This window comes from Cucumis melo, chromosome 8 (genome assembly GCF_025177605.1).
Source record: "Cucumis melo cultivar AY chromosome 8, USDA_Cmelo_AY_1.0, whole genome shotgun sequence".
In the NCBI taxonomy this organism is placed as follows: Eukaryota; Viridiplantae; Streptophyta; class Magnoliopsida; order Cucurbitales; family Cucurbitaceae; genus Cucumis; species Cucumis melo.
Window position 1 is genome coordinate 11,116,881 of NC_066864.1, and position 72,089 is coordinate 11,188,969.

Consider the following 72,089-nt stretch of genomic DNA (forward strand, 5'->3'; position numbering starts at 1 on the left):
ACAACAGCCTTCATGCCTTGCCAATATAATTCTCCTGAAATACGTTTATAAGTGCGGAGAAAACCTGAATGCCCTCCTACTGCCGAGTCATGATAGCTATGTAGTATCTGTGGTATTAATTTGGACGTTTGTGATATTACCAGCCGGTCTTTGTATTTCAACATTCCATTATGTATTTTGAACTTGCTATCCTGTAGAGTCATGTTGCCATTCATTTCAGCTATAATTTTCATCAGCTTTGTATCTTTTTCCACCTCTTCTTTAATGATCTGCAAATCAAGGGAGACTGGGACTGTTATGGTACACATCTGCACAGTTGGGGTTATTCTTGACAACGCATCAGCCGCTTTATTCTCGACTCCCGGTTTATATTCTACGTCGAAGGTGTATCCCAACAATTTAGCTAACCATCTTTGATATTGTGGTTGTACCACTCGCTGCTCTAACAGGAATTTCAGTGATTTTTGATCCGTTCGCACGATGAATTGATTGCCCAGTAGGTATGGGCGCCAACGCTGCACAGCTAGTACTACAGCCATTAATTCCCTCTCATACACTGGTCTGCCCCTGTCTCTGATGGCCAATGTGTGGCTGTAAAACGCAATGGGGCGCTTATTTTGTATTAAGACAGCTCCTACTCCATACCCTGAGGCGTCAGTTTCAATCTCAAATGGTTTATCAAACATAGGTAAGGCTAATACCGGTAGAGCTATCATTGCTTTTTTGAGCTTTTCAAATGCTTGTTCTGCCTCCGTATTCCAATTAAACCCTCCTTTCTTGAGTAACTGGGTAAGTGGAGCTGCCAAGGTACCATAGTGGTGTACAAATTTTCTGTAGTACCCCGTCAGTCCAAGGAAGCCTCGTGTTTCACGTACGCTTGTCGGTTTCGGCCAATCAGTTATGGCTTTGATTTTTTTTGGGTCCACTTCTACACCTTTGTTTGATATAAGATGTCCCAAGTACTCTACTTTAGCCAGGCCAAAGCTGCATTTTTTTCGGTTTGCGAAGAGCTCGTGTTTTCGTAGCACTAAGAAAACAGTCTCTATATGTTTCAAGTGATCTTCCAGGTTTCGGCTGTAGATTAATATATCATCGAAGAACACGAGGACAAACCTTCTCAAGTATGGTCTGAAGATCGAGTTCATCAAGGATTGGAAGGTGGCCGGTGCGTTTGTGAGCCCGAACGGCATCACTAAGAATTCGTAGTGTCCTTCGTGTGTTCGGAAGGCGGTTTTCTCAATGTCCCCATCTATCATTCGGATTTGATGATACCCGGCCTTCAAATCGATCTTGGTGAATAGCGAGGCACCTCCCAATTCGTCAAATAATTCCTCCACTACTGGGATTGGAAACTTGTCTGGAACAGTAACATTGTTCAAAGCTCGATAGTCAACACAGAATCTCCAGCTACCGTCCTTTTTTTTAACTAACAGCACTGGGCTTGAATAAGGGCTTGCACTCGGTCTTATGATTCCCGAAGCCAACATCTCGTTTACCAATCTTTCCATTTCTTCCTTTTGATGGTATGCGTATCGATATGGTCTGACATTTACCGGATTCGTACCTTCCTTGAGATGTATCTGGTGTTCTATGCTTCTCCGTGGCGGCAGCTTCTCGGGCCATTCGAATATGTCTTTAAACTGATCCAATATTGGGAGCAGTTTTTCTTCTATTTCTCCTTTTTCTTCCTTATGCAATGTTATCGGTTCAGCAATTTCAATTCCCATGGATCTGCACTCGATCAGATAGCCGTGATCATGCTCCTCCCAAGTCTTTACTAAGTTTTTCAAACTTACCCTTGCTTTAGTGAGGCTCGGGTCGCCCTTGATGCAAATCTTTTTCTTGTCGTCATAGAATGTTAGTGTCAAGTTCTTCCAGTCACACACTGTTACCCCTAGCGAATATAGCCATTGCATTCCGAGAATCACATCAACTCCTCCAAGTTCTAGTGGTAAGAAGTCCTCCTTTACTGTCCAGTCTTTCATTTGAACTTCAATCGATTCACAGATCCCTTTCCCTTGTATTGCTGTCCCGGATCCGAGAATTACTCCGTAGTGGGCGGTTTCTTTGATCGGCAATTGCAATGTAGTGACTAGTTTTTCAGACACAAAATTATGTGTGGCGCCGCAATCGATTAAGATCACAACCTCCTTACCTTGTAGTGTTCCTCTGACCTTCATTGTTCCTGGGTCATTCAATCCGACTACCGAGTTAATTGACAATTCTACGCAGGCTGTTGCTTGTGGTCGTACTTCTACGGTTCTCAATTCGGCAGTATCGGTTTCTGTTTCCTCCACAATTTCTAACTCTTCATTGTTGTCTTTTACCACAAACATTCTAAGCTCCCTTTGTTCTCTCATTTTGCACTTGTGATCAGCAGAATATTTTTCATTACATTTGAAGCAGAGTCCCTTTTCTCTTCTTAATTGGAATTCCGCATCCGGCAATCTCTTAGATGTTCCTTCCTTCCTTGTTTCTCCCGAATTTGGGCTTTTCAACGTAATCGTTCTTATCGGAAATGGAGCATTAGCTTTGTTTTCCTTATTTTGCTGATGGTAATAGTGTTTTGTACCTGTCGATGTGGGTGTCGAGGATTTCCCGCCGATGTACCCATTTAAATTTGCTGCGTTTCTCAGAACCTCCCTGTCTTCCACCAATTGCGCTGTTCGCATCATCTCCGCCAATCCTTTCGGTCTGCAGAGTATGACTTCGGCTCGAATCCACGGAAACAGACCGCTCATGAATGTTTCTTCAACGACCCGATCTTCTACGTCGGATAGGGGTGCGACTAATTTATCGAATAGATTTCGATATTCTTCCACCGTCGTTTCTTGTTGGATCCTTAAAAATCGGCCGAAAGCGGTACCTTCTCTGGTCGACTGAAATCGAATCAATAATCGCTCCTTCAAATTCGTCCAACTCACGAATTTCTCCCTTTCCTCTTGGGCTCGGTACCAGTTCAGAGCTGGTCCGTCGAAACAGATCGTCGATACCAACATTTTCTCTGATTCCGTCAGCTTGTGAATCTGAAAATATCGCTCTGCTCGGGACAACCACGATTCCGGATCTTCTCCGGTGAATACCGGCATCTCAACTTTCTTGAATTTGCTTCGATCGTTAGAGTTTTCGTCCGGTTCGTTTTTTTTTTGTGTTGATTTCCTCGACATCGCGGCTGGAAGATGCCTTGTCATTCTTTGATTTTACCGTCGGCGAGTTCTAGGTATCCGATTCGTTCATCCGTTCTCCAGCCATTGATCTTTCTTTCGCATTCATTTCCATGTATGACAGAATTGCTTGTTGCTGTTTTTCGGACTGCAGGCGCATCATTTCCATGTTTCTTGTTAATTCGATCAACTTAGATTCGATCACTGGCATTTTTGCAAATTCTTTCTTGATTCCGGCCACTTCTTGTTCAAAGGATTCCATTCTTTCTTCAATCCTGGTTTGCACCATTCTTCCTTTGTTTCACGGATCGCTTCGGCTCTGATACCAATTTGATAGGAACTGAATTTCAATATGAAATTCCAGTAATCTTTATTAGTAATTCTCTGCAATATGAGTGAATTGAGGAGATCTCAATTCAATTACAAATCACAATCTCTCTTGCTTCCTCCGCTCAAGAAAGTCAAGACTAAACTTCTTTCTACAAGACTGACTTTCCATCTCCCGCCTAGCCCCTTTTTAAACTCTCTCCTTCTAACTACTCAACTACCTCTAACAGCTTCCCTTCTAACTACTCAACTACCTCTAACAACTTTTAGTAACAACTTACTTGCTAGTGTTTATTTAATTACAAGGGTGCCCCTGCTTTCTCATTCTTTCTTTTATTCTTTCTGCTGTACTGGAATAATATTGGAGGTCTAACATATCCGCGTTCTTCTTCTTCTTCTTTCTTGATTGTCATTTTTTTTTTATCTCTTCAGCAAACAAACAACCTTAAAAAAAAAAAAAAAAAATCTAACCTTCTTCTTCTTCTTTTTTCTTCAGCAAAATGAAAATACCTAACCAGACTTGCTCAATTCTGAAACTCATATCACTGTGTGTCGTTTGCTTCAGTAATTTAAGAAAGAGGAGTATGTTTGAAAATTGCAAAGGTGAGAAAGTTCTAATCATTTTCTTGCTTATTTATTCATACTTATTAAACCTAATTTTTTATAAATATATGGTAAGCCAAAAAAGAGTGCAACACTAAAAGCCAAATCATCATAAGGAAAAAGAACAAAATTAGAAATGAAAAAATATGTAAAAATAAAGGTAAATTTTATTTTTAATGACCAAAATCTATTCATATATATCTTGCTTGATTGTTTGCTTGATTCTTTGTTTAGCTCAAACATAAACCTAAAACCATTATTACTGTCTATCAGTTATAGAATGTGACCAATAGACAGTAGGAGAGGTGCTTTTGTTATTAAACGTAAATTTTCAATTCATAGTTTGCTATTAATGAGACGATTAAACCTTCTACCATGTTGACATTTCAATCCTTAATTTGCTTATTTACCTATTTACCTCTTATTTTAGTTATTGAAGTCTTGGTGAGGCTTTTAAATATTTTCTATCAGGTAGTGATAGTGTTTTATCATTTTCGATCAATACATACCAATGTATTCAAAATGTGCTAGTTCACATGTTGTTTTAATGTACCTTTTTAGTAGGTAGAACATGAGTTACTCATCAAGAAATGAAAAAAAAAAATTCATAAATCAATTTGTATTATTATCTCACCAATATTCTTCTTTATTACCACTATTCTAGTTTTCTAAAGGAAGAGGGGAGAGCAAAACACAAAAAATTTAAACCAAAAATGTTACCTGATAATTACAAAGTTCTAAATTAGAGGCCAAAAAGAGAGAACAGTAAACAAAGAAAATGAGGAAAGCCCCTCCAAAACGAAGAAAACAAGAAAAGACTCCGAAACAACAACATCATCTTTAATGGACATTGGTCCAACCTTCAGCTTAGGATTGACATATTCATCTCAAATTGATACTTCCAATCTTGATCTTGGAACTTGCTTTTAGAATAGTAAATCCCGGCTATGGTGACAATAAACTTCATATTTTGTGAGTTTTGAAACTTGCTTATACATTGATATATTTCTATAAATATCTACTAGTTATAGAAACTTATAAGAACATATCAGTGTCATTTGGGATAGAGAGTGATAGAAAGGTACCAATGTATATCAAAGATAACAGTGACAATGGACTTTTATATGAATGCTACAATCTAAAATTACATGAAATATATGGTGATTTTAGGATGATAGACACTCATATATTAGTGTAACATTGATAGACATTGGTATTTATCTCTATCAACGGATCTATCAATAATAGAAACTAATAAAAATGTATCAATGTTTATTAATGATAGAAAGATATTACTGTATATCAGTGTGCGTAAATTTGTATTTCATATGTTTAAATTCATACAAACTTATGTTTCAATTTAAGGATGAATATAAACAAAGACATTGGTTTCATTTTATTGATATAAAGATATTGTTCTCTTCAATTTGAATGAATTCCAGCAGGTCGAACACAATCCCTATATGTTGACAACAATGCTCTTGCATAACAATAGAAAAAAGCATAAGCATAAGTATCTATGTTAATGGAAATTCCAAACTCAACGGGGACAAGATCCCAAGTTCAGTTGCTTTATGAATTGTTTATCACCAACTATTACATTGTATTTAATGTTGTTGATCGAACGAACCTAATAAATGAAAGTTGAAAAAGAAATCAACACTTACAAATATACCAAAAAAAAAACATTATATAAAAAGCGCGCTAACTGGAGTAAGATATGACTATAGTTATCTCAATCATTTATAAAAAGTGATAGTGATCTATCCTTGTCTATCACTACTATCAAGTGATAGAGATCTATCATTGTCTATCAGTGACAGAAAACCATAGAGTCCTATTGTAAACTAATTTTAAGTCAATTCATTTTCACACAAAAGAAAACTTATAGAATGTGATAGAAACTTATTATTGTGTCAAAGATTTATCATTGTCTATCAAAGATAGAAAGTGATATAATCCTATTCAAAACTAATTTTAGCTCACTGTATTTTCACACAATAAACAACAAATAGAAAGTGATAGAATTCTATCATTGTCGAATAGATAAATTTTCAATGCCTACATCTTCCCATAGATAAATTTTCAATGCCTACATCTTCACACACTACTACAAAAATCGGATTACTTGACGTTAAGACAGTGTCAAGTAAACGTTTACTATACGTTTTTAAAAGCGTCAAGTAATCGACTGTCAAGTATAGTCTGATTACTTGACACTAAAAAACCGTCAAGTATACGTATGTAACGCCCCATAAATTTAAGGAACTTATTATGAGTATTACATTAAGTGGACTTCAAAGTTAAGGAATATATTCAGTTGTTTTGTGTTGGATTAATTAAATATATATACATGGGTGTGTATATTTAATTAAAGATTTTGGAAATTGGTAGAATTTGTTATTAATTAAGACGTGAGAGCCAAGTATCCCAAGCTGTTCAAAGATTAGAACTTTCGAGGACGAAAGTTGTTAAAGGAGGGAAGATTGTAACGCCCCAAAAATTAAGATAATTTATTGGGCGTTATTTTGAATCCATTTAATGAGAATTATTTGATTTAGGTGGGAATTGAAATTAATTAAATATTTCTTGGATGAATATTTAATTAATTAGAGGTTTTAGCATGTGGTGTTTGTTAAGTTTTTGATTAAATGGTAGGTTAAGAGGATTAAGTAAAGTTGTGGATTTTTAGTGTTGTTGAACTTGAAGTTAATTAAATAATTATGGATGTTATTTAATTGTGGGGTGGAAAGTTTGTTGGAGATTGAATAATTATATGTATATGTGGAAATATATATATAATTATTATGTTAAAGGAAAAGATAATTATATTTGTTGAAATATAATTATTTAAGGAAAAGATAGTTGTATTTTGGGGAAAGGATATTTATTAAAGGAGAAAAAGTAAAATAATTATATTTTGGGAAAATATAATTATTTGTAAAAGGATAATTACTTTGGAGAAAGATAAACAATAATTAATTATTGTGGAAGATAATTAATTATTTTGGAGAAAGATAAATAATAATTAATTATTGTGGAAGATAATTAATTATTTTGGAGAAAGATAAATAATAATTAATTATTGTAGAAGATAATTAATTATTTTGGAGAAAGATAAATAATAATTAATTATTTTGAGAAATAATTAATTATTCTGCAGAAAGATAAATATTGTTTATGGAGTGAAGTTGTAATGGTTGGGTTAAGATAATTCATGTTGGAAGTTATAAGTGATTTATTGGAAAAGATTTGATTGATTAAAAGAATTGAGGATTTAAGTTAATTTGAGATTTTGGAGGGAAAAGTTAGTTTTGGTGGAATTGTAATTAATTGAGTATATATATATGGATATATATATTTAATTAATAATATGGAGAAGTGAAGTTAATTATATGATGGAATATAATTATATTTGTTTGGAAAAGAAGATAATCCATAAGGAGAGAAATGGTTGATTTGATTGGACGAAAAAGATATATATTTATTTATAAGAGAGAATAATGGTTTAAATAAATATATATATTTATTGTAGATTTTGGTGAGAGAAAAATAATAATAATAAAGAAGTATTATTATTATTACTAATAGTTATAAATGCCTAAGATTAAGGCATTGATTTAGGAAAGATAATGGGAATAAAGATATATGTATATTTTTTTGGTATTATACATACATATATATATATATATATATATCCTAAAAGGAAAAGGAAAAGGAAATAATAATAATAATTATTATTATTGTTATTATGTGAGTCTATAAATAGCATTAGAATGCTTAAGATGGAAATAAAGGAAAAAGAAAAAGGTTCTTTATCTTCTTCTCTAAGATAACCCTCTGCTGTCGCCGCCTCAGTTAAAGTTAAGATTGGTCTCTTTGGAAGCTTGAGGATTTAAAGTGATGAATTTTTCATCAAGAATAAGAGGATTTTCCAACCTCCATCTGAGTAACCTTGGTAAGCTAATGAAATTAAATTAATATTTTATTAATTTAATTTTGGATCTATTTGAGGTTTCTTTAAAGGTTCAATTGGCTAAACTTTTTTAAGATCTAAATCTTGGATTTTTCCCAATCAAGGTTGAATTGGTTTCAACCCAATTTTTAGAAAGTTAATTAATTTGGGAGAATTTTTGGGTGTTAGTCAATTGCCAATTTCATTAATTAAGATACTAAGTGTTCCTTTTATGATTAGGATCAAGTTAATTGGAGAATTTTACTGTCAACTAAGGAGTACCTTTGTTTGGCTAAAATCTCCAGGTAAGAGATTCTCCTACTAGACCTTCGAACTGAATTCAAGAGACCGCATGTAATTATGATTATGCATTGATGGTAGCTAAGATGCATAATTTGAGGATAATGATTATACTGAGATTATGATGATAGTTGATGTTGATGATGATGACTGAGATTATTATGTTGATGATTGATGATGATGACTGATGTTATGTTAATGACCGGTAGTATGTTGTTGATGACTGTTGATGATTGTTAATGCATGATATATTAATCACATGATTAAGGACGTTAAGATTAATACTCATGCCATATTATGATGTTATGTTATGCTACATGCTATGGATAGGGTGTTCTGTTAACTTTGTCTATTAGAGTCGTACCTGCATGGGTGTCCTTCGGGATCACCACCTATTTAGGACTGTGTGGTCCGACGGGACGCCAGTCTAGCATGGATATAGATATGATTCGAGTGATTCGACGGGGTCCTCGCATCCCGATTGTCTTAGTGTTACCCTCGGGTTCACTACAGACCAGCATGTCCTAGGTGCTCCCCCGGGACACCGAAGACCAGATTTTCGTTCCTACGGGAGCGCATGTTGCACGTGTTCGGGAACGTGCCAGAGATTGGGTACCATTTTCAGGACTCTAATGGGAAGTTAACAGACACCTAGCGGGACTAGTAGTAGGTCACTTACTGAGTATATGTTTATACTCACTCTTTCTATGTTTAACATTTCAGGCGAAGGTAAAGGTAGAGGAAAGCTGGCGAGCGACAGAGAAGGATCCGTGACATGCCATATGGGGACTCAGTTTTGCTTCCGCGTTTATGTTTCAGTGTTTTAATATTCCTTTTTTAATGAAAATTTAGTCTTCCCTCGTTTCAAAAAGTGTCTCTTGTCATTGTTTCTTTTTAGTAACGACCTCAGCTTAGTATAAAGAGTTGGGTCGTTACAACGTATACTTGACACTACAACACCGTCAAGTATAAGTATACTTGACCCTTAAAAACCATCAAGTATACGTCTACGTGACACTAAAACACTGTCAAGTATACGTTTACTTGACACTAAACCACCGTCAAGTATCCATTTACTTGACACTAAAAAACCATCAAGTATACGTTTACTTGACACTGTATTAACGTCAAGTAATCCATCAAAGTTCACCTTTTCTGTGTCAAGTAATGTTGTATAGTTGACGCCTTATATGTGTCAAGTAAAAACAAATTAAAAATATCATCACAGTACAAAAACAAATTGAAAATAAGGAAGAACTAATATTATGTACATCTTCGAAAAAACAAAAAAGAAACAAAAAAGAACAAAGAAGACGGAGAAAAATGCAAAACTCCATAACACTGTAAATCAGTGATAGAAATATATGACATATACTAAATTCAAATTAATCCGCTAAAATCACTTTATTTTAATGCCTTTACTGATTAAGTAAAACCTAAAATTTATTTAAAATATTCAAAACAGAAATTTAGAAGAAAGAAGAAAATAATCCACCAAAATCACTTTAATTCCCATGCCTATCACTCAAATTTTAGCTCTTAAATTTGATTAAATAAGGACAAAAAAAAAAAAAGGAACATAACTAAAAATGTAAAACCTAAAAGAGAAGAAGGAGAGACAAAATAAAGAAGGATGAAATAATCAGAACCCTAAAGAAGAAATAGAAGAAGGAGAAGAAGGGTAAAAAAAGGAGAATACCTTATTATTGATTAGGAAGAAATGCTTGTCGTCACTGATCAAAATGCAGTTGCCAATAGTTGCAGAAACGTCCGTGCTCAGAAAGTTGAATAATGAAGAAGATGATGGAACCAAGGAATTGCAGTGTGAATTTAAATTACTAAAGATTAGCTTTAGAATTATTGAAAAATGAAAGACAATCTCACGCTGGAAAAAAACAAAAATTCCCTATAGAAATAGTTTTATATTTGAGTTTTTCTTAAAAAAAAATAGTACAAAGCGTGAAAATATTTACACAAAAATATTCTTCAATCACACAAGAGTGGAAAATGATTAAAAACAATTTTATAGCTTGCTAAATAAGAAATTTTGGAATCAATTACAAATTGTCACGTTATTTATTATAACAATTAAATTGACATATGTCCCAAATTAAATTTAAAGACAAATTAGACAATTCTAATGATGACACGTGTTTATCATGTGAAAAAAAATTTTGAACTCCAGAAGGTCTAGAGAGAATTCTCCCCAGAGCTAGAAGACTTCCCAACTCTTGAAGTCGACTACGCTCGAAGATTGAAGACCCTTTGAAGATCGAAGCTTTCTTCCAAAACTCAAACTTCAACAACATCACGTGCTCCGTTTCCTCAAATCAAGTGTAAGCATCAAACCAAGAGAGAATCAGAGGATCAAAATTCTAGAGATCAAACCACATCGCATCAAATCAACATAAATATAACATCAACACAAGTTCAACTCCATGAACCAAATTTTTTTCAAAAATCTCGTGTGAACAAATTGGAACGTCCGGTGGGACCTCTCTACCTCTCATCTCTCTCTCGTCATCCAAATCTAAAAGCAAATTAATGGCATCAAAGAAGTTGCATCCAAATTTTCTATTGCAAGCAATGCTTACACACTACAAGAAATAGGTTTTTTAATAGCCTTTAAGGATAGCCCATTTTAAATTGGGCTATTGAAAAGAAAAAGAAAAAAAAAAGTGGGAAATAGAAAAATTTATCCCACCCAATATTTTCCTCCTTTGGAGTCTTTCACGCTTTTTCTCTTTTGCTCAAGCAGACCACCCATGCAACCAAAATGATGAGACGACGCTTTCATCTCTTTTGTTGCGATACGCACCCACGTTCCGTCTCACACGACTGTCGTTCAACAGACGACAACGTCGAGGTCATTATCCAATTGCCAACGCTGAAGCTCTGGCACCACCATCGTCTACAAGGGTTTCGCTTAAGGTTCTTCGAGGTTAGTCTTCTTCTTCCTTTCTTCATCCACGTCAATCTATAAAGAGAAACAAGAAGCCAAAACTGAAATCTCTCTCTCTCTCTCTCTCTCTCTCTCTCTGTTTCACTTCCATGGCTGCCGACCAACTTCCTGTAGAAGAAGAAAACCTTCTCAAGTTCTTGACGAAGCTTGTGATATCAAGGTTTCTCTCTACTTCTACTTCTCTTATTTTCTCTCCTTTTCTCTTTCTTTCTCAAGAAACCAAAATTTTTCGACAAAATTTGTTTAACATTCCTTGTTTATTTTCTTTTCTTTTTTATTATTATTATCAATCTTGATAATAATAATCTGTATTTTACACTTGGCCTGATAGTATTAAATATGTATTCTACACTTTTAAAGTTCAAAACTCTCTCACAAGAAATATTTGTAAATGTATAGTATTTGGATGTTACATATAGACTTATAAGATGTATGAAAGAAACGTAAATGTAAAAATTTGGATTACAAGTTTCAATATATAGTTTCCTTTTGCAAAGGACATATTATAAACTCAATGCCATAAAAAATTAACCAAGTGCTCTAGGGAATTGAACCATTTTAAAGGCTGTATCTGTCACTTAATTCTGACAACAGGAACCTTTCGACCAGTTGAGAGTGTTTCATTCATTTGGGCAATTTGAAGTAAGAGTTGATTGATTTTTGGAAATAAAATTATGCAAACTAACTTCTATATTTAAACAAACAAAGTGAAGTAGTGAAGTGTTAATTAAAGGATTGTTTTTGAAATTTGTACTTAATTTTGTTCATAGTTCTCATCTTATTGAAACCATTGAAAATTCTAATCAAATACTAAACAGTAAACACAAACAATTTTTTATTTCTTTCATTTTCTCAATCCCTAGGTTCTTTTTTATTATGTTACTTGTAACGACCCAGACTTTTAAACTAAGTTAAGGTCATTACTAAAAAGATAAACATCAAAAGACATTTTTTTGAAAAGAGGATAACTAAAATCTTTATAAAATTAATATCAAAATGTTCACAAAAAACATAAGATTTTCAAAATTAACAAAAATAATTTGAAAACGTGACCCGCGAGTTCTAACAATTTTAAAGAACTAAAAAAAATAAATAGAATAAAATCTTTAAGTAAAATGGTTAAAATTTAAAAATACTAAAAAAACATATAAATGAGTGCGGAAGTTGAACTGTGTCCCCATATGGCATGCCACGGATCCCTCGCTGTCGCTCGCCAGCTTCTTAAGTTCTTTACCTTAGCCTGAAATATTAAACATAGGAAAGAGTGAGTATATACATATACTCAGTAAGGGACCCACTGCTAGTCCCGCTAGGTGATCTGTTAACTTTCTGTTAGAAACATAATCATAACGTTGTGTGTCCAATGAGCACAACTGAGTGAATGAGACCTTATGAACACCCCTAAATCGTGCGAGTGATCCCGAAGGAACACCCCTAGTCGTGCGAGTGACCCCACAGATAGGACCACAATACAGGTGAGGTAAAAAGTTTCACAAACAAAGTTAACAGACACACCACAATCCAAGCATGTAACATCATCATAAACATCATAACATAACATGAATATTAATCATAACGTCTTTATTTATGTGACTAATATATCATGTATCATAAACATCATAAACATACCAGTCATCATCGTCATTCATATAATCAGTCGTCATCATCAACACAATAACAATCATCATCTATAGCATCGCATTATGCATCTTAACTACCATCAATGCATAATCGTAAATACATGCAGTCTCTTAAATTCAGTTCAAAGGTCTAGTAGTAGAATCTCTTACCTTGAGATTGTCTAAAAATATTTCTTTGCTGACAGTAATTTCCCAATTAAAGTAGATCATAAATAATAAGGGAAAATTAATAACTAAATTAATAAAATTTACCAATGGCTAGTATCTAAAATTTTCCAATTTAACTTATCCAAAATTTAAGGTTGAAACCAATTCAACCTTAATTGGGAAAAATCTAAGACTAAATCTAAAAATTTAACCAACTGAACCTTTAAAGAAACTCCAATTAGATCCAAAATTAAATTAATAAATTATTAATTTAATTACCTTGGCTTACCAAACTTGACCAAATGGAGGTTGAAAAATTATCTAAACCTTGATGAGAAAATTCATCAATTCTTCAAGTTTTGCCAAAGGGACCAATCATAACGAAAATTGGTGGGGCGACGGCGGCAGAAGGTTATCTTAGAGAAGAAGATGAATGACCTTATTCTTTTTCCTTTATTTTCTAACTTAAGCATTCCAATGGTATTTATAGACCCAAATAATAACAATAATATTTATTATTATTATTTTCTTTTCCTTTTAGGATATATATATATAATACCAAATATATACATATATATCTTTATTTTCTTTATCTTTCCTAAATAAATGCCTTAAATGCACAAAATCTTAGACATTTATAATCATTAATAATAATAATAATACTTCTTTATTATTATTTTTTTTCTCACCAAAATCTACGATAAACATATATATTTATTTAAACCATTATTCTCTCTTTTAAATAAATATATATCTTTTTTATCCAATCAAAATCAACCATCTCTCTCCTCATGGATTTTCTTCTATTCCAAACAAATATAATTATATTTCATCATAATTAACTTCACTTTACCAATTTATTAATTAAATATATATATATATGAATATATATATATATATATATATATATATTATATATATATATATATATATATATATATATATATATATTATATATATATATATATATATTCATATATATATATATATATATATATATATATATATATATATATATATATATATATATATATATATATATATATATATATATATATATATATATATACTCAATTAAATCCAATTCCACCAAAACTAACTTTTCCCTCCAAAATCTCAAATTAACTTAAATCCTCAATTAATTTAATCAATCAAATCTTTTCCAATAAATCACTTCTAACTTCCAACATAAATTATCTTAACCCAACTATAACAACTTCACTCCATAATAAAGATTTATCTTTCTGCAGAATAATTAATTATCTTCTATAATAATTAATTATTATTTATCTTTCTCTAAAATACAATTATCTTTTCCTTAAATAATTATATTCCAACAAATATAATTATCTTTTCTTTTAACATAATAATTATATATATATTTCCACATATACATATAATTATTAAATCTCCAACAAACTTTCCACCCCACAATTTAATTAAATAACATCCATAATTATTTAATTAAATTCAACTTCAACAACACTAAAAATCCAGAACTCTTAACCTACCATTTAATCAAAAACTCAACAAACACCACATGCCAAAACCTCTAATTAATTAAATATTCATCCAACAAATATTTAATTAATTTCAATTCCCACATAAATCAAATAATTCTCATTAAATGATTTCAAAATAACGCCTAATAAATCAAATCTAATTAAATAAAACTAAGATAATATCTCCTAAATTATCTTATTTTTCGGGGCGTTACATTACTGATTTTATTTGATTTGGTGAAATTGAATTAGAATGAGAAATCGAAGTACAATAACGTTTTGTTATCTATGACTACGAAGGTTCTTTTCCACATTCACATTATATTTTGCAATGAAATGCACAGGTTATCTATGATTCATCCTCATTATTATTTTTATGCATACTTTTTGACTCTGTTATAAAAGTATGCTCTTGGATTTACTGAAGTTTCAATGAGTTTATTTCGAAAAAAAAAACTAGGTTCAAACCATAGTCAACTTTCCAATCTTGGAAATTCGGGGAATCATATAGGGAGAATATTGGCCTCAAATTCGAGGTTTATAGCCTTTGCGAATAGAAAATTTATTGTTCTTTTCCTCATACTTCATTTGTTCAAGTTCAAGTTGTTAGATTATCTGTCTTTGGCATTTGATTTCACATTCTTACATTATTCTTTCATTGATTTTGGTTAAAGTTTTGCCTCAACATTGACCGTCTTCTTATTCTTATATTGTTGCTTGGGTTCGATCACTATATTTGACGGATATTCTATCTTAATATTTACACACATAGCTTCATTGTAACTTTTGTTGCAGTTGCTTGGGATGGTAGCATAGTAAGGGTGGTTGTTTCTCTGGTAGCAATTTCTTATAAATACTATTTCTCTATAGTGTATAATTAAACAAAGTTACTTCGCTTTTCAGCGGGTGCTTAAAGGCTTTTTGTTCTTGAATTCAATTAGTGATAAGTTTTAGTTACGGTTCGTTGTGCTTGCAAAAGAGCTGGTTTGTATTTTTATGGAAAATGTATCTATAAACAAGGTAGGTGAACGGGTGCCTAACATATGTTATTGAGTTTTGGGTTCTTTTGACATTTATGGTTCTCTTTGATTTTCTTTTAGTTCTTTGTTGCTGCAATTGTTAATATAGGATGGAAACCTGTTCAGTCATATGTGATTGTGATATGTGAGATTTATCCAAATACTATTTAATGAGCAAGCTGGTAATTGATTGAGGCATTTGCTGTGATTTTTGGTCAGCGAGGAGTGATACTATTGAAGAACTATAGTATGTTAAATGTTGAACTTCTCAATGTGGACTAGAACTTCATAAATACCATTTTGATTTAGTTTGCTTTAATACTTGAAGTTAATGGAGTCTCTAAAAATTTTGTGACTATTCTCCCTTTGTCACTTATGACAAATTGAACAGTTTTCTGTAAAACTCAATCAACAAGGAGGTATCCTTTTCAGTTTTGTAACCTTTTCCATTCATCTTCTGATAAAGACATGGTTACTCATTTTTAATATAACTCTGCAAAGCAAATGAAAATTAAAAAATTTTACTCTCACGTGAACCTTTTAAACACTCTAAATGACCTTATTTATTTTTTAAAGATTAGGTACTTTATTGTTAAAAGTTGGAACTTTAAGAATTTGGAGTTATCTGTACAACAAGGAGTATTTGCAACTTAAAGAAGCAATGAAGCTTTTGATTTTGGTGATAATGTTATTTTGCTTTTCTTAGTCAACCGGACTACACTTTTTGAGGTGCTAACCATTCCTTATTGAATTTGTGTGTGACGCTACTTGGTCATTGAGGAACAAAGTATGTTTGTTGGAGATAATTATACTGATTTGCTATTGGCTGCTTAGGCTTGTGAAAAGATGATGTCCATGATTGGTGGTTCTGTTAGTGGGAGCAATTGGAAATATGCACATGCAACTGCATATTATGGTCAAAACTTTTCACTCAAATGGTTTAAGGTTGATATTTCATTTCTTAGATTTATAATTTTATGTAGAAATTTATATAACATGTGTACCTCATCATGTTGTTGCATTGTTGTTAGTTGCAATAATGCTAATGGTTGTTTGCCCCTCTCTATCCCTTCAGAACATCTAATTTACTCTCAGAGGTCATATTTAGTGCTCATTAAAAATAAAACTTAATTATTCTTTTTCAATCTCTGATAATGAACCTTTTTTTCTCTTTCTCATAATTGAAAGGAAAATTGAGGGGTGATGGACATGACAAATCTTTAACAAGTTCTGGCCGAGACGACAATTTCAATAACTAAAGTGACCATTGGCATGCTATCTTCTAATCTTTTTTTTTTATCTACATTTGTTAAAGATTTTCTATGTTTGTTTCATTAATATCCACTATTACAAAATCACATATTGATATATGTTTTATAAATTTATGTAGGTGAATGAAATGTGTCTTACTAGAAGAAAAAAGATCCAACGATGACAGTAGCTTATACCTATATGATAATATAATCTTGAACACTTGGTGAATTTTGTTTGTATTTTGAGGGTTATCTTGTGTTGTGGTACATTCACTAAATACTTTATCTACCTTTGTATCATTTAGACCACAACTTTATTTAAGTAAATTATTGAATACTCTATTTTGTAATTTTAATAGATTATGAATGGAAGTTGTTATTTTTATTGTGCTACAAAGTATTTATGTGTGCTAAAGTTGAGTACTTTAACTAAAATTTATCAAAAGCTAATTAAATCAAAAATTATTTTTGAAAACAAAGTTACTTCTTTTATAGCCATAAGTTAACAATTATATAAAGATTTATATAACCAAAAACGAAATGCTATCAAAAGGTTATTATAATTATTATAATAATTGAAAATGATTAAATAACATTATTATAGTTGTAAATAGTATATTATAGCGTTGAAAAAAGGCTATTGTATATGCGTTGAGAAAAGGATATTGTACATTAAAGATAGCACACTATTTAAGCTATATAAACTTATTATAGCTATAATGAAAAACGCTATCAAATGTTTTTATAGCAACATCTATAAGCTATATCTTCATTGTAATGACCCAACTTTTTATACTAAGCTGAGGTCATTACTAAAAAGAAACAATAACAATAGACACTTTCTGAAATGAGGGAAGGCTAAATTTTCATTGAAAAGGGAATACTGAAACACTGATACATAAACGCGGAAGCAAAACTGAGTCCCCATATGGCATGTCACGGTTCCTTCTCTGTCACTCGCCAGCTTTTCTCTACCTTTACCTTTGCCTGAAATACTAAACATAGAAAGAGTGAGTATAAACAAATACTCAGTAAGGGACCTACTACTAGTCCCGTTAGGTGTCTGTCAACTTCCCATTAGAGTCCTAAAAAGAAGTACCCAAGAACTGACACGTTCCCGAACACGAGCAACATGTGATCCCGGAGGAACATAACTGGTCTTCGGTGATCCCAAATGAAAACCTACGACAAACTGGTATGTAGTGTACCCAGAGGAAACACTAAGATAATCGGGTTGCGAGTGATCCCGTCGAATCACTCGAATCATGTATATGTCAATGCCAGACTGGCGGTCATGTCGGACTACGCAGTCATAAAAATATGGTGATCCTGAAGAACACCTAGGCAGGTACGACTCTAATAGACAAAGTTAACAAAACACCCTATCAATAGCATGTAGCATAACATAACATCATAACATGGCATGAATATTAATCTTAACGTCCTTAATCATGTGATGATTTGTTGTGAATATTAATCGAGGTTCAATGTGGATGATTTGTTGTCACTTCCTCAAGAAACCAAAACCATCCTTGTTAATGCATTGTTGACTTTAGCAGCATCAAGTTCAAATGCTCCAACTATGACATACGAGAGTACTCCTTATTATATGTGTATAGACTTCTCAGATGAGGATTTACTGTTGGGATCTAAACTTCATAATAGACCCTTGTATGTTTCTGGATATGTTCGAGAACAGAGAGTTGACCGAATTCTCATTGACAATGGATCAGCTGTCAGTATAATGCAAAAGTCGACTATGAGGCAATTAGGCATCTTAATGGATGAACTCTCAAATAGTAAACTGGTAATTTAAGGTTTCAACCAGGGCAACCAAGGAGTAATAGGTATGATACGCTTAGAACTCATAATTGGTGACCTAAAGGCTAGAGCATTGTTTGATATTATAGACTCGAGGACCACTTATAAGTTGTTACTCGGTCGTCCTTGGATTCATGGAAATGGAGTAGTAACTTTGCAAATGCAAAGTTTTATTTGAAGAATGACAATAGTCCAGAAGTCGTGCCTGTAGAAATTCCTCTTGTAAACAGAGAAGATAATTTACAGTTAAAATCATTTGCAAGCAGAGAAGCACAAAAAGTACAGGAACCTTTAACTTTGGAAAGGGTGAGGCATCCACGAGCACCACAAAAAGTATGATCTTGATGGATGAAAAGACTTCAAATCCATCGATTTTGCGCTATGTTCCCCTATCGAGACGCAAGAAATGCAAATCACCATTTGTAGAGTCCCCACAAGGCTTGAAAGTTGGTGACATTTAAGTCTTAAAAGAAAGCTTTACTACACCGCTTACCAAAATAACTAAGCAAGAAATAAAGATAAACCTGACAGAAGCAAGCTTGCCTTAAAGGTGGACAAAAGACGGGTTCAATCCCAAGGCTTATAAATCGATGGCGAAAGCAGGTTATGACTTCACAAATCACACTGAGTTTAAAAGCTTGAAAATTCACGAACAACCTGAGCTCTCCTCAATCCAAAAGAAGCTATTACGGGAAGGACATGTTATACTCGTGTCAAGAAAAAGACTCAGATACAAGTCGCTAGAGCCCATCCGTATAACTAGAAAGGGGAAGGAAAAAGTGGTTGACAGTAATCATATAACTGTAGAGGAGGTTGATAGTATGGAAGAAAAAGAAGGTGGCAGTCAGAGAACCTCAGCATTTGACCAATTTAGACCGCACGTTGCACGCACCCTAGTATTTGAAATACTAAGCATGACAGAGACAGAAAGGAAAGAACACCAATCAACATCTAGCCTTAACCAACGATCGACCCTGCAAAGGCTAACTACGATCTTTAAAAAGAGAAAGGTACATGTCAGGCCTTGATGGCTACAAGACTATCAGCCGTTGAAAGGTTAAGTGTGGCCAAAAAGAAAAATGTACAAACACCCCATTCTCAAATTTTTAATCGTATTGGGGATGAAGGCCCACATGTCAAGAATGGTTCTAGCATAGATACAAAAAAGAAGGAACCAACATCTCGCGTGTCAATTTAGCACCGAATTAAGCATACAGACGTTGAGAATTACCATGGTAAGGAGTTTTCTTGTGAGATAAAGGGAGAGAGAGAAATTCGTAGCAATGTTACTTCCCAAATGAAAAGAAAAACTTTTGTTACTCTCAATACAAGTCAAGGTTCCTTGAAGGTGAAAAGACATGATGTTACTCTAACTAATCCAGAAAAGGAAGATTCATAACAAGGAGAAGGTGAAACCTCATGTCATCACATCACCATTCTTGAGGTAGATGCTCCACAGAGTTTAGAGGATGGTGGCCAATCTACCGTAGATGAGCTGAAAGAGGTAAACCTTTGCCTTGAATAATGCATTCCTTAAAGATGATTTTCCTTTGCCCATCACAGAAATCATGGTTGATGCAACTATTGGACACGAGGCACTGTCCTTTATGGATGAGTCGTCCGGATATAACCAAATACGAATGGCTCTTTCAAATGAAGAAATGTCAGCTTTCCGGACTCCGAAGGAAATATATTGTTACAAGGTGATGCCCTTTGGATTGAAAATGATGGCACCACTTATTAACGTGCTATGCAAATAGTGTTTAACGATATGCTACATAAGTATGTCGAGTGCTATGTTGATGACCTCGATCCAAAAGACGATAGGACCATTTGAAGGATCTAAAAGTTGTGTTCGATCGCTTGCAAAAATATCAGCTGAGGATAAACCCTCTCAAATGCGCGTTCGGTGTGACTTCAGGAAAGTTTCTTGGCTTCATTGTAAGACACTGGGGGATTGTGATAGACCAGTCCAAGATTGATGTCATTCAGAAGATGCCAAGGCCAAAGATTTTGCATAACCTAAGAAGTCTTCAGGGACGATTAGCTTACATTCGAAGGTTCATCTCCAACATGGCCGGTCGGTGTCGACCTTTTTAAAAGTTGATGAGAAAAGGAGAAAATTTTGTTTGGGATGAGGCTTGTAAGAATGCTTTTGATCGTATAAAGAAATACTTACTTAATCCCCTAGTATGAGGAGCTCTAGTACCTGGCAAGCCAGTAATATTGTACATTACTACACAGGAAAGGTCTCTAGATGCATTGTTGGCGCAAGAGAGCAGAAGGGAAAGGAACGTGCTCTCTACTATCTAAGCATAACCTTAGTTGGGGCCAAAGTTAACCATTCTCCCATTGAGAAAATGTGCCTTGCACTTTTCTTTGCTATCGATAAGTTGAGGCATTATATGCAGGCGTTCACAGTTCATCTAATAGGAAAGGCGGATCCTATAAAGTATGTTCTGTCTAGGCTAATTATCTCTGGATGCTTAGCCAAATGAGCGGTTCTACTCCAGTAATACGACATTGTCTATATTTTCCAAAAGGCGATAAAAGGACAAACACTGGCAGACTTTCTAGCAGACCACCCAATTCCTTCAGATTGAAAGTTATGTGAAGACTTGCCAGACGATGAAGTTTTCTTCATGGAAATTATGGAACCTTGAACTATGTATTTTGATGGCGCAGTGCGAAGAAGTGGCGCAGGGGCAAGCATCGTTTTCATTTCTCCTGAGAAACATATGTTGCCTTATAGCTTTGTGCTTGCTGAACTGTGCTCAAACAATGTGGCTGAATATCAGGCCTTAATAGTTGGCCTTCAAATGGCATTAGAGATCGACGTGTCATTCATAGAAATTTATGGTGATTCAAACTTGATAATCAATCAGCTCTCGCTTCATTATGATGTGAAACATTGAGACTTAAATTCATACTTCGCCTATGCTCTACAATCAATGGAAAGGTTTGACAATGTGATGCTGGAGCATGTCCCTATAACAGAAAACAAAAGAGCAGACGCATTTGCAAATTTGGCCATTGCCTTGACGATGTCGGATGACGTAGCTCTGAATATACTACTTTGTCAACGGTGGATTATGCCTCCCATTTTATCTGAATGTCAAGAAGAAAATGTAACAACATCTCATTTGATTGATGAAGAAGATTGGCGTCAACCTATCATAGAGTATCTTGAACATGGAATGCTTCCAAAGGATTCTCGTCATAAAACTTAGGTACGAAGAAGGGCTGCACACTTCATTTATTACAAGGGAACCTTATATCGTCGTTCTCTTGAAGGGCTCTTCCTTCAATGTCTGGGAAAGGAAGAGTCAATAAAAGCTCTAAAGGAAGCACATGCAAGCGTTTATGGAGCACATCAATTGGGACCAAAGCTTCAATTTCAGTTTAGAAGAATGGGTTATTATTGGCCTAAGATGGTTCAAGACTCAATGGACTATGCAAAGAAGCGTGAAGCTTGTTAATACCATGAAAACTTCATACATCAACCTTTAGGCCTCTACATCCAACTGTGGCTTCTTGGCCGTTCGAGGCTTGAGGACTTGATCTAGTTAGCACTATTACACCAAAATCATCAGCAAGACATTCTTATATCCTTGCAGCAACAAATTATTTCTCAAAGTGGGCTGAGGCAATTCCATTGAGAGAGGCCAAGAAAGAGAACATGGCAAACTTTATTCGTACCCATATTATCTATCAATACGGTATTTCTCATTGGATCGTGATAGATAATGGAAGACAATTCTCCAATAGCATGATAGACAAATTATGTAAAAAATTCAAGTTCAAGCAATACAAGTCATCTATGTACAACACAGCTGCGAATGGCCTCGCAGAAGCATTCAGTAAAACTTTATGCAATCATCTGAAGAAAATTGTCTCCAAGTCAAAGAAGGATTGGCAAGAAAGAATCAGTGAAGCATTGTGGGCATATCGAACCACTCATTGCACTCCTACAGGGGTTACACCATATTCGCTTGTTTACGGTGTAGAGGTTGTCCTTTTCCTTGAAAGAGAAATCTCATCGTTAAGAATTGCAGGGCAAGAGGGGATGACTACCAAAGACAATGTCAAGTTACATCTGCAAGAGTTAGAAGCACTTGATGAAAAGCGGTTAGAAACTCAACAAGCATTGAAATGTTACCAAGTGAGAATGTCTAAAGCTTTTGATAAGCACGTTAAACCTCGCTCCTTTCAGGTTGGTGATCTAGTACTTGCTGAAACCGATCATCACAATGAGGCATACAGAAAATAAGTTCACACCTAAATGGGATGGACCTTACATTGTCAAAGAAGTTTACAAAAATGGTGCATACAAGATTGTTGATCAAGGTGGATTAAAAATTGGCTCAATCAACAGCAAGTTTCTCAAGAAATTTTATGGTTACGTCATTATCCAGTAAAAAAAATCAATTCAACTACGTTATGACTTGATCCCTATGTTATAAAAAGGGTATGTAGGCAGTTTAAAGTTCACTTTAAGTTCAATCACATGTAAAAAAAATCATGTTTCATTGTCATCTCGTAAAAAAAGGAGACCTTAGTCACAAAACTGCCCGTTATGGATAAACATTGCCCGAGAACTCTGTCACAATGAACCTTAGTCACCCCAACGTGCCTTCAATTAAACATTTCCCGAGAGTAAGAACTCTGTCAGAATTAGGAGCCTCGTTATGGATAGAAGATTATAAGACCCACGCAGTTTTTCCCTCAGATAAAGGTATCTTCATCGATAATTTGGAAAGAATTGAGTTGTTGTCTAAGTGTGGCCAATGATCTGCAAAAGTGCCGACCCATGGCTTCTCCACAAGGAGACTAAGTCCATCTTCTCTTGGTTGATTTCGATCAAAAAATACTACGAGGTGTTGGACTCCAGCCAAGAATCGTTCTGTGAAGTAAACCATCGTTCTGCAAAATAAAATTACCATAAGCAAGTTAGTGTTGAAGACATGACCGTGGAACAAAGAATATATAAAAGCAAAGTGGACGGAGAAGGGCGTCATGATAGATTTGCATTGTCTATCATGAACAAACCCTAAGAAACAGGAGGGCGTCATGATAGAGTTGCATCGTCTATCACGAACAAACCCTAAGATATAGGAGGCCGTCATGATAAAGTTGCATCGTCTATCACGAATAAACCCTAAGAAACATGAGGGAGTCATGATAGAGTTGCCTCGTCTAACATGAACAAACCCCAAGAAATAGAAGGGTGTCATGATAAAGTTGCATTGTCTATCATGAATAAACCCTAAGAAACAGAAGGGTGTTATGATAGAGTTACATCGTCTAACACGAACATATCCTAAGAAACAGGAGGGTGTCATCATAGAGTTGCATCGTCAACCACGAACAAACCCTAACAAATAGGAGGGCATCATGATAGAGTTGCATCGTCTATCACGAACAAACCCTAAGAAACAGGAGGGCGTCATGATAAAGTTGCATCGTCTATCACGAACAAACCCTAAGAAACAGGAGGGCATCATGATAGAGTTGCATCGTCTAACACGAAAAAACCCTAAGAAACAGGAGGGCGTCATGATAGAGTTGCATCATCTATCACGAACAAACCCTAAGAAACAGGAGGGCGTCATGATAGAGTTGCATCGTCTATCACGAACAAACCCTAAGAAATAGAAAGGCTTCATGATAGAGTTGCATCGTCTATCATGAACAAACCCTAAGAAACAGGAGGGCATCATGATAGAGATGAGAAACAAGAGGGCATCATGATAAAGTTGCATCATCTATCATGAATGAACCCTAAGAGACAGGAGGGCGTCATAATAGAGTTGCATCGTCTATCATGAACAAACCCTAGGAAACAGGAGAACGTCATGATAGAGTTGCATCGTCTATCATGAACAAACAGTAAGAAACAAGAGGACATCATGATAGAGTTGCATCGCTTATTACGAACAAACCCTAAGAAAGAGGAGGGCGTCATGATAAAGTTGCATCATCTACCATGAACAAACTCTAAGAAATAGGAGGGCATCATGATAGAGTTGCATCGTCTATCATGAACAAACCCTAAGAAACAGGAGGGTGTCATGATAGAGTTGTATCATCTATCATTAACAAATCCTAAGAAACAAGAGGGAATCATGATCGAGTTGCATCGTCTATCATTAACAAACCCCAGAAGCTGACAGTCAAATGAGCAGGAGGTCGCTCATATATACTTGCATGGGACTTTCAAATGCTTGCAAAAATAAAAGGGCATTAACCTTTGGTAGAACTTCAAGTTGGTGCAACAAATTATCAGCTACTAAACCTGAAGATGAAAAAAAAGAATTAAGTTAAAAGTAAAAAAAAAAAAAAAAAAAGAGAAAAGAAAAAAAGAAAAAAGAAAAAATAGAGGGAGAAAAGAAGTTTTTTCTCTCATACCCCTGTTTTGCTCGATGAAGAAAGAATGATCAAGGTATTAGTCTATTTATAAGGCTAACAAGTCCAATTTCTAAGAGCATTTGGAATTATTAAATAATAAAATAAAATTAAAATTGAATCATCTTATGTTATTTTATTTTAGAATAAAATCTCGGATTTCACTTTTGAGATATTTAAACATTTTTTAATTTTTAATTTTTTAAATAAAATTAAAATTCAATTATCTTATGTTATTTTCTTTTGGAATAAAATCTCGAATTTCACTTTTGAGATATTTAAACATATTTTAATTTTTTAATTTTTTAAATAAAATTAAAATTCAATTATCTTATGTTATTTTATTTTGGAATAAAATCTCGAATTCCACTTTATGATAATTAAGCATATTTAAATATTTCAAAATTTTAGATTTTACCCCCAAATTAAAATTAAAATTTAGATTTTACCCATTTTTATCTCAAATTTAAAATAAAGTTATAAATCTAATTTTATCCTAAGATTAAGATCTCATATTTATCTCAAAATTAGATTTGGTCATTTTATCCGAAAATTAAAATTGATCATTCCAAATTCTTGTGCATCTAAGGACAAATTAGGGTATGCTAGAAACCTCATCTTTGTCTCAAATTAAAATATGGTTCCAAATTTTATAAAAAAAAAAATCATCAAATCTTTATCCTCAAATCAAAGTAAGTTGAGAATAAAACCTTAAACTTTTCCCAAATTAAGAATTAGCCATATTCCAACCTTTATTTCAAATTTAAATCTAGTAGATTCATAGTTTGATTAATTTGATATGTCAAATTAAGCAAAAAAAAAAAAAACTCGTATTTGGACTTAAAAGTTATCTTTTCGAGATTCACCCACCAATATACATACATAAATCTGGAAATGGGGCATTTGTTGAATAAGAAATTTTGAAACCATTTAAAAATTATTACATAATTTACTAAAATAATTGTATTTAGGATTAACTAAAAATTGTCATGTGTCCCAAATTAAATTTAAAGACAAATTGGACAATTCTAATGATGTCACATGTCTTTATCATGACAGTTAAATCAAATTAATTACTTTGATTCAATTAAATATTATTTACTCAGGCTAAAATTCAATTGAGCCCAAAAATGAACTTAATTTAGCCCAAAATTAAATATAACCCAAATCCATGTGATTGAGCCCATTGGTATGGTCCACAGACCAAACCTGGTCCAAGTTCATAAAAACCCACTAGGGAACTCTGTAAATAGAGGAGTTCTCTTCTTTTGTGGGGGAAAATTTTTTGGACTACAGAAGGTCTAAAGAGAGTTATCCCAAGAGCTAGAAGACTCTCCAACTCCTGAAGTCGACCACCCTTGAAGATTGAAGCTCCTTTGAAGATCCAAGCTTTCTTCCAAAACTCCATTTTCAATAACATCACGTGCCTCCAAGCTTTCTTCCAAAACTCCAATTTCAATAACATCATGTGCCTCGCTTCCTCAAAACAAGTGTAAGCATCCAACCTAGAGAGAATCAGAGGATAAAAATTCTAGAGATCGAACCACATCGCATCATATCAACATAAATATAACATCAACACAAGTTCAACTCCATGAAACAAATTTCTTCGGAAATCTCGTGTGAACAATGGCCAATCTAAACAATCTTCTACCCCAATCTAAACGATCTTGTACCTTTATACTAAGTTTAAACAATTTTCTATGCAATCTAAACGATCTTGCTATATGATCTTGTACCCTTGTATTCACTCTAAACGATCTTGTACCCAGCCTAATTGACGATTTTGTACCCTTTTACCTAGTCTAAATGACCTTGTACCCAGTCTAAACGATCTTGTACCAAACTTAAATGATTTTTCTATACAATCTTGTGCCCTTGTACCCAGTCTAGATCAGACAATCTTGTACCCTTGTTCATACCAAATCTAAACGATCTTGTAATCTAAACTATCTTGTACCAAATTTAAATGATCTATTAGTGATAGTGGTCTATCTCTGTCCATCTGGGATAGACAACTGATCATTTAGATATTGGTACACGATCGTTTGGATCCTGTACCAAAACGAAACAAGAAGATGAGAGATGAAGAAGAAATAAGAAATTCTGGAAGAGAAAATTAAGAAATCACAAACAAAAAAAAAGCGAGAACATGATAAAGGAGAAGTAATAATATGAAGAAATTAATAATATGAAGAGGAGAAGAATAAATTGTAAAGAAGAAGAAAAAGAAGTGAAGTGAAGAATGATCTCGCAATCTTAAAAAACAACAAAGAATCTAGAATTTATTAAAAACAATGGTGGCTTTATGGGCTTTAATTTTTTGTTATACGTAAATATTTTTTGGTTTTGTTACGTATATGTAAGTTAACCTTTATATTTTTTTCTATTTACGTATATTTCCCTTTGAGTTCTATACTTTATTTCAAAAATAGCTTTTGACTTAAAAATTGGCTAAATTATAAAAAAAAAAATACCCCTCAACTTTGCATTTTGCATAAAAAAAAATATCCCTAAACTTTTAAAAGTTTCAAAGTATCCTCAAACTTTCAAAAAAAAAAAAAATCCGAAATATCCTTAAGGTAAGTTTTGGATGAAACTCTTAAAGTTTTGTTTCAAAAGTACCCCTCAGCTATTAAATAGTTTAAAAAATATTCTTAAACTTAAAAAAATTTAAAACTATTCTCACAGTTAGTATATGAACTCGTTAATTTCTTGTTGCACAAATAACTCTAAATAATTAAAAATATCTTTATCATTAATATAGTGATAATTTATTTGAAACCGTTAATATCTTGTTCATAAATTTATGCTTCATAAGCGTAAAGAATCCCTTCTCAATAAATCAAACAATGCACAAAATAGCAAAGAGAATGGACTATGTACGTCTCCAATACAAGTAGCGTTTTCTTCTTCTAACACAAGCCAAAACAGCTAAAGCAAAACAATCCAGATGTTGCTAATAAGACAAATAGAACCACCAAGACCTTAACATGATCATAGGACTAAGTGTCTTTTAAATATGCATAGTGGAATCACAAATGAACAAGCGTAAATTCCATAGCAACTACACACTGAACGAAGGAAGACATTGGTAGGAAAAATTGAAAAGACAACCATCCATAAGAAAAGTATCATGCCGAATCAACATTTCAGTAGACAGAAAAAAAAAAAAAAGAAAAACAATATAATCACTGTTGGAATGTTTGTCTTGGAATATCTTTGACTAAATATCTTTGACTAAATATCTTTGATTAATGAATTAATTAAAAGATGAGATATTTAAGAAATATAAGGTTTCCCACTATTCTAGGGATCTTGTTAAGAAAAGAAGATTTATACATATAATATATATGTGTATAAATAGTACATTACGTGGTTGTTACGGGTGTGACGAAAATCAGAAAAAACACAAGTCGAAGAAGATCGCTCACATCAGGGTCGATCACAAAAGCTACTGAGTTCCAAAGGTACGATGATCTTATTTCTATGAGGTCGTCATGTTGATCATAGTAACAATAATTGATGAGTAACAGATGAAACAAGTGATTGGTATGATCACGGAGATCTTTAGAGGGATCTAAAGACGTTGCCAAAGATATTCACTCATGTGTTTAGGAGGAGCCTGAAGCTAGACATCGTGAAGATAAGTAATTCAGGGGGAGTCTGGAGTCTGATGTCAAGACGCATGTTATTAAGTTATATTATTGAACAGAGTACCATATGTTGTATCGATGTATATTAACTCAAGTGAATATTAATAAAGATTACTCATCAGGGCTGTATGCAGCTCCCCAGACGTATGCAAAATTAGCCGAATTGGGTTAACAAAGTTTCATGTGTTATTCTCTTCTGTTGTCCCTCTAGCTATTACAACTGTTATTAGTTTTAGTATTAAACTGAAGACTTAATTGATTATCTCATTGTTTTTTCAATCACATTTATGATATCAGAAATCTAATTAAAACAAATATTATTAATCTCATAAAACCTAACAACTTCAAATAAATTTATCGCTATAATAACAATAAAGGAATTTTTAATTTGAGTTAGTTTTCCAACAAGATATCAACAGATTTAGTTCATATACTAATTGTTAGAGTAGTTTTTTTAAAACTTTTTTAAGTTCAAGGTATTTTTTGAACTTTTTTTTTTTTATTTTAGGAGTATTTTTTATACAAAATTATACTGCTTTCCATTTAAAACTAACTGTAAATGTATTTTTGAACAATTTTTTAAAGTTTGAATGTATTTTTAATAGTTTTGAAAATTGAAAGATATTTTTGGACACAAAATACAAAGTCAAAGAGACATTCTCTATTATTTAATCAGAAAAATTCGATACTACCCGTAAACTGTGTGCAGTTGATTATGAGATTCTAGTTGACTATATGCTTTAATGTCTACGTAATTAATACTCTTAGTATTGTGGTTTTGGATACCATAATGTGTCTTCATTTTATCCACTCAGAGTACACATCATCCCCTGTTGACCAAAATTCAAATTTTCTTTAGAGTTCAAACTATAATATTATAACATAACGTTATAGATTACAAGATTTATTTTACAAGAACCTATAATATATTTTTGACCTTGCCAAAATGATTCAAAATCACTTTTTAAATCTAAAATGAATTCTTAGTTGCTCAAAAGTATTTCTTTATACAATAATCAATGGCTTGTAAAATACAAATACAAATCTACATGGAATTTTGTTTCGGAAATATACTTGATCATCCAATGATAAAACCCCAAAAATGGAAGAAGAAAATGGATATTATATGTTTTGTAAAGCATTCAAACATGGAGAAAGAAGAGGTTCTATATACAGTTGCAAATTGATATCAAAAGTGTATTCAGTTATCAATGACTATACCTTTCTCTGTGTAATTGTAATTATGAAACTACAGAAATGGGTACATAAACAGAATTCTATTTGCTTCATTTTTCATCTCATTTACTAAATAACATATGAATATATATGATCTGCTTCTATATATAAAACAAATGAAAGAATGTAACCAGGCGACCGACTAGCTTCACTTCCCGCTTTCGACCCAGCTAAAAATTAAATAGCTTCCTCCACAAATAGTTGGCAAGTTGAGAGACTTATTTTCATTCGAAGTTTGTCTCATCTTCTGCAAAGATATTAAATATGAAGTCACGAAACCGCTTCGAGTATTGCTTCGGATCAACAGCTGATATTGAAGTTGGATCGTATTGAATGGACTTGTAGGCATGCTCAAGTTTCTTGCTAATGTCATAATCTTGAAGTATGTCAATGACACCAAAGAACATAACCACATCATAATATTCCCCTGTTGGTTCTCCAACTAGTTGAAACTCACAGTCGCTTCTTCTCACCGTTCGTTCGACCCGAGCTGGCATGTTTACGCCCAATTTGATACTTGACCATCTGCAATTTCATATATGCAACCATTTATTTTATCAGAACAAATAATGGAGCATAGGAAAGCTTGTAAGACGAAACAAAATTGTCCATCACTTTAGCTGAAATCATTTTATACCAAGTTAAAATGAAAAGCATTGTACAAACAATTGATTGAAAAATAAGAGTGATGAATGTTCCCAATCAACAAGGATTTCACCTGGATGGATCTAGGAAGAGCTGATCCAAGTCAACTCTCGACAGACGAGGACCTACTTCGTTATCGGGCCCACCTGAAAGAGATACATTTCATCATTTGGTTCGAGATAGGACTATGTTTTAGACAATGATTGATGGAGGGAAAGAAAGATCAAACAACCTATCGGAGTGCGAGCTCCAGAAGGTATCAAATCACCAGCAGCTGAAGTTTCCCTGAAGTGAAGACCAACAAGAAGACTATAATCCATGATTCTTTCTTGTTCGAGAAACTCGCAGTCCCGATCAATTTGCCTAAATGAAAGACCATAAATAAACATCAAAAGACACAAAATAAAGATGAACTAGTTTATCAAGTTACATAGCCTAATTGAGATATTTGACAAGAAACGTAAATAACTTCTCAAGCATCGGAATCTTGCATAGTATTCACCTGCAAAACTCTTGAAACCATGATTTTTGAAGCCGAAATACAAAGTTAAGATCGAGATCCTTAAGGATAGTTGTTTCATCAATCTCACTCTCGGGCTTATCTGTCGTGCGTCCAAGAATTGATCCTTTCAAGTCGAATCGTCGATGGATGGAATACTCTGAGCAGAAAAGGTTTCCCATGATGATAAACCTTACCTATGTTTTAAAACACAAATCATTCTGGTCAAAGCGATTTCTTGTGATCAATATAGCTCGTGTTGCAACAAATATCAATTTACCTTCTTCTGAATAGGCCCGGTTAATTTAACACAATGAAGACCATAGAATTTGGTCACCAAAGTGGTCTCAAAGGCTCTCACATGGTTATAATAGGCAGAGAGCATTCTTATCAAAACCTGCAAAGTGAGGCCAAGTTAGCCCAAACTACAACACCTCTTATTGGTTCAAAAATGAAGGCAAGAAAACCAGATCTCACCTTGGCTTCTGACTTCTTCATCGTCTTGATCATATATCGGTCGTCATTGGTCAGGTAGAAAAAGCTACCACTTTTACCAGGAGACGAAAGTTCTCGTAGTGCATCATTCCCGCAGATTGATAGCATGTAATCAGCTGGATCCACCTTGAACAATTTCCTTAGAGTTCTGTAGATGAATGAAAAATCCATTAACAATGCTATGTAATTTGGGATGATAGTACTAACAAATTTGTTCGTGAAGTCATATCCCATAAGCGTTCTTTTCGTCATCCTATTCAAGAACACAACGCCCGAAATTGCCGACTGCAAACCAAGCTTTTCCTTAGACCCATCTTCTTCAATCATATTCTCAAACTATTGTACTAAACTATAAAGAGCAGAGCTAAGAATGAACCTGATTCAAGCTATAGATCAAGGAATTAGCATTTTACCTGAAAACTAAAGGGCAATAGTCCTTCCATTTGAATTCACATGACTGGTGGGGTGGGGTGTGTTTGCTTCCTTCTGGAGGAAATTTGGTCCAAACTTTTTCCTTGGGATCAAAAGCCGAAGGCTTCAAATCGAGCGAAGCCGTTGGGGCCGGTCTTCCTACTGAATGTCTGTTCAATTCCTCACATATAGATATACAAATGGTTAAAGAAAACAGTCATAATGTACCAAAACAGAAAAGGGAATATACAATGCTTACTCTATTATATCAATAAGTCATGACAGAAAGAAAAGATATTGGCAATTTTGATTGTGTTAAGAGATCACGTAGAAGAGAAATCATCAAACTACCTGATCCCAAGCTGCAAATTGAGCATTAGATCATAGTTCTTGTGCCCTTTGCAGATCGTCTCTCCTTGTCTCTTGGAAGATTTTGGCATTTTCGCTGGCATCCCAAGTCCCTCCTTCTCCAAATTCAGCCCCAACATATAATCAGCCACATCCCCTCGACCGCCTCCGCCTCCTCCTCCGACTGATGACGTCCTCTCGCTACAACATCCTGCCACATACTCATCCATATCCCCACCTCCCCACATCTGCATTCTATCTAACGGCTTCTCGACATCAACACTCACCCTACCATCAACAGACATCCTCCTCGGCTTCACTCCATCCTCCCCTTTCGATGATCTCCACACCGCCAACTTCTTCTGTGATGGCAAAATTGAAACCTTCTCTCCAAGACAGATCTTGCAATCACTAAAATCGACATTATACACATCTTGAGGATCCCAATGCACATTCCCAGATGAACCAGAAGGGTAATAGCTCCCATTTTGTTCTTGTGGATCTTTACTCCAATACCCCACATAGAAACTCCCATCAGGCCATTTGAAAGTCCCATTCCCTCTAGGCAAACCAGTCTCCCAGTTCCCTTCATATCTATTTCCATTACTCCAAACAAAACTCCCTTTCCCACAAATCTCCCCATTTTTCCATTCACCAACATAATGATTCCCATTTTTCCATTGATATCTCCCATGCCCTTCTTGCAATCCTCTTCTCCATTCCCCATCATAACAATCCCCATTTGAGAAGCTTTTAACTCCATGTCCATGTTTCAAATTCATAACCCAATTCCCTTTATAAGTATCACCATTTGATCCTGTATAAGTACCATTTCCGTCCATATAACCACTCTTGAATTCCCCTTCATAAGTGGCTCCTGAAGGCCAACTGAACCGGCCTCGCCCCATCGTCTTGCCTTTGCTCCATTCACCAACGTACATACAACCATCAGTCCATAGGTATTTGCCTTGTCCATGAGGGAAGCTATCGCACCATTGGCCGGTGTAATAGTCGCCATTGGGGAGGATTCTGTCGGCGTGATAAACCTCGCCCGAATTCAATTCTGCTTCTATTACTTCGCCAGCGCAATCGATGTCGCCATCGTCGGCGTGAGCTACCGACGTCGTGCCGAATATGCTGTGAGCTCGTTTTTTGGCCGCTTGTGTTCTGCGTACCGTGGCTTCCCATGCCTTCAAAACTCCACTCTCTCTGCTCATAATGGAATTGAAAAAACAAGAAAATATACAATACCCAGATGGGAATTTCTATTCAAAATTGGATGTTGTGAGAAAAGATTGAAGTTTGATAGATTTGAAGGGTACCCAGATGAAGAAAAAAGAAAATAAATCAATGAATGAATGAATGAATGTGAATTATGATCCACAATACTAAATCTCTCTCTGTTTGTTTCTTTTTTTTCTCTCTCACTCTGTGTAACATGGTTTTTGGTTTTTGTTTTGTTGCTCTTCAGTTTTTGAATTTGTGGTTAAGAAAATGGTAAAAAAGAAGGATTCAAAAGAAAGGAGAAAGAGAGTTGATCCATTCGTTTACCAAAATTTATGAAAACAGAACAAACGGTCATGTCTATAAACTGATGATGATAAACATTGATTCTTTGTTGGTTTTTGTTTATTAGTTTCTAGAGGCCATTAAAATTTCAATGACCAACCAAATCTCTTTCTAAATGTGTAATCCAATCAAATTTTTTCAATGCTTGGATATTGGCATAGAACACATAATCTAGAGAGAGAAACAGAGAGAGGGGAGAGAGACTCGTTCTTTTGATTAACAAAAATTTGACATGTGGTGGTTCTATATTTAGATGAAGAGGAAGATGAGCATGATTTTATGACGAAAAGAAAAAAAAAAGGTTATAGATTTTAATTAAAGAATGATAAAAAGAGATATGAATTCAGGTTGTAATATTCTTGTGTTCTATCATTGTGGTTTGCAGTGGACAAGCCAAGATACTCAGTTTGGTTTTGTTCGGATTTGTTGAGAGGCTTATTATTATTATTAGTTTATTTTTGTTTAAAATATTATTTTGATTGTGTACTTTGCATGACGTCATGTGATGCTAAACTTTCAAATTTAGTAAATATAATTTATTCCTTCTTTAGTTTATTCTGGATTTTTCAAAAAAAAAAAGTATATGTTAAGCATTTCTTTTGTAAATTATAAAAATATATTGACGTGTATCTTTTCTTGCATGAACATTGTAATAATTGTCTACACAATTTTTAATAAATGAATAGAATTTGAAAAATATATTTTTATCATAAATATTGTTACATACATACTTATTATGTTTAATGTCTATTGTCAAGTGTCACTTCCCTTTGCGTCCATATATAGATTGTCATATCTCTCAAAGATCCAACCCTTCCACCTCATCTTGCCAAATTGTCTATAAATAATACTATTTTATCGGGTTTGTAACACAAACATGTCGGTTGAAATTCTAAATAAATTGGTGTGAGTAGAATGTTGAGTGAATTTTTATTTTCTTAGTTTCTTAATTTTTATTTATTTTTATTTATCTATTATATTTTATTTATCTATTATATTTTATTTATTTTCACATTATATTTTCTTGATATTCATGTTCTCCTTGTGTCTCTTATTTTCTTTTCAACAGGTTACAAACACAAGCTCTTATCATTTCTCCTACTAAAGATATGTTCTAAAGGTGTATATGTTTGGAAAATTATCAAAAAATGACAAATTTGACAAATATTTACAAAATATAGCAAAATTTAAGATTATATCAGTAATAGATACTGATAGACACTAATATGCTTCCATAAGTCATATTGATAGACAATAATAGAAATCTATTGGTGTCTATCATTGATAGAATCCAAAATGTTGTCATATGTTGTAGGTATTCTAGTTTATTTTACTATATTTAAAAATATCTCTATCTATTTTACCTTACTTGTTATAATTAATAGATATTATTTTTGTAATAATGTTACCTTAAAAAATTTAAATTTCTAATATAATTATAATATTTTGTAAAAATGTTACCTTGAAAACTGTTACAAAATTACAAAATTATTTATCATGAATGCTTAATGCCAAAATACACTGAGATGCCATTAAAAATATGATCATTAGAAAGCAATTATTCTTCCTAAAACTCGTTATAATTGGATGCACTTCAGGCTTTAAAATCTTAAATCAACAAGAGAAGAATTTTTCTACATTTCGGATATGCTCCTATCTATCGAGATAAATATTTTGAAAAATATTATGCGCTTATCTAATTTCTCATGGATTAATGAAATAATGAGTTATTGATTGAAAAATCATGAATATCAGTTGACCAAAGAGCCAACATTTCCTAAAGTGAATATTGTAAATTTCAATTATGTTAGATGAAAAATTATGAATGTTGACCAATTGGAACAATCTCGTTCCTTAAAGTGAATTATTTGAATTTGGCAATTGTTATCGAGGTTGTGACCACAATAAAAAAATAATAATTATCTAAATTTCAAATGATGATTATAAAAGAGAAGCTTCAGAAGAAAAAAAAGGAAAATGTGGAAGTAGATTTTCAATATAAATTAGGGAAACTTACATACATGTAACAAAACATCAAACTATTTACGGCTCGTGTAACAAAACCAATAAAATTAGCCATTTCTTAAATATTCTAGGTTTATCCTTCCATCATTCTTCTCTTCATTGCAATGAAATCGTCTCTCCTGCAATTTCTTTCATCGTCTTCTTCTTCTTTTCTTTTTTTTTTTTCTTTCTGCGATTTCTTTCCATCATCTTTCTTTTTTCCTATTTTTTTCTCTGTGATTTCTTTCCATCGTCTTTCTTATTTTTTTATTCTTTTTTACATCATTTAATATTTTCATCGTCTTTCTTTTTTTCTGATTCTTTTTTACGTCGTTTAATCTTTCTATTATCTTTCTTCTTCTTCTTCTTTTTTTTTTTTTTTTGTTGTGATTTCTTTTCCATCGTCTTTCTAAACAATCATGTACAAAAAAAATAGCAAAATCTAAAAAATTGTGTGTATAAAAAATCTTGAAAAAATCATTTAAATTGGAGTAGCCAAACGTAAACGATCGTGTAAAAGAAATAAATCATCGGTAGATAAATCTAAATGATCGTGTACCAAAAGAATTAAAAAAATCGTTTAGCCAAATCTAAACGATCGTGTAGATAAATCTAAACGATCTTATAAAAAATAAACGATCGTCTAGCAAAAGAATTTTAAAAACTCATTTAGCCAAATCTAAACGATCATGTAACCAAATTTAAACGTAACCAAATTAAATGATTGTGTAGCAAAAGAATTTTAAAAAATCGTTTAGCCAAATATAAACGATCGTGTACCACGTTTTGAAAAAAATCGTTAATATTTGGGGATCTAAATCTAAACGATGAAATCTAAATGATCGTGTAACCAAATTTAAACATAACCAAATTAAACGATCGTGTAGCGAAAGAATTTTAAAAAATCGTTTAGCCAATTCTAAACGATCTTGTACCAAGTTTTGAAAAAAAAATTGCTTAGATTTGGGTCCCCAAATCTAAACGATCGTGTAACCAAATTTAAACGAAACCAAATTAAACGATCGTGTAACAAAATTAAACGATAGAATTGAAAAAATAAATTGTAGCCATATCTAAATGATTGCGTACCAAACAATAGTCAAATCTAAACGATCGCAAATATTTGACCAGTAGACAGTTCAACTACACACACGCAATACTAATAAGTAAAAAATATTTTTCCAAACTAACAATGCTGGAAGCAAAAGTCAATGCAATATCAGGTTTCTGCAAACCTAATCGAAAAATTGGGAAAAGAAACTATTGCTTTGCCTAAGGGAACAAAATTTACAATTGATAACACATTGTTCTCAAGTCAATCAAATAGAAATTTATTGAGTATTAAAGATTACATTCCAATGGTTATCATATTGAGACTGAAAGAAAGAATGAGATAGAATATCTTTATATAATATCTACTGCCTCAAATGGAAAACATAGGTTAGAAAGGTTGTCTGCTTTATCTTGTGATTACGAGTAATTGGAACATATGAAACAATGAACTTACAATTCATGAATCAAAACATATTTACAATGTGACAGATTAGATCATCTGTGGTTTATAATGATAAGAAAAATGATTGGAAATTCACATGGACAGTCATTGAAGGGCTAGAAAATTCAGACTCCTAACTCATTTTTATTTGGCGGTTGGAGCTAGGAGGAGCCAACAACCTCCACCACCACTAGAAGATCCACAACAACCACCTCTTCTACTGGAACCTTAAAAAATGATGTTCTGTATTTTGTTATGTCTTCTTTTGTAAATTTTTAATTTTGACTTATGTAAATTATATTTCTTTGTATTTATGACATTTACGATACAGATACATACTTTGACACAATTATTATATGCTTAGTTTTTCTTGTTGCAAGCTTAGCTTACTGACTTGTAGCACTTTAATTTTTCCTTGTCTTTCCATGATAACTTCAGTGAAATAAACCATGTGAGATAAAATTTCATTTGTTATTCAGGCAGTTAACTCGTTAAAGAAACTTACTTAGAAAATAATTTTAAAGTTTATTAGGTGATAAAATTTGACCTTAAACCTCTTCTGTAAACTTTTTCTGTGAATAATCTTAGCATTCATTTTTTGCAACGAGGACATCTCTAACTTCTACATTTTGGAGTGTGAGAGGTTCAAACTAAAGCTTTTGAAACTTTTTGAAAATCCTTTCAAGGCATTTAAAAATAATGCATTTTAACAAAAGTTAAAGCAAAGCAAAAAAGTGTAAAAATTTTAAATTTTTGTCATTTTTTCATTCAGTTAAAAATAATAACTCCTATGTTGCCTCCTCTCGCCAAAAATAAGGAATAAAGCTTCAAAAGTAAAAAAAATAAAGAGTTAAGTAATAAGAGGCGATAAGAGTTATAATTGACGAGAGGAACAGACTCATAGAGTGCCTATGAATTCCCACTCAATGCCAAACTGCAAGTAAATATAGGAACAAACAACACTCTTTTGCTAAATAAAAGGATTCAAAACTTTTCTGGAACACTAGCCATTTTTGAAAAATTGAAAAAAAATATTCTTTTAGGGAATGAACAAGGATATTTTGAGTATTAAGCTTGCCGCATTTTGAACGTAGAAATGTTTTCATACCAAGAAGTACACGATGAGAGTAAACTTTGAATAACAAATAAAACTTGATCGCATTTTTAGAAGTTTAAAAATCCAAGGACGAAGGTAAGTATTTTAGGAGGAACTGTGCTTAAGGACAAGAATTATTCTAAATTTGGGGGTGTGATAACTTGTAAAAATACAAGTTATTGTAGTCATTTAGGTAGAATAATGTAACCAAAATGCATAAGAAATGTGTCAAAACGCATAGCTTATGTTGTAAATTCTGAAATATTTGGAAATACACTTTACACAAGCTTTCATGTCTTTTTCACCCTGTTTTTAGAGTCTAAACGCAGAATTATGAACAAAAGAAGAAGCTGGTGAATCGTAGAAGAACTCGCGAGAAGAGTAGACAAGAAGGCCATATTAGTAGGCAAGAAGATGTTTGCTAGAAGATAAAAGTGGCAAATGGAGTTCATGTGATTTAGCATAAAAGCAGCTTTCGGCGTTGACACATTTAAAGGATTAGATTTCCAGTCTAAGTCTGCCTATATAAAGGATTCCATCACCATCAAGAAAAGTGTTCAAGTTTTCAAGGGCCTGACCCTAGAGAATGGTGGAAAGGAGTAGCCTTTCCATCGTTTGTAAAGTCTTTCTTCCTCTTTTTTGGTTAGTCTATAAGCAAAAGTTTGAGGCTGAGTGAAGAAGATCTCATCCCCATTTTCCCCCTAACTTATAATGACATCCTTCTTCTTTTCATCTTTGTATTTCTTGACATTGTATTTATTTATATTGTATAGTGGCCGAAGGCCTATATTCTTTAATACAATGTATATATTTACCTCTTCAATCCATTCATCTCCTTACTGTCCATTCATCTTTTTGTTATTTGTAGTTTAAGTCTTATGATAAGTTCTTTATGAGAAAGTTGGCTTATATTTCTTATTGTGTTAGCTAGTTATTTTCATCACTTGGCCAATGTATATCGCCAACTACCCGAAAGGGCAAGTAACAAAGATATAGCTAACGTGCACAAGTAGGAATTTGAAAACAAACTCGATCTTAGCAAGATAACTTCCATCATTTGTATCTCAAAAGGAGAACAAGTGTAAGTACTAGGCACTAGGAGGTTGCCACCCTTAAACGTAAAGCTCTATAAGCCTTATGAGTACAACATTTTAGATATAACTCGCTTAGCGTGGCTTGGTCATTTATATCCCAAAAGGTGACCATGTGTGGTGTTTAACAACTTCGACAGGAGCACGTCTTAATCACAAGCACGTCAATTAAGTTATATCGCATCAAGGGTCGTTTATTACTTAATCGCTTGGTAATGCATAGATTTTATTTGTCCCTTCTATTATGAAATTAGTTACTTCACCAACCATCTTGCATCCATCTTAATGCCCTTTATAGATTCTCTAGTGCAGATAAGTAGATATAGTTTAAACGTACATTCATTACACTGTATAGCTATTCTTTTATACTACCTAAATGCCTAGTGAACCTTAGAACTTTGCTTTGATATTAATTCCATATGTTCGACTTTGGATCACCTAGATAAACCTATTGTTTCACATACACGTGGATAAGCAATAGGAAAACTTACACCCCGCAAAGGCTTAGAAGTATGTAATGAAGAGATTCAAAAAGAGCATTTTGCATGCAATAATGTTGAATCAATGACACATTATGAAGAGAGAAGTATGGAGTTTACAGCCAACTAAGTCCAGAAGGAAACAACAATTCTACAAGCAATAGCTCAAATATTTCACAATGTTGTGGGCCTGTCCGACCCTCTAGCTTCAGTCTCGTCTGGCTGGTAAGGCTGATTAACGTATTGTGATATGGTCTGTGATTTGCCTTGAATTCCTAAGTTAGGATAGTTTCTAACAAACTGTCCTGGTTGGCCACAATTGAAGAAAGTCTTTTGGAACCCAACATTTTCCTCAAAATATGGACTTGATCTAGGTGTTTGTCTTTTCTGAGGAACAATCTCTGTTCAAACTAAGTGTTTCCTCTTCCTTGACCTCTACTTTTCCTCGAAACACCTCCTCTATAATTCATTATAGATCTGGAGAAATTATAAGAGCGAGTTTTAAAATTTTCTCTGTTAAACACCTGGCATGTGACACCTAGTCTCAATGCATCGTTTGCCAGCTCATGTGCCACTAAAACCTTGGCTACATAGGTCTTCCTTCAAAACTTTGTTCTTATCATCTTCTAGGCACCTCTCAACTCACATGGCAACATCTACCAATTTGGAAAAATCTGACCAGTTTATACTAGCCGTTATTGGTGCTCTAATCTCTATTCGCAAGCCTTCCCCAAACTGTTTGCACTTATCAACTTCATCAATCACAAAGTCTAAAGTGTATTTAGCCAATTCGGTAAATATTTTCTCATATTCTATAACAGTCATGTCGCCTTGAAGCAAACTCGTAAATTTCTTCCTCTTCTCATCACAAAAAGAACAAGGATAAAACTTATCCCTAAGCGCCTTCCTAAACTCCTCCCACATGACATACTTCGTTCCGCCTACTCTCGCCGCGTGAAAAGTCCACCAATCCTTAGCACTACTTTGTAACAAGAACGTTGCTAATTTTACTTTTTTCTCTTCGGAGCACTCTATCACCTCAAAACACATTACAATCAAACTCAACCATTCATCTACGTCAGCTGGATTAGTGATCCCTTTGAAACTCATTACTCCCAATGCCTTTAACCTCTTAATACTAAACCCCTTGTTATAGTAGGGTTTGTAGGCATAAGATGATCAACTACTCTTTAAGCAAGGCGATTAAACATGCTTTCCTTAACGTTTTTCCATAGGGTTAGGTGGGTTACTAGACATCTCATCTAATCGTTGTAGTCTATTAGCACTCCCAGTAGCTGGAACATCTATTACTACTTGCCTGGCTCGCCTTGGCCTTCCTCGTGGTGCCATATCTCCTATAACAAATCAATAGGCATTCATACTATCATGTGACTCTCAATGCATGGTTCTAAGACTTTTTCCCAAGAATTTATGCTCAGATACCAACTTTTCATGTCCTATCCCCAAGTCACTTTATGCGATCAAGGGAAGACGTGTCTGCCTCGACATTCTAGGCGAGTCTTTTCGCGAGATACCACATAAAACACCTAGTAAACAGAATGAATGAAGACCAAAGTTTAAAGCGAGGTGGAAACTCCTTTAGATATAACAAAGACTTCATTGACATTGGATCAAAAGTACATTAAACATGAGTACAAGTCTCCTCAAGCATCAAAAGTGGAACATTATAAGACAACGGTTTGACTCTTCTCGCCTAGCTTTACATGCTATGCAAATTGACAGTGGTCACTACGAAGTGATTCGTTCGCAATGGACATGACAGGCATTCAAGACTGCAAGTTCAACACTGGATGTCCTTCGCTACTTGGGGGGGGGGGGGCAGAAGTAAAACAAAACATTTGAAAAGTTAAACGAAAAACGTCTAATAAGTGGGGTTCTTTACTTTTATAAACTAAATTTATCCTTGTCGTGTTACAACTATTTTTCCAAATCATACGATGTAGACACTTTACATTTCAATACTACATCAATGAGTTCAACGCAAGTTCTTGTAGTGCGTTAGCCAAATAATGCAATTCAAATCTCATTATCATATTTACAAATCACATGGAAGATCATTTCCTTTGAAATCCAGGTTCGAAGTTCAAATCACATGGAGACACATTCTTTCTCATCACTGTATCGCAAAATCATTCTAACTATATTAATTATATCTTTGTACCCTTTCCTCGGCTCAAGCGTTTACCACACTCTTTTGTCAAGTTGCAGCTACTTGGAGTAGTCTCAATGCATTAGCAAGATTCCACCAATTCCATCACGCATAACGTCTCTACCATTGCTAGATCACGCAGCAAGCAAAGGGCACCCAATACCAGATCAAACAACAAGTATGAGGCATTCTATTCCATATCACACAGCAAAAATAAAGCATGTTATCTTAGATCACACAGCAAGAATAAGGCATCACACAACAGGTATGAGGCATCTCATAGCGTAGGGTACAAAGATCATCTCATGTCATTATTTCTATTCACGTCAGAATTTATATATTTATAAACCACATGCCTTTGGAAATTATAATGGAAATCGTATTTCTTAGGGTTTCAATAAAACATACTGAAAGATCTAAACACATTTAAAAATCCTTTCTGTTTTTTAAAACATTTTAAAGAACCACTCATAGATAAGTTAGCTTCTTTGTCTACTTCTTACCCTTGAACTTTCTTGCACTTCCTTGCATTATTTGTCAGATTCAAGCTTCTGAGAACTTTTAGAATCGTGGGAATTCTCTTAATTCTTTCTTAGATGATTATAAAGTAACAGTAGCTTTAAAATGGCCAGACTTCTTCCATTTATAAGCCTTTTCGGTGACATTTTTCATGCTCAAATGATGACTTCTGCCCCATTGTGAAAGTCAGACAATGCCAAAACACCATGTGTTACATCCATCTTCTTATCCTAAATTAAATCGGATGGCAAGGTCAAATCATCTCATTGGTCTTCTTATGCAAGGATGACATCAACTACTTCATGATTAAGCAATTTTATATTGCGGCAAGGATCCCCACGTGACCTTGTCTCATCGCATAATAGTTCTTATTGCATAGGTGGTCTTCGCTGCATGGAATCCAATTACGTAGAGTTGGTTCGCGATCAGGGTCTCACAGTCACTCGAAAGACTAGGGGTTTACCTACATATCACACATCACATATGTACTCATTATTTTCTATGTTAAATATTTTCAGAAAAAGGTAAAGGATATGGATAGCTGGCAAGTGACAAGAAGAGCCCGTGACCTGCCAAATAAGGACCTTATTTTGCTTCCGTATTTTCTATTTATCAGTTTTGTAGTATTTTGATTTTAGACATTTTATTTAAACTTTTTTGTCTTATTTATTTATTTTTCTTTTATTTAAAAATTATTAGAATCTATGGGTCATGTTTTCACATTATCTTTTTCTGATATTGTAAATTTTATGGTTTAGAAACTGTTATTTGGTTTTAATTTTTTAAGAATTTTAGTTTTCCTCCAATTGTTATTTATCTTTTGAGTAATAATCTTAATTTAATTTAAAAGTTTGGGTCATTACATTTAAATTTGGATTTCCACCCACGTTTATTTTACTTTATGGCCACGTATCATGTATGTGCAGATATTTTAAATATTTACCGTCGTAATTTATGTAACGAGAAACTCCACATTTTAAAAAACCTATATTTTTTTTCCCGCACTTTCTAAACAGACTCACATTTTTCTCCTTTCTAAAAACGCACAATTTCCACGCTCTTAACTTTTTTTTTTTAGATTTCCCCCCATTTTATCACTTTTCTAAAAAACATCTTTCATTTTATATCATTCGTTTGCTCTATTTTATTTTCCACCCTCATTTTCCCCCATTTGCATGAAACCCTCTCCACGTTGGCTGTTTTCAGCCGCCGCACGAAGAATGTGGTTTTGTCGTCCATTCCTATGCCTCTAGTTGTTCGTCGTGTCGCCCTCGTCTCCTGCCGCTTCAGCCTCCACCCGCCCACGCTCCTGCCGTCACAACTTCCAGCCGTCGTCGTCCCTGTTGTCTACAACTTTACTGTCGTTGAATCCCACAATAGGTATTTCTTACAAAAAAAAAAAAGTCTCTTCAAATAAAGAATGTGTCTCTTCATTTCAACATTTTTATCCAAGTTTGAAAGTGTTGCCTTCCATTCGCGAAGAAAACTCCAATGATTATGCTATGTATGGATTCTTTAACAAAATCAAGAGAGCGGAGGAAGTAACTTTGGATTTAGTTTGTTTTATTGGTCCTAGTTGGCTTGTCTTTTTTAAAATCTTTTTAGCCTCTCTGTTGAATAAGAAATTTTGGAACCAATCACAAAGCCACATCACTTACTAAAATAATTATATTTGGGATTAACTAAAATTGGCATGTGTCCCAAATTAAATTTAAAGACAAATTGGACAATTCTAATGATGTCACGTGTCTTTATTATGACAATTGGGTCAAATTAATTATTTTGGTTCAATTAAATATTATTTAGTTAGGCTAAAATTCAATTGAGCCCAAAAATAAGCTTAATTTAGCCTAAAATAAAATATAACCCAAATCCATGTGATTGAGCCCATGGGTATGGTTCATGGACCAGAACAGGCTCAAGTTCATAAAAGCCCATCAGGGAACTCTATAAATAGAGGAGTTCTCTTCATTTGTGAGGGTTGGAAATTTTGGACTTCAGAAGGTCTAGAGAGAATTCTCCCAAGAGATAGAAGCCTCCTCAACTCCTGAAGTCGACCATCATTGAAGCTCCTTTGAAGATCCAAGCTTTCTTCCAAGTCTCCAACTTCAAGAACACCTTCGAAGATTGAAGCTCCTTTGAAGATCCAAGCTTTCTTCCAAGTCTCCAACTTCAAGAACACCTTTGAAGATTGAAGCTCCTTTAAAGATACAAGCTTTCTTCCAAGTCTCCAACTTCAAGAACACCTTCGAAGATTGAAGCTCCTTTGAAGATACAAGCTTTCTTCCAAGTCTCCAACTTCAAGAACTCCCTCGAAGTTTGAAGCTCCTTTAAAGATACAAAATTTCTTCCAAGACTCCAACTTCAAGAACATCACGTGCTTCGCTTCCTCAAATCAAGCATAAGCATCCAGCCGAGAGAGAATCAGAGGATCAAATTCTAGAGATCGAACCACATCGTATCAAATCAACGTAAATACAACATCAACACAAGTTCTACTCCACGAATCAAATTTTTCCGGAAATCTCGTGTGAACACTCTCTTTATCTCACTTATAAATTTGGAGATTGTTTATTAATCTTTGACATGTTGGATTGTTTATTAATCTTTGACATGTTGGTTTCAATTAGACTTTTTTATTCTTCTTCATATTGTTGTTTATGGTGACTATGTAGTTGGCCATTATCTATTACTTTAGTCATACATATATTAAGAAATAATGTGCGAGATAGGATCATTATATTTTGATAAATTGTATTTAGTAAGTATTTAGTAAGCATAGATTTGAGTTTGATAGAAACAATGATAATTTTTAAGTTGTTTTAATAATCAAAGTGTCACACTTTGTAATTTGTAGTTGGTTATAAGTTTAAAAGTCACATTTAGTCACTTCTTGGATACTATTTAGGTTAGTTTAAGAGTCAAATGTATCACCTACACATTTTTAAGTTATCTTGAGATTTGATTCACAATTTTATGTTGGTTGAGTTTTGAAGTCGTACTTAAGTATTTTAAATTGTTTTGAGAGTTAAGTGTCACTTAGACAATTTTAAGAGATTTTGTAGTTGTTTTTAAGTTTGGTAGTCACACTTAATCACTCATAAATTGTTTTGAGAGTTGGACACCTTTTAGATGATTTTTAAACAATTTTTAGCTTGAAAGTCACGCCCAAGGCACTTTTTAACTTGTTTGAGAGTTAAAGTTTCACTTATACACCTCTTAGAGATTTTGTGTTTGGTTTTGAGTTCAAAAGGCGTACATAACCATTTTGAAAATTGTTTTGAGGGCCAAGACAATTTGTAAGTGATTTAGTTGATTTTTAGTTTGGAAGTCACATCGAGGGAGTTTGACTTGTAATGGACTTTAAAGTGTTACATAGATATTTTTTAATTTATTTTTAGAGTTATATTTATATTTTCACACTTTTAAGAAACTTTTTAGGTTGACATTAATATTACGTGCGTATATCCTTCAGCTAATATAGTCAATCATGCATATATTTCATATTTATTGTATGTTTGAGTTGTAATATGTTATGACTATCCTACAACTATGGTAGCCAATCATGCATATATTTCATACTTGTTGTAAGTTTTAGTTGTAATATGTTGTGGCCATCTTGCAACTACGGTAGCCGATCATGCATACATTTCATATTTATTGTATGCTTTAGTTCTAATAAGTTGTGGTTATCCTACATATATTTTGTAGGCTTGAGTTTTAGTTATACTTAGGCAGGTTTAACTTGTTTTGACAATTAAAGTGTTACTTAGACACTTTTTAGATATTTTGTAATTGGCTTTTAGTTTGAAAGTTACACTTAAGTAGTTTTAACTTCTTTTTAGAGTTAAAGTGCGACTTAGACCATTTTTAGAGATTTTGGGGTTGGTTTTGAGTTAAGAAGGTACCCTTGGACATTTGTAAGTTGTTTTGAGATTTAAGCATTTAAAAGTTGATTTTTGTATGGCTTTTAGTTTCAATGTCACACTTTTGTAGTTTTCACTTAATTTGAGGGTTAACATGCTTGAGTTAGATACTTTTTAACTTGTGTTGACTTTTAAAAGACTATACCAACCCTTTTTTTTTTTTTTTGAGTTAAGTGCCACTTAAACACTTATTAACTTCTTTTTTGAGTTAAAATGCCACTTAGACACTTTTTTTTTGGATATTTTGTGTTTAGTTATGAGTTTGGAAGGCATACTTAGGTATTTTTAAAAGAGTTTTTAGATTTAAGACACTTTTAAGGTGATTTTTAGTTTGAAAGTCAAACTTAATCATTTTTAACTCATGTCGATATTAAAGTGTCAACATTGATCATTTTTAGAGATTTTATGTTTGGTTTTGAGTTAGGAGGATACACTTAGACATTTTCTAAAGTTGTGTTTTGAGATTAATTTAAGAGACTTAGTAGGTGGCTTTTTGTTGGATTTTATTTTCAAAGTCAAGCTGGCATGTAAGTGGTTGTTTTGAGAGTTCAAGTGTCACCTAGACACTTTTTGGGGACTTTTTAGGTTTTTGGATGACTTGAAACATATTTTCAAAGTCACACTAAGTTGTTTGTAAGTCAACCGGTTTTGACACTTTTAGAATATTTTTAAGGTTTTTGGATGGTTTGAACCATATATGAGGATTTTTTTGTCTTAAAGTACATAGATTTTTTTTTTTACACTTTATGGGTACAAATACAATTTTACTTTATTTATTTTGACACTTGATTCATTTGAAACAAGTAGTTAATTAAGATTTAACATGTTCTTATTCATTTTAATGTACCTTTTTCATGTTTACCTAGTTTGAAGGAGTGGGGAATGATTATTTTGTGAAAACTTTCTAATTGAGCTACCCATTTTTTGTGTATTTAATATATTTTTTTGTTCATTTTGGTATGCCACAAAATGAAAATTAATATAGCTCATGTAACTTGACATCCTAAAGAATTAATATTTATCATATTTTGACCAAAGTATTAATGGTTGAAAATATTTTCATTTTTAAATTTTTAGATTTTTGTTGAAATTAATCTAGAAGCATATAAATTTGGAAAAATTAAATTTGTTTTTGCCACATTTTGTTGTGTTGCTAGAAATATGTTAGCACTTAAAAAGCTGGGGCTACGTTTTGTGGATGGACAAAAACGAAACACATATTATTTATGGATGCACCTTTGGGTTATGTTGGGTTAGGTTTATTGTTTTTAAAGGTTTTTCTGGATATCAAAACAATTGAGTTGGGAGTAAAATATACCTATAAACTTAATCCCAGAACACCCTCTTAATCTAGATCAACTAAATAAAATCAATCAAAACATATTGTTAATTAATTGAATAACTATAAACTTTTTTTCTTAAACTTGGTTATACAAAATTAGACAAGTCAAGAGGTAAGTCTGATACCTCCCAGCAAAATGAAGAAAAAAGAAACTATTAATTCATAATCATCATGACACTAAACTTTATTTTACATTCTTAAAAAAAGAGAGAGAGATAAAGAAAACATTGCCATTTAGATCATTCACCATAACGCAGAATAAGGATCTCTATAATTACTATAACTAGGGGTTGCAAGATATTGTTTTTGAAGTATCTTTCCTTGTATTACTCTATTGAAAATAAATTTGGACACATGCCTTTATGTAAAATGTAAAGATAAGAAGAGAAGATGGAAAACAAGGTTACTCATGTAATCAAATTTTTATGTTAAAAGACAAACTTATTTGTCTATAAATCACTTTCTTTCAAGTTAGTCTATATATACATTTTACTCTTTTCTATAAAAAAAAAAAAAAGAAAATTAATCTTCCAAGAAAAAAAATTGATAGAAATAAAATTTTCAACTATATTTATTCCTTATTCCTAGGATAACCTAAGAGGTTATATATTGGTTTTTCTCTACTCAATTGGGATTTTCCCTTCACCACAAGATGCTCATAACTACTTCTCTTACTGGATGAAAACTCTTGCCGAAGTTTATATTCGGCTCTAGTCAAGCTTTTCTACTTTACTCCAACATTTTCCCCTTGTACTTGACCGTTGCTGAGTAACTTTAATTTAAATATCAAATGGACCTCCCTAGAAGGTAATTGTAATGCGACTCATTTCCCCTCTTATTTTCCAATCAATTTTACATATGTTTTTCTCTAATAATGAAGTATTTTCTCCTTCTAATCGTAGATGTAACTAACAAACCATGTAACTCTTTAATTTGTGCCGATTTTCTGCTTTTTGTGTTTGTCTGTTTACTTTTTTATTGTTAATTTTTTAGTAACCATATGAATGTATTGTATACAATTTTTTAAAAAGCTTAAAGATTAGCATGAGGGTATGTACTGAATAGTCATTTGCATTTTATTTCTATCTAACAATTTAAGATTCTTTAGCACAAAAATATTGAAGTTTATTACATTGACCCCTTTTATGGGTCTTCAGGGTGTTTGGTCCTGAGGTTATGAGTTATCATATCTTTGATAGCTCAGCCAGTTCCATTATTTCGTTTCAACCCTTCCCCCAAGTTGTTGTGAGTTTACCCTAACAAAAGAAAGGTTGATGTTTGGGTCCATAATATTTCTCTATTTTGTCCTATATCCTTTCTCATTTTTAAACGAAGAAGATGAGAAGATACCGGCTAACCAAAAATCAATTACCTCCATCCAAACAAGGTAATAATAATAGAAAAACAATATATACACAAACGTACACATAAAATCTCATATTTATATTCACTGAAACAACATCTAAAAACATGTTTGAAAGTAATTCATAAATGATTAGAATCATTTTAAAATATGTTTTCAATCATTAGAAAGAAAAAAATTAAATTGAATGATAAAATTGAAGAAACAAAAGTGTGTTTTGGGGTGATTTAAATGAATTTAGCCAAAAAGCTTTTTCCCTCACGTGAAAACTTAAACCCTAGAAATAATTTAAATGAATAAAAGTGTGTTTTGGAGTAATTTTGTTGATTGTTAACCATTTCAAAAATGTCCTCAAACCTCTTCTGAAAACTTTAATTTACTTGATATCTTTCTTGTATCATTCATTAAAATACTCATTTTTAATTTACTTGATTTTTTTTTTTTTTGTATCATTCATTAAAATACTCACTTTTGTTTATCTCATCTAATTTTACAATTATAATATGTCGACCGACGAACTCCTCTTGATTTTTCTTTTTCTGAAGTTTTACTTTCGGTGTGGGATGAATGAAGTAAGGGTACAAAATGAGGTGCAACTCTAGATGCACCATGTTGTTGTTCTTTTCTTAAAGTAAAATGTATGACATGGTATAAATTATTAATTAACATATCAGCTTCATAAATAAAAATGTGATGGAAATTAAATCTCAATCGGATACTAGGAAAAACACTACTCAAAATAATGAGATATAACATATAAATTAAAATATCCACAAATTCCTTTTAATTTATTAAAACATCTTTTTATCATAAATTTGATACCTTGATATTTTTTTCACAAGTTAACAATTACTCCCCAATTAATATACAATTATACATGTTCATTAAAAAAGCTTATAGAAAAATGGAAGATAAAATTAAAGAGATACAAGGATCTTTCACACATTATAATATCAAAAAATATTTTCACCTTGCATTAGATTCATAGACAACCGCTGCCATGGGACCCGGAAGCAACCCAGATAAGTTTCCCATTACCGGAGGAGGAAAAATCAAGTCGTCAAAGTCGTCATAAAAGCTACCGAGAATGTCGTCCTCCGCCGGCACGTCGTCAACAAGTGAAGGGTTGTTACTATTCACAATAAGATTACTAGCACCGTCGTCGTCACCGCCACCGGATACCGTGTTGTAGAGTTGGTCGGTGGAGGCGGCGTCGTCGCATACCGCGGATGGGGGGAATTTAGAGGGGTCAGGAAAGTCAGCGTCTTGGCCGGTGAGTTCTTGGACCAAAGCCATGAATTCAGAAGCACTGGTTTGAACTTTCATGGGGTTGGATATGTACACAACTTTGATGGGTTTTTTTAATTTCTTGTTGGATTGTTTTGTTTTCTTGGCAGGTTTACGCCGGTAAACGGCGTCGAGAGTTCGGGGGTTGTTTCCGGTGGCGGCGCCGGCGTCCATTTTGGAAGGGGAAAAAGGGTTTTTTAAGGGGAAAGGAGAGAGAGTGAGGGAAAACATAGGGATTAGGAGAGGGAAGAAACCGACAAGAATTTAATTGGGAGAGAGGAAGCCAAGCGCCGACAAGGAGCGTATGAGAAGCGAGATATTTTGAGGAAATTTAAGGACATAGCAGAATCTTTTTTAAATTTTAGAAGTACAGGTAAATGTTCAATGGATGGGTTTAAATTTCATGTATATGTTTAGGTTCTGTTAAATTTAAAATATAATTAAATTAGTTGGAAAGAAGTTACAATAATTAGATTAGAATATAATAATTTAAATATAAGATTTGTATGTATCAAAACAATATTTCTTTATAAACAATATGTTTTTGCATAATTTGATGGTAACTTATCCAAATTTTTGTTGTCTTCACTGAAATTTCTTTAGATAGTACAACATAAAGTTGTTTATGAGAAAACACATGAAGTATATTCCAACATTAGAAATTGTTTGCCTTTGTGGTTTGTTAATTGTTATTGCAAAACATAAATGAATGGGAAATTGTTTTTTCTTGAACTTGAATGGATATCCATTGTCATTTGGTGGTTAATGGTATTCGTGGAAAAAAAACTTATTTTCCTGCATAATCATCCATTGTTATTTTAACATGTATGATATTTTTACTAAATGATCGAAATATCAATCTTGTACCATTACACAATCTATTGGATGAATCCAAATTTCTTAATAACAATGTTGCTAGAAAAAAATCAAAGAAATCTTTTATATAGTAGAAAAAAAATGTTACAAAAATTTTTCAACTTTCAAGTCTTTAAATTTGTATTGTTAATTAGAATTAATAAGATATTTAATTTGTAACTAATTTTTAAAATGTAAATGAAAAACCATTTGCATTTCTTCATATCTTATACTTTAATTCCACTCAACTTAAGTATAATTAATTAAAAAATATTGTGGGTACATGAAAAACCATTTGCATTCAACTTTTCATATTGTGCATACTTCAATTCCATTAAATTTGAGTAGAATTAAATCAAAAAGTAATGGGAGAGGGTTTGCCTTTTTTAATTACATTTATTACAAGAAAAATAAAATCAAAAATAAATTTACCATAAAACCAAAGAATGATTTGAAACAATGAATTAAACTCAAGAGTATAACGGGGAGAATAAAGTTTATCCACATTGATGCTTTTATATATACTATAGATTATACTCCTTTGAAATGTACACCGAAAATTAATCAACAATGTTGTGATTTTTTTAGAATAATAGTAATGTTCTACATATCAAAAAATTGAATATTGTTGTAAAATTAAGGAACAACAAACCCATGAGTATCAAAAAAATATAATGCTAAAATAAATAACTAAATAGAAATTGAAAATAAAATAAGGGATTTTTTTTTTCAAAAAATAGAACAAAGCGGTAAAATATTTACACTATATAGAATAATTTTGGAAATGGAGAAAGCTCACAATGTAAAATACCACAAATACCCCAATCAACAGACACAAGTAATCTTCTTCTAAACGTTCATGTACTTTAATCGAAATGAATGATCTACGATCATTAGATCATGATACATGATCGTATAGTTCATTTTAAATAATATATTTCAATAATACCATGATCTGTCACACTATCGTTTACCATGAATACACAATCGTTTAAGATATATTACAAGGATAGACAATTGTGAGTGGAATAATATACTTTACATGATCGTGTTGACCGTGGTAAAAGATTGTGTTGACCATGGTAAACAATCGTGTTGATCATAGGTAAATGATCGTGTTGATTATGATAAACGATTGTGTAGTTCAATGTAAATGATCACTAAAAACTTTAATCTAACGTTCGTGTTGACCATGGTAAACGCATGCTGATCATGCTAAATGATCGTGACTATGGTAAGTGATCATTTAAATCATGTGATTCAACATGATCTTGTACTTCGTTTTAAAATGATGAGAAAAAAATTTTAAATTTAAACGGCTGTGTTTACTATGGTAAACGATCATGTTGACCATTTAATGATCTTTAAACGATCTTGATATTCTCGAGTGTGAGGAAGATTAAAGAAGAATATTAAAACAATCATGAAATAGCTTCGAAGAATCTGAAAATTATGAAAATATTTTATCGGCTTCATGGGCTTTTGTTTTTTGCTACCCGGACCATGAATGTTTTTGGGTTTTGTTACATTTATGTAAATAAACCATAAAATAAAATAATATGAATTCCAAATTTCTCCCATATACCAACACTTTTTGGATTAATCGCCCAAAGATGTGCATCTTTACAAGGGCCACTTTTTCTAGAGAATTTAGACACCCCAGGAGTATTAGACTTATTAGACACTAATGATTAGTATCTTCGAAAATACAATTTACTCCCCTCGTGAAAAACATCACTTGAGATATTTGAGTCGTCATATTTCAATGTTGTGCTCCAATTTTTCAAATGTTTTAGTAGGTGGTTTTATAAATAAGTCTATTACCATGATGTCGCCAATTTTCTTCAAAATCACGAGTGTAGAAAACCTTTGGTAAAATATGTTTTTTTTCTCCTCCTTTAATATATCCTCATTTGATTTGAGTTATGTATGTCACGTGGCCTTTATATAGTATTGTTGGAAAATTTCTACTAACAGACAAGTCACATGTTCCACAAATGTATTGAGTCCTTGATTTTAACCATATACATTAATGATTTTCCTCTTGAATTGCAAGGATTTTAGCGTGGTTTAAGGAAGTACCTATTATGGTTTGTTTCACTAATTGTCATGATATATCATCTACTCCGTATTTGAATAGACAACCTGTTTGGGATTTAGTTTTATGTGGATCAAATAAATAATATCCAAAATTTGTATGACCAATTAAATCAATTTTTTATTTATTTAAATAAAGAAAACTCGTACCAATCATTTTTCGGAGATAATAAAGTACATATTTGCTTAACTTAATTAAACAAGGTTGTAATACAAATCATGTGTACTTGAATCTTAAAGATACTAATCATTAATATCTAAAAAAATCCACCTCCTACTTGCTAAAATCTCTATATATAATGGCCCGTGTAGAGATGCACATCCATCGGTGACTAATCCAAAAGTGAGGAGATAGTGGAATGTATTGGATATTACTTTATTGGATATTCAATTTCTATTTAGTTACGACACATTATCAACGTGAGATCTTCTACCATTTCACCACTAAAAGTAGGTCCTAAAGGTATGTAAGTTTTTTCGTGCTCGATATAATTAATAAATGAAATGTATTTTACTTAACATGTTTAGTGTATATTATATTTATGATATAATCACAATAATTTGTAATATTATTACCTTGAGAATATTACAAAATTGCAATTGTAGGCATTTGATAATTGGTGGTAATAATTATTTATCATTAGTGTCTATGTCAAAATACATTGACATGCCATAGAAATATGATCATCATAAAACAATCATTCTTCCTTGGATGCACTGGGTGCTTCAAAATTTTAGATCAATATATTAGAGCAGACATTTTTATACGTCTTGAATATGCCCCTGTAGTAACAATATTGAGAGGAATATTATGCACTCATGTAATGTCTTCTAGAGCACTCTGAAATGAATATTGTAAATTTTAGAAAAAACTATGAATATCAGTTATCTAGAGCAACAACCTTTTCTGAAGTGTATGTTGTAAATTTTACTAATAGATGAAAAGTCATGAATCTTACTCACCAATTGGAACAACTTCATTTCCTAAAGCGAATGTTGTGAATTCGATAATTATGTTTGAGGTTGTGACTGCAATACATAAATAAATAATTATTTTTCATGGTTGGTCGTTATAATTAACTAAATTTCAAAATAACAACACGAAATGGTGACCATAAAAGAAGCTCCGTAAGAAAAGAGAAAAATGGGAATGCAGATTTGACCGATTTAATCTGAAAAATTTTGGGTAGGGTAGATTTTTAAATATTCTCGAGAGAAAACTGACATATTTGATAAAATAGCAAAATCAATCTTTTGTGAATTTATCATAGTTTTATCTCTCATTTTTTAACTTTTATTCTAAATTTTGTTTATCTCATTGTAATTATTTTATTTAAAGAAGAAGCATAGACAGTGATATGAAAACTCTTGGATTTGAAAATTAGGAAACCAATTAATGAATCTTAATATCAAATTCTTAAGCCCATAAATCATGCCTTCCTTTTCTAGATTATTGTTAAATTGATTTACTAGCTAGACAAACATTAAAAGGATTTTCTTAAGGACGCCTTTATGTGGTAATATAACTTTCTCATGACCATGAAGTTTCAAAAGTTTCTTATTTTTGGTGTGTTTGTGAGTGCACACGTGATCCATCAAGGTTCAAAAGTTTAAATAATACACCATAAATATTTTTAAAAAAAATGTTTAAAAACATTGTTACCTTTTAACTTTGGATATATAAAATGTTGGGTTTTATGTTCTGAAACTCGTAGTTTGTAAATCACTAGAAGAAATATGACCTTTAATGTCAGTTGGAAAAAATGGAAACGGATCTTTAATGTCGCTTTTTTAAAATGCGGATGTTTAATTTCGGTTTTAAACCGACATCAAAGAGAAAGGATTAATGTCGGTTTAAAACCGACATAAAAGACCCGCTGTTTTAAAACCGACATTAAAGATAAGAATTCAAAATTTTGTCTTTCCTCACTTATTTTTTTAGGGCTTCATATATATTCATATATTTAGTAAGAGATGAAGGAGAGTGTGAGGGTGAGAGGAGTGCAGCCGACAGTCACCATAGAGAGAGAGTGAGTTTTTTCCCTGCAATTCGTGAGCATCGTCGCCACCCGGCCGATGAAGTATTGACGGGTTGAATTATCACCATCGTCACCACGACTCCCAGTTCATGCCATGGCTTATTTTCTCCTCTGCTCCAATCCATTCTCCATCTCTTTCCATTTTTCTACGTCGCCATCATGTTTTTCAGCCATTTCTGCAATCCATAGTAAGTCTCTCTTCGGGAACTTCCCTTTCCCTTCCTCTGCTCGACGGGGTCGAATGAATGTCTTTGTCTAATTCTAATTATTAACTTCATTTCTCTTTCTACTTCATTGCTTGTTGTGAGATTTATTCAAATGGGTCATTTTTTTTCTCTCGAAATCGATAAACTATGTGGTGTTTGAGAGAATTTTCTTGCTTGCAGTCATTTGTTCATCAGGCATTTTGTCAAACAGTTGGCGTCTTTATTTTAAGACTCGATCTTTTAAGTTCTTTTGTCAAACAGTCAATCTCACCTTTTTGGTCAATCTATTTCAGAGTAAGTTCTTTCATGATTGCTTTGTTTTGTTTTCTTGTTTTCAAAAATAGATTCGATCAAATGTGAAAGAATCTGAATAATAGATCTATGACTGTTTAAGAAATCATGATTGCTTTGTTTTTAATCCCTAATTAACCAAGGGGATAAGGATTAGGTTCCTCAAACTACCGAGTACCTTTACAAGAGAGTACAAGAATGCGATGGGGATGTGAGCTTTCCCAATCATAAGATGCAGATTAACAATAACTTCTACACATTTTTTTTCAAGATGAATAATGCTTCAGTCTCATAACAATAACAATAACAATAATGCTTTAATGGTTAAGATTTTTTGTTCTTTATTTGAAGTCTAAACTTTTTTTTTTTGTTTGTCCTATTAGTTATAGTGTTGTTTAGGATATTTGCATATTGACTAGACTTCTAACAATGTTTTTTAATTTGCATATTGAGTTTAATGTCTAACAATGTTTTTACAGGGTGGAGGAAGGAAACCATGGAATAGTATGACTAGACTTCTAACAATGTTTTTTAATTTGCATATGACTAGACTTCTAACAATGTTTTTACTTACTATGTTTCATTTTTTTTTTGTCACTAATTGAGTGTGTTACTCAAGCTATTTAGTTTTGGTTGGTTTATTTCTTTGGTAAGTTTTATACTTTTTCATTTTTGCTTTTAAGATAACAATACATTTAGTACATCAATGTTTCTAGGCCAATGAATCAGAGATTCCTCTCCTACATGAATCTAGTGGCATTACAATGGAAAATGGAAACTAAATTGAGGTATATTTTTCCATGTTCCCCTTTGTTCTTTCTTTTGTTGGTGCCATATTGATTCTCGTCTGAAAATATCAGGAAGAACAACGTTATTATATGTTGCAATGACTCATGTTCGACAGAAACTTTATATATTCTATGTCTTGATGGACTCTGATTGGCAAGCTTGTTTCAGTTGAATATTTTTTATCATATAATGGTGGACAAATTTAGTTAACTGTAGCATTTTTTTTTTTCTGTATAATATATTGGAAAATAATCTTGTGTATTTCTTGTCATTTGCATAATGTGATTAGATTAGTTTTATGGGAGCTTTAAATGGACAAGAGTAAACAAATTTTAATCAGAAAAGATCTTGATTTCATTACCTCATACTCCTTCTGTTCGCTTGTATTTTTGTATTTTTTTCGTTTCTTCTCAATTATAAGATCTTGATTTTTTTATATTAAAAAGACCATTGCTAGAAGTAATCAGATTGCCATCGTCAATGGGATGAGGATGAGGATGAGGGTTGTACTTGTAGGGAGAGAGGTTTGAAATGAAAATGTGATAGTTGGGTAAGAAAATAAAATGATCCTGCTAACAACCAAATCGACATTAGAGACTCTGAAGAACCAATAGAGATTACTAACAGGAATAGTTTCCTAAAAAGGTGTTTTCCCCTTCCAATTCCATTGTTTTGTTCGTGTATCTTTACCCAAAAACAAAAAGAAGATTTTATACATTGATATAGTTCTTTGTCTTCTTGTTCAAGTGAGAAGTCTTTTCTATTCCATTGTAGATTTGATGTGGATAACAGAGCAGTCATTTCCCATTTATTTCATCAATGGGCCAAAAAGAAGGCATTTCAAGATCCTAAGAGGTTGATTGATAAGGTGATGAATTTTATGAACATATAATCTAAAGTTTGATTGTTTCTAGATTATAGTTAAAAACTCAGTTCATGTTTATCACATTAGTAATTGCTCTAGCTAGTTTGAAACATGAATAAGCCACCATGTGCAGAATTTGTAATCATTGTCTAGAGTAATTCTCAGTGTTAACAGATGCTGATGTGTGAATAAAAGATCATAGCATGCTCTTCGATGAAGAGTTTGTGATTGACCATAATTGTATGGCAAACTGTACTTTAACCTTTCACATATCCGCTATTATATTATGATTGAAAACAGAGAAGGTCCCAAAGGTAAGGAAGAAACTAAAGAATTAGCAATCAAATAAATGGGACTATAGAGAGTTAAATAATTTGTATGTCTGTTGCACTGCTGTATTTGAACTTCTATGCTTTGATGATCGATAAATGTGACAATGGAAAGTTAAATAATTTTTTTTTCCATAACGTTACAGGTTGGCTTTGTAATTGAGGAACGACTGAGAGTGAAGAAATGCAAAACCAAGGTTAACTTTTTACTAATTGGGCTAGTTTTCCTTTTAATTTGATATGTAATGAAGCTAGCACCAGTTTTAATTGTTTTGGCCACAGTTCATGCAATAGATTATCGTAAACAGGTGAGGTAACATAGAAGTTGGCTCTTTTTTATACTTCATGCAATAGATTCCTTTTGGATTCAGTAACAAATATCCTTTATTTGAGCTTATTGTTTATTTCTCTTTAAAAAGAATTTCCTCTTGTGAATACAGTGGCAACTTTAGAATTTGCAATTGTTTTGTCAGTATGTGAGAACGCACCTAAAAGTCACATTTTCTCCAGGGTCAAATGCTAACTTTAGTTAAATATTTGCTGCTACTGTACCGTGCCTTATTGCCTACTCCTGTTTGGTATCGTTTAATTAATTTAGTTTCTAGATATATTGGTAGAAAGTGGATGATATTATGAGAATCTTTACTTGTCTTGAGACAACTTGAACTTGTTTCCTAGTCGTGCATCGAGGATTGATATTTCTCATTTGAGCTTCGTTCTATAGGATTCTTTACTTGCCATGAGCAAACTCAGAGAAAAGGTTGATCTGGAGAAGAGTCGAGCAAAACAGGATAGTGATGGTGAGGAAAAGGAACTGGAAGTAACCATCAGAGCAAAAAATAATGCTTGGGTCATTTCTCGTATAACAAGAGGGAAAGAGCTTTATATGGCTCTGGAGAAAGCCAACGAAACCCTACTTTATGCCTCTGATATGGTGGAGAAATTCAGCAACAGGTATTATCGATTTTTTTTTTTATTTTATTTTACTTTTCAGCATGAATAGATCTAAACACTCGATAGTAAATGTCATGTGCAGACCTGAAAACTCACACATCACTAATCTAATAGGCCATTTTTCAGCCAAAGTATTGCCAAGAAAGTAATTACAGAAGATTGGACATAGCCTACACTGAGAAATGTTTTCTTTTCTTGGTTGAAAGCAGGATATCTTAACCCAATTATAAGCATTAAGTAGGTCTCAAAGAGTCTCTTTAGAACTCAAGGACACATATGAACAACTTATAGAATAGACTGTTTATATATGTCCTTGCATGATGTGAAATTAATTGCACATTAATCCGGTAGATTTTTAATTGGCTCAATTAGTCTTACAACCGCTACTTCAGCATCGCTGTTTTTCTGGTTTTGTAATTATTTGTTAGTTGTATGGAAACGGTTCAAGTATTATCAAATATTTGGATTCGCGGCATTTTAATCATTGTCTCTGATCTGGTTTTTTCTTGATTGTTTTGTAGGAGGCTGCTATGCTATTAATTGTATTTCTTTCAAGTATTCATGCGTGTTTTTTAAATTGTATTATTCCTTCCTAATGATGATATTTTCCTTGATTTTTGGCAGATGGCTTCAGTGATTGCTGCAAATCTTTTAACAAGCATAAAACTCATAGATTTGTTATGCGTTGTAGTGACGTGGGTGTTTTCTATTATAAAACTTTATGCTAGATTTGCAAGTATGTTATCAGTCATTAGAATTGCAATCTCTCTTTGTATCTCGGTTTTCTTACTATATGCAATGTTTTCAGGACATCACAAAAGCAAGAAAGATACCGAAGCGTGCTTTGCCTATTATTTGCTTCAAAGAAGTCAGCCCCCCATTGTCGGATGCTTCAAACACTTCCATTATAGATTCAGGTTATTTGACTTAGCTATAACTTAAAGCAAGCTTCATTTTGTTGTTCTAGTCTGCTGTCTTAGCCTTGTGTTTGACTTTGAGCATTTTATCTCTAAGATATATATTTAGTAACATGTTCTAAGGTTGTTTTTCTTTCCTTGAAATAAAAGAAAGTAACGTAAATAGGCTTAAATCTCATTTTTCTGAAAAACATATTTGGGAATAGAAAGAAAGCTGCTAACCACTTTAAATTACACTAACCATTTGAGGCTATGATTTTTATTTTAAGTGGTTTTTAGAAGTTATCTCCTGCAACAGGGTTAGCTCCTTTGACCAACATTTCAATTGAGGGTTAGCTATCATTCTCATTCTGGAAGGAAGTATATTACCCATGCATGGACTAGGAATTTGTTTTCTGTCCTTTCACGTAAAGTAGCTTTTCTTTCTCTTGAATCATAAGGTTTTTGTTTTCATTTTGATTCATCTCCAAGTATCAGCAGATAATGAAGTTACTATAACTGAGCTTTACTTTTCAGCTTATTGTGTTGATGTTGCTTATTTCTTTATAGATTGATATTGGTTTTCATAATAATGTTATGTAAAAAAATGTTGATTATTCATTTGGTGGGCAATATTAAGAACTTTTCATCCTTTTCTGCAATTTCAGTACTTCAAACAGCTTTGTTATTCATATAAATGGTTTATTTGGATATTGTTTGTAGATAATTGAAGTGATATCGGGTTGAAAGCTAAGCGATTGTGTAGAAATGGTCAAGCGACCGTTGAAAATTGAAGACTGAGAAGGCATTTAGGATTTTTAATTATTTAATTCTTGTATTAGAATCTTTTTTCATGTACTATTGTAGATTATATATAAACATAATATTAATATTTTATTTTGTGTATTCAAATGTAAAAGACAAATGTTATAGTTTCTAACATAATATGAATTTCATTGATTTGTTGGCGTGTGAAAAACATATTTATCTACATTGACCCAATGTCGGTCTATAGGACAATAATGTAACAATTAAATAAAAATAAATTTGTAAAAATGAATAAAAAAACTAGGCTTTAATGTCGGTTTTAAACCGACATATCAAAGTTCAACCGACATTAAAGGGCTTTAATAACACTATCAAAGATGTCGGTTGAAAACTGACAAACCGACATTAAAGAGGGCTTTAATGTCGTTTTTAAACCGACATTAAAGCCCAACCGACATTAAAGGGCTTCAATAACACCATCAAAGATGTCGGTTGAAAAATGACATTAAAGGCCTTTAATGTCGTTTTTAAACCGACATTAAAGAGGCCTTTAATGTCGTTTTTAAACCGACATTAAAGAGGCCTTTAATGTCGTTTTTAAACCGACATTAAAGCCCAACCGACATTAAAGGCCTTTAATAACGCTCACAAAGATGTCGGTTGCCAAGTGACATTAAAGGCCTTTAATGTCGGTTTTAAACCGACATTAAAGGCCAAAATTCTTCTAGTGAATGCTAAACATGTTTTATTGTTCAATTGAGATGTTATTATGTTACTGTTCAATATAGTTGTTGTTCAATTACCGATTTGTTCATTATAATCGGCCCAAATCCAATAAACTAATTAAGATCCTATAGCTATAACATGTGTATTTGAACTTTATGTAGTGACATAAAATTGGATTCAATATATGAATAAGCTAGTTGGATGCCTTATTCTAGGGATACTATGGATACAATCCACTTTCTATTTAATACAAACAAGGTGAGCCTAAATTGTTTAGGTAGAAAAATTTAAGTGGGGGTATCCTATGAAAAGAGTTTGTATAAAACCGGACCATGAAATAACCACTTTTACTTAATAACACTCTTTACTGTTTAAAACTGACTATTTTAAACTCGATGACCTAGGTGGACTTCTCTGTTTGGATGACTAGGTTGCAAAAATAAGATAATCACTTTTAATAATCTAGGGTATTAATTTTAGTTAAATGTTTAGATAGTACATTGATGTTTTATTGGAGAACTCAAAAAGTTATTATCTTCTAGATTTTAATCGTCGTTATTTTGTCGCATTGTCATTCTACGTCACTTTCGTAACTCATATGCTTGGTGCAATTAATCCATACATAAATTTTTTAGTGCCTCAAGTTTTGGATATTTTGTGATACATTGGAGTGTTTTTTTTTCCTCTTCCTCCCAATTGTTTCTTCTTCCATTTTTTGGGTTTTATAATTCATTGTGGGAATGTTTATTTTAAACAAGTGTTGTAATTATTTTATTTTTCTAGTTTATTTTACCTTATCATGGATGTTAAATGCCAATATGTAAGTTCTCGATTAAATTTTTTTATTCTACTCAATGTCGTTCTTCTGATTTTCTTCAAGATATATTTCAATTCGAAAAAAAAAAGTCGGGGAGTCAGAAGGAATGTGAGAGATTTAAAGTTTTTAGAGGAAAAAAATAAAATTAGTTTTTTATCTGAGTTTTTTAATTAAAGTGTATTAATTATATGTCTATGTTGACATCAAAGATTTGTTAAAGAAATTAGCAAGATTTTTTTCGTTATTTATGAATTTAATTAATATACTGAATCTAGAGTTTAATCATTAAAGTATAGAAAGCCCAAATTACGTCATCAATTCATTATTTCGTTAAAGAGTTAATGAGATTCTACTGACATGAACTAGCAAATCACGTCATTAACTGTAATGTCCCAAAAATTAAGATAATTTTGAAGTTAATTATCTTAATTTTGTTTAATTAGATTTAATTTATTGGGCATTATTTTGAATTCATTTAATGAGAATTATTTGATTTTAGTGGGAATTGAAATTAATTAAATATTTGTTGGATGAATATTTAATTACTTCGAGGTTTTGGCATCTGGTGTTTGTTGAGATTTTGATTAAATGGTAGATTAGGAGAATTAAGTAAAGTTATGGACTTTTTAGTGTTGTTGAAGTTCAACTGAATTAAATAATTATGGATGTTATTTAATTAAATTGTGGGGTGAAAAGTTTGTTGGAGATTTGATAATTATATGTATATGTGGAAATATATATATAATTATTATGTGAAAGGAAAAGATAATTATATTTGTTGAAATATAATCATTTAAAGAAAAGATAATTGTATTTTGGAGAAAGGATATTTATTAAGGGAGAAAAAGAAAATAATTATATTTTGGAAAAATATAATTATTTGTAAAAGGATAATTATTTTGGAGAAATATAAATAATAATTAATTATTCTGGAAGATAATTAATTATTTTAGAGAAATATAAATAATAATTAATTATTGTAGAAGATAATTAATTATTTTGGAGAAAGATAAATAATAATTAATTATCGTGGAAGATAATTAATCATTTTGGAGAAAATAAATACTAATTAATTATTGTAGAAGATAATTAATTATTTTGGAAAAAGATAAATACTAATTAATTATTTTGGAAGATAATTAATTATTTTGGAAAAAGATAAATACTAATTAATTATTTTGGAAGATAATTAATTATTTTGGAGAAAGATAAATAATAATAATTAATTATTGTGGAAGATAATTAATTATTATGTAGAAAGATAAATGTTGATTTGGAGTAGAGTTGTTATGGTTGGGTTAAGATAATTCATGTTGGAAGTTATAAGTGATTTATTGGAAAAGATTTGATTGATTAAAAGAATAGATGATATAAGTTCATTTGAGATTTTGGAGGGAAAAGTTGGTTTATATATATATTTAATTAATAATTTGGAAAAATGAAGTTAATTACATAATTATATTTGTTTGGAAAATAATATAATCCATGAGGAGAGAGATGGTTGATTTGATTAGACGAAAAAGATATATATTTATTTAGAAGAGAGAATAATAGTTTAAATAAATATATATGTTTTTTATAGATTTTGGTGAAAGAAAAATAATAATAATAAAGAAGTATTATTATTATTAATGGTTATAAATGTCTAAGATTTTGTGGATTCAAGACATTTATTGAGGAAAGATAATAATAAATATTATTGTTATTATTTGGATCTATAAATAGCATTGGAATGCTTAAGTTGAAAAGAAAAGGAAAAAGAAAAAGAAAAAGAAAAAGTTTATTCGTCTTTTTCTCTAAGATAACTCTCTGCTATCGCCGCCTCACCAGTTCTAGTTAAGATTGGTCTCTTTGGAAAGCTTGAGGATTTAAAGTGATGAATTTTTCCATCAAAGATAGAGGATTTTTTTCAAACTCCATTTGAGTAACCTTGGTAAGCTAATGAAATTTAATTAATATTTTATTAATCTAATTTTGAATCTACTTGGGGTTTCTTTAAAGATTTAATTGGCTAATTTTTTAATATTTAAATCTTGGATTTTTCCCAATCAAGGTTGAATTGGTTTCAACCCCAATTTTTTAGAAAGTTAATTAATTTGGAAGAATTTTTGGATGTTAGCCAATTGCTAATTTTATTAATTAAGATACTGAGTTTTTCCTTTTATGATTAGGATCAAGTTAATTGGAGAATTTTTACTGTCAGCCAGGGAGTACTTTGTTTGGTTAAAATCTCTAGGTAAGAGATTCTCCTACTAGACTTTCAAATTGAATTTAAAAGACCGCATGTAATTATGATTATGCATTGATGGTAGCTAAAATGCATAACTTGATGCTATTGATAATGATTGTCATTATATTGTTGATTGATAATGATGACTGATATTATGTTGATGACTGTTGATGTTGATGTTGATGTTTATGCATGATATATTAATCACATGATTAAGTACGTTAAGATTAATATTCATGTCTTGATTATGATGTTTATGATATGCTACATGCTATGGATGGACATTTTGTTAACTTTGTCTATTAGAGTCGTACCCATATAAGTGTTCCTCAGGATCACCATCTTTTTTTATGACTGTGTAGTCCAACGGGATTACCAATCCATTATGACATTGACATTGACATAGACATGATTACGAGTGATTCGACGGGATCACTCACAGCCTGATTGTCTTAGTGTTTCCTTCGAGTACACTAAAGACCAGATTGTCCTAGGTGTTCCTTTGGGTTCACCGAAGACCAAATTTGTTCCTATGAGATTACAGTTTGCACGTGTTCGGGAACGTGCCAATTCAGGGGTACTTCTTTACAGGACTCTAATGGGAAGTTAACAGACACCCAGCGGAACCTAGTAGTAGGTTTCTTATTGAGTATATGTTTATACTCACTCTTTCTATGTTTAATATTTCAGGCAAAGGTAAAGGTAGAGAAAAGCTGGCGAGTGACAAAAAAGAATCCGTGACATGTCATATGGGGACTCAGTTTTACTTCCGCGTCTATATATCAGTGTTTCAGTATTCTGTGTTTAATGAAAATTTAGTTTCCCTCATTTAAAAGAATGTGTGTCTTATTATTGTTTCTTTTTAGTAATGACCTCAGATTAGTATAAAGAGTTGGGTCGTTACATTAATTTATGGTGGTTTGTTTGCGATTTAACATGAACTACGAAGATATCATTGAGGACTACTACAAACTTTCAACGTATGCTTCATGTTACTCTCCTCAATTTTGGCCTATACCACATGAAGATTATTGGATCACACCTGTTATGTCCGTTACATCCTAACCCATCATTGTTGAGAAAACTCGATCGATCGAAGAGTTCACGATATCATAATGAGATGGATTGGAGGGAACCGAGTTCTCAAGTACAATGTGGATTTTGTGCTCAACGATGTCACAATCAAAGGAAATGTCTTTTGCTATAGAGATGAGCACCCAATAATTAAAAAATTGTGTACTTAATTTTTTTCTCTATGTGTACCAAGTGGTTCGATAAACTTATTTTATATAATCAATTATGTAGCATTTTTTGTTGTACCTACTTGTTTACTTTCTAATTAATATTTTCTGTGTAGATTATGGCTTTAAACCCAAGACCGATTGATTCTAATGTTCTGTATGATTAATTTTTTTATCGATCTTCAATTGTGTTGGATGATAGAACGATAGATGAGTTAGGTTGTATACGTAGAGGGACAGTAGTCCTACGCAATATCCCACTTCACAATAACATATTGCCTCTAGTCCAAACATTTGAATTTTATGGGGTGGCTAGATTGGGTTTCACCCAGTTAGATTGACATCTTAATACTGCACTCATTGAGAGATGGAGATCGGAGATGCATGCGTTTCATATGCTCACTGGAGAGTGCACTATCACCTTGCAAGACGTAAAAGTATTGTTAGAGATACATGTCGATGGAGAAACTGTTACCAATCAAGTGCATGAAGACTGGATAAATTTATGTTAGATGTTACTTGGTGTGGTCCCACCTGCTAATAAAATAAAGGGATCAAGATTAAGTCTCATGTGGTTAGCATCACAATTTCTGGGACTTGATGATGATGCAAAAGAGAAAAACGTGATTAGATATGCAAGAGCATACCTTTTACAATTAATGGGTGGAAGTTTATTTTTTAATAAATTAGGTAGTTTTGTGCATATGATATTTCTGCCATTTTTAGGTGATTTACATGAGGCGGATCGATAGTCGTAAGGTGGAGCATGCTTGGCATGGTTTTATAGACAACTATGCAAAGCATCGAAGCGAGATGTTTGTGATATTGCTGGTCCGTTGATACTTCTTCAAATATAGGCTTGGAAACAATTTCCCATAATAGCTCCATAGCTTAGACATGCAAACGATCACCTACTACTTGGACGAACACTTGGTTCATAGTATGCTAATTTATTTTAATTTATATTAAACAATAGTTTAATACTAGATGAGTGATATAATTAAATCAAAATCTAAAATTTACTTTATTAATGCAGATGGAGAAACCAATTTTGTGTAACTAGATCAACTACTCATGTAGTTAGTCAGTATAGGTACACGTTTTACCTTCTTCAGCGTGATCAGGTACGTCGATATTGAAATTTTAATTTCTTTAGACATTAGTAAACATATATTTATTTATTTTTAATGTAATATATGATGTTTCAGATTATTTGGGACACTTACAAAAATGTGATTGATAATTTGCCAAATTTTGTAAGAACAGTCAAGAAATATGACGGACCATCAGTCCTCTCATTTGTTTCCATATGGTGGGTGACATCATCCTGATAGGGTGCTCAGACAGTTCACGTTAAACAAAATATCCCATCAGTAGCAATACTGAGCCACTTCTACATAACATTGACTTAAGAGTTACAGATTGGTCCGACAGGGTTGCACATTTAATAGTGCGATGACGATCTCGTAGAAGATTTATGGCAATAGGAGTTTTGATTCAGCAATTTGATATCGATGTGACTCAAGAATACATCCACTCGTATAATATTACAAGGCTCTACATCACTCAACTAGGAGCAACTGTGAGTCATCTGGTACATATTTAAATATTGTATAATTACTTACATTATTTACTCAATTAAATATTTTTATTTTATTTTACAATTTATAGAGATCGAACAATGCAAGACTTCGTGATGTTGCAGATGATTCACAACAAGTCCTTGACATATGTAATAATAATAAGAGGCACATGGAGGAGATACATAATATGTACCATCTACCTATTGTACCTCCACAAATTCATAGGGGACGTGTTCAAGTGGAAGAAGCTGAACTTGATGAAGTTTACCATAATGTGGAAGAAATGACTCCTACGACACAAAAACAAAACCAAACCGGTTATGGTAGTCCGATGATAATGATGCCAACATTTGGAGTAGGGTATTGTGATTTTGAGGTTAATACAGAGTATTATGATTCAGGGGTCGGTCCATCATCTTCATACATGGATGTCGGTCCATCAACTTCTTACATGCATGGACACAGACATGACTATGGGGAACATAACGAATATCTGTATCATGAAGCACCTACAGAGGTATCAGATCGACAAGAGTACCAACAAGAACCAGAGAATCAAGAGGAGTTAGAACAACATAGAGTTCAGAGTCGACATTGACAACCAGCTCGAAATAGACGTCCTTCGAGTTGTGGAACACATTGATTTTCTTTTATCAATTAAATAAATGTAATTTGGTTATTAAAAATTATTTTAATTTACATTTAAATTTTTTTATTATGCTCATTATTAAAAATGGTTCATCTAATTATCTAATTATTTAGAAATATTCATCCAAATTTTAATATTGAAAAACAATAACAAAATTAAAATTTTCTTTTGACAAAACTATTAAAATGAATACAAATGGAGACTAAGATATTTAAATTAAAAAAAAATAGCAATATCTTAGGTTCAATCCAAAACATTAGAGAGAGAAACTAAAACTAACACATTTTTCTAAATATTTTTATAACTATATTTTATCAATGATTATTTTAAAAAACTACTATATTTAAAAGATTCACGAACCAAAAATAAGAAAAGATGCAAAATTTATATATTAACCGTTTGATATATATTAGGAAAAAAGTCGATTGGATGGAACCGTGTAGTGCAAGCGGTAGGAAGAAGAGTGGGAGAAAAAGCAATAGGGTAGATTTTGAGTGCTTCAGTACAGCAATAATGCTACTCTCCCTAAAGTAGTGACGTCAGTGAAACATCACTTGAATGACATCATATTTCAAGATAAGATTTTAGGAAAAATTAAAGCCTACGTGTCAACAGTTGAGGGGAAGATAAAATGGATTCGTGTTTCCATTCCTACCCTCTAAATTTTCCACAATTCTTACAAATTCATTTTCCCACACCACCAAATGTAATTGTATAGAATAATTGTATATTTTTTTCATAATAACTAAAGACTATAGGCTTAGGTATATATAAATCAAAAGATACTAAAGAAAAAAATATTATAATTTTATGGCAATATATTATATGGATTCAATCACGACATTAGTGGTAAATTGACATTTTAATTGGATTATAAAAATTTAGAGGCATTTTAAAATTATTAACAAAATATTAAAATTATTAACAAAATATAGTAAAATTCATCAAAATCTATCTAGTTTATTTAAGTTTTTTTTTGCTATATTTTATAAATAGTTTAATTTTTTATCTTGCCATCCATAACTATTCCTTAAAACAATGAAACATAAATACGTAACCATTAAAATATTACTGCTATTTATTTTTTTTATAAGTAGAACCAACTATAGTTTTACTGTGTTTGAAAATCATAAAATATTTTATGTATTTCTTTCGATACTTATTTAGTATTTTGTATTACAATGTCCTCAAAGATATGGGTTGCATCAAGATTTGTTTCTAGCATTTTGTGCCCACATGTTATTTTTATTATATTACTAATAGCTTCGTCGACTTTTTTGAGATATTTATCAAATTTTAAGAGTTAAAATGTTTATTTTAAAACTTCAAGAATCAAATAATTATCGATTTTAATATCGAAATTTTTGTTAACATGAACCATTTCATTTAATAATATGTGGAATAGAAAAGTCAAATTTCTAATTTTAAAGTCGATAATTTAAGTATTATGTGAATTAAACTATTTGATATGAACATTTTAATTTTTTCACATCCGAAATAAATAGCAATAAAATTAAACAATGTAAAGAATATGTATTATATAAATGTTACTTTTTACATATTTATATATATATATTCCAGATTTCAGATGATGTAATAAAAATGACATTCAGCTTTATGTCAATATCAAAGCTACAAACATATGAAAATGTCAACATTTCATTCATTGAAAGTAAAGTTTAAATTATATGTTAGAAACTTTTTGTGAATTAGAGGATGGGTTGATTCAAATAATGAGAATGTGCATTGTCCATTTCCCACCTTTTCGTTTTTTTTTTCTTTCTATTTTTCTAATTTTTTTGTAGTGGAATATAATGACCAATAAATGTAGTTGTCCCATATAAAAAAGAAAATTAATATTTTTTACTACAATTCTTTTTAACGGATAAAATTCCCAAAGGAGAAGTCAAGCTATTTAAGGTCTAAAAAATTTTATATGTAAAAATTAATTTGAAATATACAAATTAATAGAGGTATTTTTAAAAATATAAAAAAGTGACAAAATATTTATATTATATAGAATAATTTTAAAAATGGAAAAAAGCCAACACGTTCATCATGGAAAACACCAAAAATGCTCCGTTAACAATGCGCGTAATATATTTAATTAGTAACGCGCATAATATATTTGGTACACGTTTCTTTAGATTTGGTTATTGTTTGGTAAACGATCATTTTGATTTGGTCGTTTAGATTTGGATAGCCAAATCTAAATAATTTATTTTTTTCAATTCTATCGTTTAATTTAGTTACACGATCATTTAATTGGGTTACACGTTTGTTTAGATTTGATCATTTAGATTTGGTTACACGATCGTTTAGATTTTGCTACCCCAAATCTAAATGATTTTGTTTTTCAAAATTTGGTACACGCACTACAAGAAATTCACCTTTTGCCGATGACAAAAATCGTCGGCATATCTCTTCAAAAAACCGTCTACTTTTCTTTTGCCAATGATTTTCAGCCGACGACACAAACCGTCGGTGTAGGTCCGTCGGAAAAACCTACGCCGATGCCAAAAAAGAGACCGTTGGAAAATACTAGAATTGTCGACGAAATGGAACCAATGGAGCTATATTGACACTAGAAATTAACCGTCGGCGAAAGGGGTATTCACCGATGGAAAAAATATTTTGTCGGCATTTATTACGTCGACGGTGTAAGAATGTCATCGGCATATCCTTGTATTGCCGACGACATTTATAGGCGACGATGTCGATTTATTATGCCGATAGTTATTGTTGAATAAGAAATTTTGAAACCAATCACAAATTGCCACATCATTTACTAAAATAATTGTATTTGGGATTAACTAAAAATTGGCATGTGTCCCAAATTAAATTTAAAGACAAATTAGACAATTCTAACGATGTCACGTGTCTTTATTACGGCAATTGGATGAAATAAATTATTTTGGTTCAATTAAATATTATTTACTTGGACTAAAATTTAATTGAGCCCAAAAATAAGCTTAATTTAGCCTAAAATTAAATATGACCCAAATCCATGGGATATAGCCCATGGGTATGGTCCATGGACCAGACCAGCCCAAGTCCATAAAAGCCCAAGTCTATAAATAGGGGAGTTCTCTTCATTTGTAAGGATTGGAAATTTTTTACTCGAGAAGGTCTAGAGAGAATCCTCTCAAGAGATAGAAGCCTCCTCAACTTCTGAAGTCAACCACCCTCGAAAATTAAAGCTCCTTTGAAGATACAAGTTTTCTCCCAAGACTCCAATTTCAAGAACACCTTCGAAGATTAAAGCTCTTTTGAAGATACAAGCTTTCTTCCAAGTATTCAACTTCAAGAACACTCTCGAAAATTGAAGCTTCTTCGACATACAAGCTTTCTTCCAAGACTCCAACTTCAAGAACATCACGTGCTTCGCTTCCTTAAATCAAGCGTAAGCATACAGCTGAGACAGAATCAGAAGATCAAATTCTAGAGATCGAACCACATCGCATCAAATCAACATAAATACAACATCAACACAAGTTCAACTCCACGAATCAAATTTCTTCAGAAATCTCGTGTAAACAAATTGGCACGTCCAGTGGGACATCTCTACCTTTCATCTCTCTCTCGTCATTCAAATCTACAAGAAAATCAATGGCATCAAAGAAGACTGCATCTAAATCTCCTATTGCAAGCAACGCTTACACAGGATCCATCACCCGCAGTCGTTCTAAGGGAATCACTCAAGAGCAGGATCAAGGTTCTAACATCGCTCAGAGCATTCTCAAGCAATTGATGGAGTCTCCTAAAGCTAGGATTGTCTTCAAAGAAAATCCTTTGTATGATAATTCTAATTCTACCTCTAGCAAGTCAAAGAAAGAAGCACACCCTTACGTGATGTTTGTCATGATGGTTGATATAATGGCCGAGGCTGCCATGGCAGAGATGGAGAGGAAAGTTAACTTCTTGATGAAGGTTGTGGAGGAACGAGATCATGAAATCACAGCTTTGAGAGAGTAGATGCGGATTCGTGAAACTGCTGAGTCAAGTCAACCTCCTATTGTCAAAGC

General features: G+C 32.5%; 3 protein-coding genes and 3 long non-coding RNA genes across 6 annotated transcripts; 3 read left to right on the forward strand and 3 right to left on the reverse strand.

Annotated features, from left to right (window-relative positions):
• Positions 1-5,388: 5,388 nt before the first annotated feature.
• Positions 5,389-10,164, reverse strand: LOC127150588 (uncharacterized). Its single transcript, XR_007823005.1, has 2 exons — positions 10,049-10,164; positions 5,389-5,724 (listed from the first exon to the last, which is right to left on the reverse strand). It is a non-coding gene; the product is annotated as an uncharacterized LOC127150588 (long non-coding RNA).
• Positions 10,165-22,513: 12,349 nt separating this feature from the next.
• On the forward strand, positions 22,514-22,963 carry LOC127150659 (uncharacterized). The gene has a single exon (XM_051089161.1). The coding sequence runs from the start codon at positions 22,514-22,516 to the stop codon at positions 22,961-22,963; it is 450 nt and encodes a 149-aa protein (XP_050945118.1).
• A 6,778-nt stretch (positions 22,964-29,741) lies between these two features.
• Positions 29,742-33,957, reverse strand: LOC103495815 (phosphatidylinositol 4-phosphate 5-kinase 5-like). The gene is made up of 8 exons (XM_008457485.3): positions 32,392-33,957; positions 32,043-32,210; positions 31,612-31,777; positions 31,415-31,531; positions 31,138-31,331; positions 30,868-30,998; positions 30,709-30,781; positions 29,742-30,515 (listed from the first exon to the last, which is right to left on the reverse strand). The coding sequence occupies exons 1-8, from the start codon at positions 33,603-33,605 to the stop codon at positions 30,215-30,217; spliced, it is 2,364 nt and encodes a 787-aa protein (XP_008455707.1). The 5' UTR covers positions 33,606-33,957; the 3' UTR covers positions 29,742-30,214.
• A 16,242-nt stretch (positions 33,958-50,199) lies between these two features.
• Positions 50,200-51,046, reverse strand: LOC103495816 (sigma factor binding protein 2, chloroplastic). The gene has a single exon (XM_008457486.2). It carries the CDS (start codon positions 50,958-50,960, stop codon positions 50,409-50,411), a length of 552 nt encoding a protein of 183 aa, XP_008455708.1. The 5' UTR covers positions 50,961-51,046; the 3' UTR covers positions 50,200-50,408.
• A 6,577-nt stretch (positions 51,047-57,623) lies between these two features.
• LOC127150760 (uncharacterized) lies at positions 57,624-58,373 on the forward strand. The gene is made up of 3 exons (XR_007823323.1): positions 57,624-57,651; positions 57,781-57,874; positions 58,347-58,373. It is a non-coding gene; the product is annotated as an uncharacterized LOC127150760 (long non-coding RNA).
• Positions 58,374-59,809: 1,436 nt separating this feature from the next.
• On the forward strand, positions 59,810-60,905 carry LOC127150653 (uncharacterized). Its single transcript, XR_007823258.1, has 3 exons — positions 59,810-59,890; positions 59,963-60,071; positions 60,774-60,905. It is a non-coding gene; the product is annotated as an uncharacterized LOC127150653 (long non-coding RNA).
• The last annotated feature ends 11,184 nt before the right edge of the window (positions 60,906-72,089 follow it).

Coding starts and splice junctions, on each gene's coding strand:
- LOC103495815 (XM_008457485.3), bottom strand. CDS start 33,605: ATGAGCAGAGAGAGTGGAGTTTTGAAGGCATGGGAAGCCACGGTACGC. Junction 30,999..31,137: donor TGGTTTCAAGAGTTTTGCAG/GTGAATACTATG, acceptor TCTTTCATTTAG/GCAAATTGATCGGGACTGCG. Junction 30,782..30,867: donor TGGAGCTCGCACTCCGATAG/GTTGTTTGATCT, acceptor TATCTCTTTCAG/GTGGGCCCGATAACGAAGTA.
- LOC127150659 (XM_051089161.1), top strand. CDS start 22,514: ATGTACAACACAGCTGCGAATGGCCTCGCAGAAGCATTCAGTAAAACT.
- LOC103495816 (XM_008457486.2), bottom strand. CDS start 50,960: ATGTTTTCCCTCACTCTCTCTCCTTTCCCCTTAAAAAACCCTTTTTCC.